We start from the raw sequence: 71,532 nt of genomic DNA on the forward strand, positions 1-71,532 counted from the left end.
GTACACAAGGACCTGCTGTAAGATAAAGGGCTTCACCTCATTAAATGAGGCTGAGGTGCAGGGGAGAATCCAACATTATGCTTTTTGTTGGCTTCCTGGCTGTCCCTAGATTCCAAGGCGGCAGATCATACAGTCTTAATTTTATCCCACACTATGCATTTACAAAAACCCCACATATGCTCACATTTATGTATTAGTGCAAGGCTATGTGTTTAGGGGGTATGTATGTTGAGAGTCGTGAATAACTTTGTGGTTTCATGGTCAACCAAATTCAAGATTGAACTTGGAGAAACATTTTTTTAAAAATAAGATAAAAAAAGGAAAAGAAGTAATTCTTTGATTCTCTATGCCAAAGAGCTAGTTTTGCTTTGCATATGGCTAAACAAACTAATGCATGAGGGACTTTTGGAACCATCACTAGAAAATAAAATTCTACCTCGATATTTCATATCTACCACTCAGGAGAGATGATATCAAGAACAAGAAGATCATGTTGATTTTGGTTGTGAATTTTGTGTTTTCTCTTTGTTAGAGAAGATAGGAAACTTTTTAGGGAAGAGATATGTTTATTTCTTGTGAGTGTGTTTTGGTATCTCTGAGAAGCAATGTGGGGCTGAAGAGAGAGCATAGACTAAAGTGTGTAGGATAACATTGGTTTGTCCTTTCTGCCTTGCCACAGGGAGCTTAGGTTTATTGGCTTACTCCCATCACAGTGCTCCCATTCCTCTGTGTTTATCTGTAACATCTTTCTTTATGCTCTGCTTCCTCAATTGGTCAATTACCTGTATCTCTAATCAGACTGTTAACTTGGAAATATTGCTTTTCTCTTCTCCTTAAGTTCTTGCATAGTTAATTCAAAGCAATGTCCTTTCTGTATAGATACAGAAAGACAGTTAATGCTATGCTTTTGTAATTTGGGAGTTAATTGACTCTGAATGATATTCACTCCTGGGCATCTGTTTTCTCGTCTTGAGCCTCAGTTGCCCTAACTTCCTATCACCCCAAAAGCAGGGTCCCTCAGCATGGGGGGAAATGGGCACTGGTGGAGGGATGGGTATTATTTGATCATTGTATAATTGAAACCCAAGCACAAAAATTTCTAAGTCTACAACTGCACCTTATAGTGTCTCACTAACAAAAATTAAAAAATTTAAAAAAAAGCAGGGCCCCAACGAGGGACTGGATGGACCCAGAGCAAGCTGTGAGCTACCGTGGCATCAAAATGGGCCAAGCCAAAGTGTCATAATACTTAACTATATGTTAAGAGCATGGCCATGGACAAAGATGCTTGCTTTGCACATAGCTGACCTGCGTTTGATCCCTGGTATTGTGTATGGTCCTGTAAACACTGCCAGGAGTCATCCTTGAACACAGAGCCAGAGCCAGGAGTAAACTCTGAATGCTGCTGGCGGTGGCCCCGCAAATAAATAAAAAGCAATAAGATAAGCACTATTGAGGCTGGAGTGATAGTAGAGCGACTAGGGAGCTTACCTTGCTTGCAACTGACCTGAGTTCAACTCCAGACACCACATATGGTTCCCCATGCCATAGCAGCAATGGTCCTTGAGTGCAGAGATAAGAGTGGCCCCCAAAGGCCAAGAAGGCTTATCCTGAGCACTGCCAGGTATGTCCCCCAAAGTCTCCCCACCCCAGAAAGAGATAAGCAATATTTTATAACTGTGAATCCTTAAGCTATCTGGGGCAGGATGGACCAGCTTGTCAACATTGTATAGTAATAATCATCTCTCAATGGTGCTGATGAGAACCATCATTGTATCTGTGTTTTAGTAGAGTCTGGGGTTTCAGCAGGCCAGGCTAGTCACATAGGCTGTGCCTGTCAGACCACACAGCTCACAACAAGAGTAGCAGATTCTGGACACGGTATCAGGAAGCACCCCCACATGTAATGATGCTGGGTCAAGCCCTGGAGGTCTGGTCCACCTTGTGTCTGTGTCCCAGTCCTGGAAGGCCAAGGAGGCCTGTCCATGAGACTGCAATGGCCTCCCAACATACTTTAGTTTTCACCAATGATGATGCTATTCTGTGACTCTGAAAGAATTGAGCCTGGTGGTTCCTTTCAGCAACTGAATACTTCATTATGTATTATAAGTTAATACAATAGCTTTTACGATCCTAAATTAATACAATAGCACAGCAGTAAGTGATCCTAAAGCCTTATCTGTGGGTAGAATTACTCTGGGAAATTGTATGGATTGAGGAGGTAAGAGTGGTGAGTTTGGAAACGAGCACTGCAACATTAAGGGATGGGTGGGCAAGAAAGCAGCTGATGAACTGTGCATCTTGTTGTAAGATAAGGCAGTTTTAATAGCCCTGCTTGCAGAAGGGGGCATTCAAGTTGGAAAACATTTTTATCTTTCCAAGCCACACAACAAGATTTTTAGTCGTTTAAACTGGTTCCACTACACCACAGTACTTCTTGGTTAAGATTTGTGTTTAGAAACATTCCCTTGAAGACTTTGAAAAGGAGAACGTCTTACACAGAGGTTTTGTGGCTTTCCTGACCAATAAAAGTGTTAGAAAATATCTTGGCCATCCTGGAATTAGGATTTTCAGAGACATCTTCATCTAGTGAGGAAAGTCTGGCACTTTCTACAAGATGGGTGAATCTTCATGTTTAGGATTAATTCTTTTATTTTGGTTTTTGGGCCATACCTGGCAGTGCTCAGGGCTTACTCTTGGCTTTATTTACACTCAGGGATCACTCCTGTCGGTGCTTGGGGGACAATATTGGATGCTGGAGATCCAACATGGGTTGGCTGTGTGCAAGGAAAATCCCCCTCCGCTGTACTATAGCTCTTGCAACAGGGTTAATTATTTGATGATTAACTACAGCCTCCCTTCTGACCAGTTTTCTTGAAACAAGGCCTTATCTCTCTGTATTCTCCACTCCATCACAGCCTGGGAAACACGACCCTTCACACACCTTGAAACCATGAATTCCACATGGTTAGTGCCAGTGTAACTTGCTTTTTATAGCACCTATATTCCTGAGATAAATGTCACTTAAAAATGGATTCCTATTTTGGGAGCCCCAAACTGTGGGGTATGTTGAAACTGAGCTCAGGGCAGCTCCTGACTTGGGAACACTCCGCAGCTCTTTCTGGACTGAGAGACTTTCCTTTGCCAGTTCTCACAGCACTGTGGGCTTCCTCTACTTCTGTAAGGACCTTGGTCATGGCAGCCACCCCAGTGCGTGCTATATCACCCTCTGAGCAGAGTTCAGGGTCACCATTAGCACATTTACAATATCAGTGAAGCCAACTAGATCCTATCTACTTGGTTTATTAGAAACAGGCTGACCATATTACTATTATTAGGATATGACTATATTATAGGATATAACAGGCTGATCATAAAACTATAGGATATGACTATTTTTATAGGATATAATAGGCTGATCATATAGCTATTTATCTCTTGACAGATGACCTTAATCTTTGAAAAGATATATCCTTGAGTGTACCAGTTTTCAAATCTGGGCTTCACTGAATCATGTTTATATTTTGTACTGTTGAACTTAGTACATCATAAACAATATGTGCATTTGTCATTGTGTTCAATCACGATCACGATCACGATCATCCTGTTTTTTGTCGATTGCCTCGAGCAGGCACCAGTAATATTTCCTTCGTCCTAGCCCTGAGATTTTAAAAAGTGCCATATTCAAGGCTCTTTCAGGGTTAGGAGAATGAGACCCATCATTGTTACTGGTATTTGGCATATTGGGTATGCCACGGGGAGTTTGCTAGACTCTGCCATGTGGGCAGGTTACATTCGGTAGCCTGCCAGGTTGTCCAAAGTAAGAATGAGATAATAAGATGTCACGTGGCCACAAATGTGGCCACGCGCTTCCGGGAGCTGGGTTTTATAATCTCTGGGTCTTGGCCATTGATGGGATTATTGTGTTCAATATTGGGCAAATTCTTTCAACCTAGGATCTCGCCTTGCAGCTGCTTCTAATAGAGTTGAAATAGGGGTAAGGGGAGGGAATTTACTCTTGAAGGCAGTAGGTGAAAAATTAAAGGCAGAATTGGACCAAGAGAATAAAAAGAGAGATGGAGAATCAGAGTCATGTGACACTTGGTAAATTCAGAATGCATGTTGGTCGAGGCATCCAACACCCCTGCATGTGAAGGATTCATATCTCTCAGTTTGAGTCATAAGCCATGAGCATACTTGTCTAGTAAAGGATGGGAATCAGACCCCAACCATTTGCCTCCTAGGACACTTTTCCTAGCAACATCCTCCTCACCCATCACTAGAAACTTTATTCTTAACTCTGGCCTGGTGATTTCTACAAGTACCTTTATTTCTCAGCATCCTGCTGATATCCTCTAGAACCACCCCCGCTCCCCACTGCCCCTGACCACTGTCAACCCCCCACCCCCCGCCCCAGACACTGAGCACTGGAGTCAGGTCTAAATTCTAGCACTCTCTGACGTGCTCTTTCTCTTTTTCTCTCTGATCTGTGAGTGAAATCTCCTGCTTCTCGTCTCCATTCCTCCCTTGTGATTGTTAATCCTGAGAATCCCACAATTTCTCCATAACTGAAAATCCCTGGAACTGGAGAGAGCCCAGGCTTTCATAACTGAGCCATGTTTGATTCCTTTGATCCAAGAAAATGTGCGTGGTGCAGGATAATAACTACCGAACTAATAGAATTTTCATAAAAAATAATTGAATTAATGTGTGTAAATCACTTAGCATAGCTCCTGGCACATCGTGAGGTTTCAGAAAAATAGAAAATATTAATACTAGGCTGAATTTTCCTGGATGCATTGAATCATATTTTAAGCATGCTAAATCTATCCTTTTTTTAGATTAGTCATTTTATATAAGTGACACAATGCATATAAAATTACTGGCAGCCTGCTTGGTTCATAAATGTTCAATATATGTTAGCTCTCCAGTGTAGACCTTCAGATTCGCTTCTAATGAACTCTCTCTCTCTCTCACATACACACACATACACATAAGTAGTTGTTGAAAATGCTTACTAAAATTGAAATTCATTTATTTGTTTTTTTTGAGTCACACCCAGCAGTGCTTAGAGCTTACTCCAGGCTCTGTTCTCAGGGATCACTCCTGGCTGAGCTTGGGGGACCAATTTCTGTTGTCCAAAGTGCAAGGCAAAGGCCCTCCCCTGCTGTGCTATTGCTCCAGCCCTAAATTTGAAATCCAAACCAACACCATATTTGCTTTCCCAGGAGCTAAGAGCCATTCCCAGGGAAGTGTTTTCAGCCACCACCTTTTCTCTGTAATGTGCTTCTGGGCGTCGTCGTTTGTGCTTGTTCTCCTCAGGGACTAAGGCATGGGCACAGTGCTAGGGGCCAAGGGGCCCCAACCAGAAATCTGAGGCTTAGTTCGTATGCAGGAGAGAGAGCTTGCTATTTTTCGCGTGTGTCAGCCTTGGAGTGACATAAATAGACAGTAATGAAGAAAAAGACAGGAAAAAAAAATAGAAATGTATACAATAAGGATGCACTATAAAGAGATCCCGGTTTTGGAAAGAGGGCAGATCTGTAACAAAAGGAATATGGTTAAGAATAGTCCTTCCTACACTGCTTCCTGCTCGGGCCTCATCTGCTCTTCAGGGAACAGGACTTGGGTGAAGCCCCAGCTGAGAAAGTCTGAAACGTGGTTCCCATGGCAACAGGCGCAGCCTTGCCAACTCCAGGGGGCCCTTTGTTGGCTCTTGCCGTCCAATCCGGAGCCCCCTAAGGCTCCTCGAGAAAAGTCCACTTCTAATGAAGCTTGGGTCTTTGATTTCTGGGACCCAAGGAGCCCCTTTCCTGTATGGCTCGTTTCAGGTTTCCAGACATGGTTCATTTTCCTTAATTTGTGCGTTGAGTGTGGCAGGAAAAAGAGCAGAGACGGGGTTTCCTGTAATTACCCGGACGGTGGCAAGTTCCCCAGGGCGGGTTTGCTGGAGGCCTCGTGGTCATGTTTTGAGCATCATGATGGTATATCCACCAGCTGGAGAAGTGGCAAGCAGTGGGGATGTGGATGTGCCCCCAACACTCTGATGCAGTGTCCTGTGCCTCAGGGCTCCTGGGAAGTATAGTGAGTGTGTGGGTTGGTGGCCTGCATCTGCCTGGGTGCCTGGTTCTGATTCTAACCTGCTGCCTGATGAATCCTGCGCCCCTGTCCGAACCACATGCACTGCTTCAGATCTGGGTGCTGCTTCAAAGTTCACTGTTTAGACACACTTCCCTTCCTCCTTTCTTCCCCTCCCCCTGCCACATACACATACACACACACACACACACACACACACACACACACACAAACACACACATTTGCATGTGCATTCATGCATGGTTGAAGATTTTTTGTCTCTGGGGGCTGGAGAGATAGTACAGCAGGTAGGGCACTTGCCTTGCATGCAAACTAACTCAGATTCAATTCCCAACATCCCATATACGGTCCCCTCAGCACCACCAGAAGTAATTCCTGAGCGCAGAGCCAGGTGAGGCCTCAAACCAAAACCAAACCGATAAAAGCTTGTATCTTCTTTTAAAAACAGTCTAGAAGAGGATGTGGGTGAACTCGACCCCATCCCCAAACTTTAGAAGACCGTCTTGTTGAATCAGGTCCTTGCTGAGGTCCTGCTGGACAGAGATGCAGGGGTAGGTAGAGCAAGCATTGGAACTCTGAGTGTTTGGGAAAAGGAACTTTTACAGAGTCTGTCATTTGGGCTTTGTGATAGTGGGGTTTTTTTTTGGCTTGTTTTTGTTTTTAAATAGGTCATCAGAATGGGTCAGAAGAAATAAGGACAGAGGTGGGGTGGGGGGAGAGGCGACGGGGTGGGGATGGTGGGAGGGATGCTGGGACCATTGGTGGTGGAAAGTGGGCACTGATGGAGGGATGGGTACTCGACCATTATAGGATTGAAACGCAAGCACAGAAGTTTGTAAGTCTGTAATTGTACCTCACGGTGATTCACTAATGAAAAGAAAAAAAGAAGTAAGGGCAGGGGGCGACTGTTCATGACCCTGGGCCTTTCTTCGGTTTTAGACATTATTTGTAAAAAACAAATAACTTTCACCAACTCTTTCTTCCTCCCCATTCTGCTGGTGTTCAGCTCATCTTGGGCACACCTAGCCCTCACCACGCTTTCTTGCAGTCCCTCCCTAAATGATCAGATTTTCTCTTTTCCACATTAGTCTCCTTCAGCCTTTATCTATCACCTACTTCCCCCTGGCTTCCTTTGCTGGTTTCTTCCACCTCATGGATGAATTTAACCCTTAGCTCAGCCCCATGAATGATGATCTTTGTTTGGATTTTTCAGATGAGGAGGTGGAGAGCCTGAGATTATAAACATTTTCTAAGCTCGCAAGCTGGGTGGTTTGCTGGATCCTGGAGTTGTTACAGTGAATAAACTTAGTCCCCAACCATCTGGGTTCATGGACAGAAATGAATGGTCACAAAGTCAGCTGTGGTGTCAGGGGCCCTTCTGTAGATGCGAGGCTAAGAAGGCTTGGAAATTCTACTCCTGGCATTTTGGAAGCTTGGTAGGACATACTCCAGTCCCCCCTGGTACTGATGAATCAGGCAATGCCTATCTAGTTTCCCAGCTCAGAAACCATTCTCTGCCCAGGTCTTCCGTGAGCCTCCAGTTCCCAAGTGATCAGACCCCTGGAAGCCTCCTCAATGATTCTCAAACCTTCCTTCCTTCCTTCCTTCCTTCCTTCCTTCCTTCCTTCCTTCCTTCCTTCCCTCCCTCCCTCCCTCCATCCCTTCCTTTTTTCTTTCTTCCTTCCTTTCTTTCTTTGCCTTTGGGGTCATACCCCATGATGCTCAGGTATTACTGGCTCTGCACTCAGGAGTTACTCCTGGCATTGCTTGGGGGGACCATTTGGGATGCTGGGGATTGAACCCAGGTCAGCTGCGTGCAAGACAAACATCTTACCCCCTAAACTATTGCTCTTCCCCTCAATCTTGGAGGCCATTGAGGCTGGAAATACTTGTCCCTGAGCTCAAGTGAGATGGTGAGAGACCAGGATGCAGAGGGATGACTGTCCCAAAAGAAGGGGAATCAGGAAAAGGGTAGAGTCAGCCAAACAGGAAACCTAGATGGGCAGGTCCCTTGGTGGGACAGATCATGCTGCGAAATTCATCATGCCGGGTCAGTACCTCAGAATATGGGGAGCAGGAAGGGATGGATTCTCAAGAAGAATTCCGAAAAATTAACAGCCTAGGGGAAAAAATGACTCCTTTTTGTCGATTTTGGTTTGGGGGTTCCACCCAGTGTTGTTCAGGAGCTACTCCCAGCTCAGGGCTGAGGGACCTTGCAGTCCTGAGGATTGAACTCAGGCCTCCCGCGTGAGACCTTGGGCTCAGCCCATCGAGCATAGAAAGCCATTCTTAAGTGATGGGGGTTGTTTTTATTGCCCGGCTCCTTTTCTAGTAGATGCCAGGCTGCTTTCTTGCTCTATTGGTGGGTTGTGCTCTTCTGCCATTAGTCTAGAGATGGGGGTGGAGTGGGGGTGACTGCTGAACTCACAGGGATTCTTTTCCCCCCTGACCTGGGTCTTACTAGGTTTTATTTCTCTCATTTAGTTTAGATGTGTTCTGTCTTTTCCAAGAGATCCTTGAAAAGAAGGATTCTGCTTTCTACCTTCCATAATCACCCAGCCCAGGGACATCCTAAACACACATGTTAGGACATCACGTTTGAATTAGGAGGAAGGATCTGGTTTTCAGTTCAGCGTTTGGAATATAACACCCGAGTTATTTTCTCAACTGGCGCTGATAAGACCTAGTTTTCCTAGGGTTGGGGAGAGAACTAAAATGAAGTTTTAGTTGAAAAATTCTATTTGATCTGAACATTTGAGGGTCAACATATAGTGCTCAGTCAGAAATTGTGTTATCCCTAAGGACAGTAGAAATAAGGGTCAGGAGGATTTACACACAGCTTAGAAGATGATCTCATGCACTGGGGATAAAGGTATCTGGGATGGAGAAAGAAGCACTAAGTAAATGATGTTGGAGGGATCACTCGGGATAGTAGATACGTGCTGAATGTAGACTATGGACCAAACATGACGGCCGCTTGATACCTGTATTGCAAACCATAACACCCAAAAGACAGAGAGAGTTAGAGGGAGTGTGCCTTCCACAGAGGCAGGGGGTAGGAAGGGGTGGGGGTAAGGGGAGGAATACTGGGAACATTGGTGGTAGAGAATGAACACTGGTGGAGGGATGGGTATTGTACACTGTTTGGCTGAAATGCAGTCATGAAAATTTGTAAGTATGTAACTGTGTCTCATGGTGATTCATTAAAATAAAAAGTAAAATAGAAAAGAAAATATTATCAAATATTATCAAAATAAAAAAAGAAATTGTGTTGTTGCTCAAGAAATGGTAATTTTTTTTAAGATAATGGTTTATATTTTACCATTGTTCATTTACAAATAAACAACATTTCTACAAGCTCATTGAAGTATTATCAAGGGTATAAGCACCGGCTCATTTTTTTTTCCTTTCTAGAAGTTAATTTCTAGGACTGTGGTCCCAAGAGAACCTCTGGTTTTCTGCTTCTAATCAGGTCCCTAGATCTCCAAACCCAGAATAAAATCTCCAAGTCTCTGTCCTCGGCTGGCACCCCTTCCAATCCCGAATGCTGTCTCCTCTTTGCAAGCTGGAAAAAATGGCTCTGGGCAGAGAGTCACTCGAACACCCAGTGCTTTAGCTCAGAGAGCTACTCCAGACTTCCCCAGGCTCTCCCCCCTGCCCCCACCAGCGCAGGGACTGGGGGTCTGCACAATCTTCCTCCTGTGTCTGGACAGTTAGAATAAGAGCTGGGCACAGCAGTAACTGATGAAGCTCCAGGCTGCAGGAGGGTGAGTGACCTCCAGGCTGCATGCAGGAGGGTGAGTGACGGAGGCCAGGCCCACCCAGGCAGGACATACAGTACTTATTTTTTGCTCTGCCCAGGCTGATTAAGAGGGATGCTCCAGGCGTGGAGCACCTCTGCGAGGACTCTGAAGAGAGGGGTCCCTGTGTTTGTCAGTGTGAGCGGGAAAGGGATTTGCAAGGACACAGTGGAGTCAGGAGTTGGCTTCCAGATTTTTCTTGGGTCCTTTCTTTCCCGTGAGTGAGCATCGTGGAGGCAGGTCCATCCTCTAGAGGGCACTCTGGAGGCAGTGCCCTGGAGAATGGACGTCCAGACTCTCAGTGAATCCAGTTCTTGACAACTGGGAGGTGGGTGGGAGTGTGGTGCTGCTGTTCTCAGGGACTTTCCTTGTTCCCACAGCACACCTGACATGAGAACGGTGGCTGAGAACACCTCGGCGAGGGAGTTTATCCTGGCGGGCCTCACCGACCAGCCGGGCCTCCAGATGCCCCTCTTTTTCCTTTTCCTGGCTTTCTACCTGATCACCGTGGTGGGGAACTTGGGCCTGATCACCCTGATCGGCCTGAACTCCCACCTGCACACCCCCATGTACTTTTTCCTCTTCAACTTGTCCTTCATCGATTTCTGTTATTCTACTGTCATCTCTCCCAAACTGCTGATGAGTTTTGTCCTGAAGAAGAACATCATCTCCTATGCTGGGTGCATGACCCAGCTCTTCTTCTTTCTCTTCTTTGTCGTCTCGGAGTCCTTCATTCTGTCGGCCATGGCCTATGACCGCTACGTGGCCATCTGTAACCCACTAGTGTACACGACCAGCATGTCCCTGTGGGTCTGCTTGCTACTGTTGGCGGGGGTCTACGTGATGGGCTTTGCGGGGGCCATGGCCCACACGGCATGCATGGTGCAGCTGACCTTCTGCGCCAATAATCTGGTCAACCACTACATGTGTGACATCCTCCCCCTCCTGGAGCGTGCCTGTAGCAGCACCTTTGTCAACGAGTTGGTGGTCTTTATTGTGGTGGGCATTGATATCGGGGTGCCCACGGTCACCATCTTTATCTCCTACGCCCTCATTCTGGGCAGCATCCTCCGCATCCGCTCCACTGCTGGCCGGTCCAAAGCCTTCAGCACCTGCAGTTCCCACATCCTGGCCGTCTCGCTCTTCTTTGGGTCCGGGGCCTTCATGTACCTTAAACCATCTTCTCTCTTACCCATGAACCAAGGCAAAGTGTCCTCCCTGTTCTACACCATTGTGGTGCCCATGCTCAACCCCTTAATCTACAGCCTGAGGAATAAGGATGTCAAAGTTGCCTTGAAAAAAACCTTGAGCAAAAAATCATTCTGAGGAGGGAACGAGACTTAGGAGAGGAAACTCCCCCCCCCCCATATCCCCTTATAGATGATTCAATTTTTTTTCTTAACACGGAGAAAAGTTTAACTTTATCTCGAATGAGTTGAACCTTTCCCATTTGAGTGTCCTTTTGGAGGAATCTTTCAGAAGAGATTCTTAAAAAGATGTCACACTCGAGTTAGTGGACTGAGAGGAACATTTAACCCATTCCTCTCCTACGTAGGAGAAAAGATACAGTCATATGTCTCATCCCCTACACACTCGGCATCCGTGCTGCTGGACTGGGACAAGGATCTGGGCTTTCCCCTTCTCAAAGCAAACTCTATTGATCTGCCATTGGTTGGCAAGACCCGGGAGTCGTGGGCACAGCAGCCTCACACCTCTGTAGGCTCTGAAGCCTCACCACCCTCCTTGAGGAGGAAGCTCTTGGCTTCCTCACGCGGGTTGCTTTCTGTCAGGGCTCTTTTCTCCCTCTCCCTGCCCTGGAAGAGTTCATCTCAAATGTGAGATGGTCTAGAATGTGAAAATCTGGTTCCGTCTATAGAGATTTCCTGCAATTTTTTGAGGGCTATTTTGAAATACCACATTTTTGCAAGGAGGTAGGAGGTAGAGGATTTTGTTGAAATGGGTCTTGGCTAACTTGACCAGACAGATTTCTTGAAGAATTTTTTCAGCGCCTTCGGGAGTCTGGTAGGCTGAGACCTGGAGAGCTGCAGGCTTGATACCTCCCCAGATGGTGGGGTGGTGCCCCTGGGGCTTGCCATGAGGGTGCATGAGGGGTCGGTGTTGCCGGATGGGAGATTTCACGGAAGTGCTGAAGTTAGAAGGGGCAGGATTCGGGAAGTAGCTCACAAACTCCTTGCCTTGTTTTCAACTTGTGCTGTGAAAGCTAGGGCAGAACTCGGGGTGATCCAAGGACTTGGGGTCTATTTTAGAGCCATCAAGACTGTATCTTCACTTGGCCATCAGGTGAGCAAGATGCAACAGTGGCCAGTGGAGAGGCAGTCACCGAGTACCTGGTGCTGCCCTCGGCAGAGATTTGGGATGTTCTCTGGGCACTGCCCTGACCCACTTTCTGCCCTTTGCATAGTACAACTTTGTAAGAGAGGACACCTTTGTGATTCTCTTCGCCATCCTTTTTCCTATAGTGTTTCACGGAATCACTTGCTTTCTGCTGGGACTTGAACTGTTATTTGGTCCAGTCAAAGGGTGGAGGGGGAGGAGCCAGGGAGTGTGTCTCAGGCCTGCAAGTTCATGGGGATGATTGTGGGTAAAGGGTCCTGGGGTTACTTTTTGGTCTAAAAGAAACTTGTAATTTATAAAATAGCTTAGATGTAGTGATAACTGATTCTGGGAAAACTATTTCTGACTTATGTGATTCTCTCGGAAGTTTTGTTTTCTGCTGGAAAAATGAAGTTTGATTTCTATGCCAATTGGATCATGCCTCTTCATGGACTTAAAATTATCTCCAGAAAGTAATGGGCATTAGAAAATTTTCTTTTGTGGCAGTTTTTTAGTGCTCCTATGTTCTCCCTGGAGTCTATTACTCTTGCTTGTTATTTGCAGTTTTTTCCTTTTTCTTTTTTTCCTACTTTTTGGGTCACACTTGGTGATGCTCAGGTGTTACTTCTGGTTCTGTTGCACTCTCAGGAATTACTCATGGCAATGGTGGGGGGTACCATATAGGATGCCGGGGATCAAACCTGGGTTGGCTGCATGCAAGGCAAATGCCCTCCCCACTGTACTATCACTTCAGCATATATTTTTAGATTTTCAGTCTTTGATTATGTGTGCCTGAACACACACACACATGTGTGCACGTGTGCATACACTCATATTCGCACATACACACAATCTTCTTGGTTCTGTGCAGCTGCTGCTTCGGATTGTGTCTGTTGATGAAAATGAACGAGAAGGGGGACAAGGAGAGGCAAATACAAAGGCAGAAAAGGTGTGTATGACTGTACGAAAGAGAGAAAGGAAAACAGCGAACCTCCGGCTCTGGCTCTGCCTGCAGAAGTGTGTGATCAGGATGCAGCTCTGCGGAGAGCATGTAGGCATGCAGTGTCAGTGTTGGTTCTCTGCCCTGGGGGCGATGCTCAAGGGTTTCTCCTGACTCTGCACTCAGAGATCACTCCTGATGGTGCTCGGGGGACCATCTGAGATGCCAGATGGAGCCCGGGTCATCTGTGTGCAAGTGCCCTACCCACTGCACTATCTCTTCGGCCCCTATATCACTTTTTAGCTGCCCCCGTAACAGTGCTGAATCTGTTGAGCAGCTACAGAAGAAATAGGCCCGCAATGGGAAGGAGAAAGAGTCTGAAGGCTGGTCTACAGTTGTGGTAGAAGTCACTTGTTCTGTCCTCTCTGTCGAGATGACCAGCGGCTTCCCTCCTTGACACCATCCATGTAGGGATGGTGATGTGAGGATGAGGGTGGACAGTTTCACAGTCCAGGGAGCCAGGCTCTTCACACCTAGCGGAGACCCATCATGCAAGCTCTCATTTCTCCCGGCTTTGTGTACAGGTGAATGAAAGCACAAAGAAGGCTGGGAACATACCCAAGGTGGTCTTACCTCTGACTCTAGTGTCCTCCCGGCTGCTTTCTAGAAGCTCCAGCTGTTGGGGTGTGAGAAACGGTACCTAAGCTGTAACAAGTCACCTGCTGCTGTGGACTCCCCTGTTCACTGACACTCGGAAGCGGTCTGTGAGAACAGAGGGCAGAGGTCTGTCGAACACGGAGGGCAGGAAAGGAAGCCCCAGCCTGTGCACGACTGCCAAGTGGGCCCCGAAGCGGGGCGCTGGGAAAACCTTTCCTTGAGGGTGTGCCCGGACTCAGCCTGCTGATGCAGAAGTGCCTGGCACATGCAGACACATGTAACATGGCACATGGCACATGTTACTAAGTAAATGTTGAAATGAATCCCTTATGAGACCCCAAACTATTAAGTCATGCAGTGTTTTTGTTCTTCATCTAACTTTTAAATCTTTTCCCCCTTAAATTTGCAAAAGCAATCCTTGAATGTTTTAGGAATATTTAGAAGTAGAGCTGGCAAAAGAGAAAAATCATTTGTAAGAGGGGAGGAGGGAGGGAGGAAGGAAGGGAGAAAGGGAGGGAGGGAGAGAGGGAGAGAGAAGCAGAAAGGGAGAGGGAGAGAGGGAGAGGGAGAGAGGGGGAAGAGATGTAAAGAGAGGGAGAGAGAGAAGGAGAGAGAGGGAAAGGGGGGAGAGAGGGACAGAAAGGGGAAGAGAGGGAGGGAGAGATGAAGGGAGAGAAGAGGGAGAGAAAGGAGGAGAGAAGGAGGGAGAGAAGAAGGGAGAGATTGGAGAGGGAGAGGGAGAAGGAGAGAGAGGGAGAAGGAGAGAGAGAGGGAAGGGGAGAGAGAGGGAGAGATGGGTGCAGGGGAGAGAATGACTTTGGGCTCGTTGATGCTGATTCTTCATAGCATGTTCCTGGGTGGAGTTTGGTGCTCAGGCTAGTTTGCAAACTGTGTATATGTTTTGAAAACTACATTTCTGCATACACATAACAGCTATCTATTTACATATACACAGATGCATGATTGTATGGAGGATCATTCTCTGTTTTGTTTTAAGATGTACGAAGCAATTTTCTGTGTGATTAAACAGAAACCAAAAAATCATGACTTTCGCTGATGATCCTGGTTGTGTTAGAAGGTGTAAAGTCAGTGGGGAGATGCTTGGCTTCCTTCTTTAAACAAACAAACAAACAAACAATTTATTTGGTGTTTGAGCCACACCAGTGTTGCTCGGGCTTCCTCCTGACTCTGGGATCCCTCCTGGCGGGACTTGGGGTACCTTATGGGTTTCTAGGGATGGAATCTGTGTCCATCACATGCAAGGCCAGCGTCCTCCCCGCTGTGCTCTCTCCAGCCCCTGGTTTCCCCTTCCCTGAGGAGCTCTTTGCTTGTCCTGTGTCTCTCTGACCTGCCTGGCGTCTCCTCTGGATCTCTGAGCTGTCTCTTGTCTCATTCATTGGGGTCCCATTCTGTGAGTCCCTTGCTGGCTCCTGGTTTTCTGCTCCATCCTCATTTCCAAATCAAACTCTGAGAGGGATCGCTATGGATGGGAGATGTGGGCTGAGAATGGGTAAAGGAACAAACAGGATGGCCTCTCAGTATCTGTATTGTAAACCATAATGCCCCAAAGTGTGTGTGTGTGTGTGTGTGTGTGTGAGAGAGAGAGAGAGAGAGAGAGAGAGAGGGGAGAGAGAGAGAAGGGGAGAGGAGGGGAGGGGAGAAATATTGTTGATGGGAAATATACACTGGTGGAGAGACTTGGGTGTTGGAACATTGTATGACTGAAACTCTTTCACGAAAGTTTTGTAACTGTATTTCACGGTGATTAAATTAAAAACAAACAAACAAACAAACAAAAATCCCAAATCAAACTCTGCAACTCTCAGGACTGCCCCCTTTGCTCAGCTTTAATGCCTATAAAACCCAAAGGCAGTGAGCTGGCGCCATGGCTGGGAGGCACCTGCACGTGCCCTGGGCTTATGAGGAAAAAAAAAAACCCAACCAAATCTTCCCTTTATCCTCATCCTCCCCACTCCACCAGAGGAAGGGAAGGTGGAGAGGATGGTGAGAATCAGCATGAATGTGTGCTGGGGCTCAGTGGGGCCTGGCTCCCCCATCGCTGGACACGCATGTTCCTGGGCCAGTTTGCAAGCTCTCTCCTGAAGAACCAGCTTTCGCTGACTCCAGACCTGGACGCATACAGACTGTGGGGCAAAAACACATCGGAGCTGAGTCTCTTGACAGAAAAGGCAGATATTCTCCGCCCCTGACTTAACTTCTGTGTCTCATTTCTCAAGATTCTGGAGTCAGGAAAGAATGATTTCTCACCACCTTTAATTCCGCCCATAATATCCCCACCCCCCACCATACATGCAATGATACAGGGCTCAGTGTGACTTGCTGTTCCTCAAATTTGCTGCATCTATTTCCCCCTTATGATCTTTTGTATTTCTTTTTGTGATTCTATTTGCTTAATCCTTTCTTGATTTTTTTCCTCTTCTGGCAAACTTCAACTTACCGTTCAAGACTAATAGCAGTGCATTTTTAAAACCATATCATAAAACAGATTGTGTATTTCCATAGTAACAGTGTAATAATTTGGGACTGTTTCCGAATCAAGATCCAGCATAAAATAACCTGATATAAAATCAGATGCACTTTTTATTATATCATGTAATGATTTTTTTTTAATTTATTTATTGAATCACTGTGGGAAAGGTTACAAAGCTTTCAGGTTTATGTCTCAGTCATGCAAATATCAAACACATTTCCCTTTACCAATACTTATTTTTTACCATGAAGAACCCCAATAAAACCCCACCCCCCACCCCTCCCCGTCCCTGTGAGGCAGATGAATTCTAGTTAACACTCTATCTGCTTTGATTAGATTCATTGTTTCAATAAAAGATTCACCACTATTATTTAGAGTTTACCCCCCCCCCCCCCAAATCAGACATGCTGAAAAAGCATTGTGAAGTGATTTGCTTTCTACAGCTGGGTTCAAGAATTAAATGTTGGTTTTGGATTTCTGCTATTTTACCTATTGACCCTGGAAGTATTTCTACTGAAAGTCAGATAGCTAAGAAATTGGTTTCTGTGTTCTGGAGTCGTGGCCGTGCTGGAGAGCCGCTTGCGGGGGGCAACCGGTGGCCTCGGTAGGGCGTGAAGGGCGGAGCGAAACGCCCCCCTTCCCATGAGGCTCTAGTCGCCCCCACACTCCCGGCTCATACCTGCTGTCCACAAGGCTCCCATGTGGCCGCCATCTTTCTTTCCAGAGAGGAGAGGGCGAATGGGGCAACACCCTTTCCCCTCCGGCAGACTTGATGGGCTGGATCAACGCATAGTCCGTTCACTTTTCTGCTCCAAGCTGCTGGGTTCTGCATTAAGTCCTTGTGCTTCTGGGGCCATGGCCGTGCTGGAGAGCCGCTCGCGGGGGGCGACCTGTGACCTCGGTAGGGCGCGAAGGACGGACCGGAACGCCCCCCCTCCCATGAGGCTTTAGTCGTCCCCACTCCCCCGGCTCATACCTGCTGTCCACAAGGCTCCCATGTGGCCGCCATCTTTCTTTCCAGAGAGGAGAGGGCGAATGGGGCAACACCCTTTCCCCTCCGGCAGACTTGATGGCCTGGATCAATGCATAGTCCGTTCACTTTTCTGCTCCGAGCTGCTGGGTTCTGCATTAAGTCCTTGTGCTTCTGGGGCCGTGGCTGTGCTGGAGAGCCGCTCGTGGGGGGCAACCGGTGACCTCGGTAGGGCGTGAAGGACGGACCGGAACGCCCCCCTTCCCATGAGGTTTTAGTCGCCCCCACACCCCCGGCTCATACCTGCTGTCCACAAGGCTCCCATGTGGCCGCCATCTTTCTTTCCAGAGGGAGGAGGGCGGAAGGGAGCAACACCCTTTCCCCTCCGGGAGACTTGATGGCCTGGATTAACGCATAGTCCTTTCACTTTTCTGCTCCAAGCTGCTGGGTTCTGCATTAAGTCCTTGTGCTTCTGGGGCCGTGGCTGTTCTGGAGAGCCGCTCACGGGGAACAACTGGTGACCTCGGTAGGGCGTGAAGGACGGACCGGAACGCCCCCCTTCCCATGAGGTTCTAGTCGCCCCCACACCCCCGGCTCATACCCGCTGTCCACAAGGCTCCCATGTGGCCGCCATCTTTCTTTCCAGAGGGAGGAGGGCGGAAGGGAGCAACACCCTTTCCCCTCTGGGCAGAAATGATTGCCTGGATTAACGCATAGTCCTTTCACTTTTCTGCTCCAAGTTGCTGGGTTCTGCATCAAGCCCCTGTGCTTCTGGGGCTGTGGCCGTGCTGGAGAGCCGCTCGTGGGGGGCAACTGGTGACCTCGGTAGGGCGTGAAGGACGGACCGGAACGCCCCCCTTCCCATGAGGTTTTAGTCGCCCCCACACCCCCGGCTCATACCTGCTGTCCACAAGGCTCCCATGTGGCCGCCATCTTTCTTTCCAGAGAGGAGAGGGCGAATGGGGCAACACCCTTTCCCCTCCGGCAGACTTGATGGCCTGGATCAATGCATAGTCCGTTCACTTTTCTGCTCCAAGCTGCTGGGTTCTGCATTAAGTCCTTGTGCTTCTGGGGCCGTGGCTGTGCTGGAGAGCCGCTCGTGGGGGGCAACTGGTGACCTCGGTAGGGCGTGAAGGACGGACCAGAACGCCCCCCTTCCCATGAGGTTTTAGTCGCCCCCACACCCCCGGCTCATACCTGCTGTCCACAAGGCTCCCATGCGGCCGCCATCCTTTCCAGAGAAGAGAGGGCGAATGGGGCAACACCCTTTCCCCTCCGGCAGACTTGATGGCCTGGATTAACGCATAGTCCTTTCACTTTTCTGCTCTAAGCTGCTGGGTTCTGCATTAAGTCCTTGTGTTTCTGGGGCTGTGGCCGTGCTCCAAACTTAACTCTGACTTTCAGGGAGAAAGATTGGGTGGTTTACTTCTCATTGATCACTATGTATACAGAGAGACGTCGCGCGGCCGCATAAGCGGCCGCGCGGTTTTGAGAAAAAGTCCTCGTTCCCGCATACTCGAGCTGTGTTTGTAGAGGCTTCTGGTCACCGGGGTTCCATCTGGGGGAGGCGGGATGCGGCACCTACTCCATCTGGAACTTGTGGGTGATCTCGGCTCTTTTTGGAACCTGTTTTTTCTTTTTTTTTTTTCCTCCGGGATCCCGCACCCTCCATGTGTTCTTTCTCTTATGCTGAACGCTTCAAAGATGGCGCTGGGGGGCGGGCTGTGGGCGTGACTTCCGGAATCAGAGGTTACCTGGGAGGTGTAGTCTGGCAGATTTGAGAAAAAGTCCTCGTTCCCGCATACTCGAGCTGTGTTTGTAGAGGCTTCTGGTCACCGGGGTTCCATCTGGGGGAGGCGGGATGCGGCACCTACTCCATCTGGAACTTGCGGGTGATCTCGGCTCTTTTTGGAACCTGTTTTTTCTTTTTTTTTTTCCTCCGGGATCCCGCACCCTCCATGTGTTCTTTCTCTTATGCTGAACGCTTCCTCATGTAATGATTTTTAAGAGTGAAATTATTGCCCAAGGTTTTCATCATGCACCAAAAAGCTATTCTCTGTATTGATTTTAAAAGGAATCTCAAAGACAATATGGTGAATATAGTTCTTTAAAAATAGAACCCTTTCGGTGTTTGGAGGATCCTCCCAGGAGGGGAGATGCATGTTGAAAGTCGACTATGGACTGAACATGTTTGCCACTCAAAGCCTCTTTTGCAGACCACAACACCCAAAAGGAGAGAGAGAACACAGGGGATTGCCCTGCCACAGAGGCAGGGGGGGATGGGGGGATGGGGGTGGGAGGGATATTATCCATGGTGGTGGAAAATGGGCACTGGTGGAGGGATGGGTGTTTGATCATTGTATAATCGAAACCCAAGCACAAAAAAATTGTAAATCTACAACTGTACCTCATGGTGTTTCACTAAAAATAATAAAAAAATAGAACCCTTTCATAAATCGACCAATTATAAATGCATAATAATTATTTAAATTATTGCACTGTAGCACTGTCCTCCTGTTGTTCATCGATTGCTCGAGCGGGCACCAGTAACATCTCCATTGTGAGACGTGTTACTGTTTTTGGCATATCGAATATGCCATGGGGAGCTTGCCAGGCCCTGCCGTGCGGGCGGGATACTCTCGGTAGCTTGCCGGGCTCTCCGAGAGGGACGAAGGAATGGAACCCAGGTCGGCTGCATGCAAGGCAAACACCTTACCTGCTGTGCTATCGCTCCAGCCCTTATTTAAATTATTACTCAAAATAATTACTGTGTCATTATTTTCCTTAGATATTAAATAGATAATAATATAGCTCTTTTATATTAATGCTATAGTTATTTTGGTGGGGTCCACATTGTGATAGCAACGCTGGTTTAGTACTTTTGGGAATGGGTACTTTTTTTCTATTTTGCCAGGAAAGAAACTTAGAATTGATTCCACCAAACAGTATAATGGAGCTTTTAATAAAAAGCGGGCTCATTGATGTATTGGAAGTTTTAGAAACTTAGTAAATTGAACTTGAAAAATAGTTCATGTGGAATGTTGGTTCATTATGTTTTCTCAGTATGCATCCCCACATTTCACGGAGGGGAAAAATTATTCAGAATAGAGCAAGAATTTGAGGAGGCTCTTACCACTTGCCTTTCAGAAGGTGATTCTGGTGGGTGTGCCTGCTGTCACCTGCAGGTTAAAATGTTGTCCCAAGGCCTGGAATGCTTCCCAGCATCCCTGTCCACTGCCCCACCCCCTTGCCCGTACCCCCTTGCCCCCCATATCCAGTTCTTTCCTACCAGTCCAGGATCTTGACTGCAAACCAGGCCCTGATGCTAGCCAACTTGGGTGAAAAGGGAATTGCTGGTTGAGAAAACAAGATGCTCTTTCCCTCAGGATGGACTGGGGAACCCCTCAGGAGCCAGGCAACGTCTCGGGGAATCCAGAGGGTACCCCTGGCTGCACACACACACACACACACACACACACACACACAGATGATGTTGTTTTCCTTTGTCTTTGCTAACATGAAATATGAAGTTTTCCTGTTGGTGTCACTGCATGGGAATGTGACCAGTGGCTCTGTCTTCTGTCTCTGGAGAGATATGCTTGGGGTGGGGTCCTGTGGCCTCCGGAGGGAAGTTTGAGGACAGATACCCCAAATCGGGGTGGAATTCTGGTGTCATGCACACACAAGCGCTGCTCTTATGCCAATTCACATTTTAATTTGAACAAGTTTTACCCCATTTACTTTTGAACTTAATTTTAAAACATTTAAAAACATTTTTTGGTTTGTCTTTTGGGCCATATGCAGTGGTACTCAGGGCTTACTCCTGGCTCTGTGCTCAGGGATCACTCCTTGTGGGCTCAGGAGACCATAGGGTGCCAGGGATGGAACCCAGTCTGTATGTGCAAGGCAAGTACCTTGACCTCTGTACTAGATCTGTCTGCTGTGATTATTGCTTTATTCTTAGGGCAAATCACATGGCCTAGATTGATAAAAGTTCGCTCCATACTCTGTTGGATCATATGTCTTTTTGTGTTTCTTAAATTATATTTAAAGGTCGTCATCTCCTTCCCCTCAGCTGCTCTGTGCTCTGAATCATCTCCCTTAGGTAAATGAGCCTTCCTTCCATTTACTTATGTTTTCTTCACCTGTATGTAATTGGCTGTAGAATATAGTCAAAGAGCTCCTAATTTCAGCTGTCGTATTTCCATTTCTGGAAGTTTTATTTGAATTTTTAAAAAATCTGCCTCATTTACATGGGAGGAATGGGGTGGGGGGGCCGGGGTCTCTAGCTTATCGCTAGTATAGAGGTGTGTGTGTGTGTGTGTGTGTGTGTGTGTGTGTGTGTGTGTGTGTGTGTGTGTGTGTACTGCAGAGCCTACAGCATGTTGCAGGGGAGTTAAATGTGTGTGGTAGGTGGGGTTGATGGCATCTGGGGACAGTAGTGGAGTGATGGGCACATTGGTGGTGGGACTGGTGTTGGAAACTTGGACATTTTATTATGAATATCTTTGAAATCACAGTGCCTTAAAATACTGTTAAAAAATATCTGCCTTGGCAGAGTTCCTTACGCTTTTATTTCTCCCGTTTATGCCCTTGAACATACTTGAACTGTGGAAGTGTTTATTTGTTCTTGGTCCCTCAGAAGCCTGATGGTGACATAGATCCTGACTGTTTGGTCCAACTCCCCTTACTGACCACACCAGATCTATAGTTACTTGAGTTGTCCTGGTGATTCTCCTATCTGGTCACTTGTATTGTGTTATCATTTACGGGTTTTTTTTAGTAAGAGCTCATGATCTCTGAAAATTTTCCTGGGGAAATGACTTGATGCCTGGGTTTAACCACATGTGGAGAATTTCAGAGAGGGAAGCTTTGGCTCTATATGGCATTTTCCTCCCAGGAGATATTTCATCTTGTTTTCTTACACAGTTAGGACCACACATATCTTGCTTTGTTCCTCATTGGGCTTTTTGATTTCTGTAATATGGCCCCTGAAATTGTCTCCTACTGGGAATTCAGTGTCTTGCATCAGTAATAGTTCCAGATTCAACCTGTTTGAGTTAGAAAGAGGTGGCCTGGGCCTTTCTGAACCCCAGTTGAACTCCCACTCTGGGCCTCAAGGATCCTACTAGACTCCTGAGAAAGCTCCAGGTTCAGTGCTGTGTATGCTGTTGCTTATTATTTTTTTTAATCTTTGCTCTTTTGCTCTCATAGGAATTCACTTGGTGTCTGCCAGCTCAGATACTAACAAATAGACCATTTAAAATTTTATTTATGTTTCATGTTTTTAGTCTAGATAAATTTATTATTTTTTTTGGAAGATTGCTATAAATTGTCGGCAATTTCTGGAAATGTGCTGGAAATAGTAAATGCTTATTGGATGATGAGGAGGAAGTTGGCTTGTATGTAATGAACAGATTTTTTTCCTCACTCTTCCATTGCTACACATCTGTTAGACTGTTAGAGAAGAAATCACAGTGGGTAAGAAATCTCTATACTAACAAGAAACACCTATTTTCTTCATAAAAATAGGCCTTAAGCACACCATCTGCAGATGAACCTGGGAGGAGATTGTGTGGTCAGTGAGGGGAATTGGACCAAATAGTCAGGATCTTTTTTGGAGAGTCTCCCAGTCATTTCCCTTAAGTGTATCATACTGTCCACCTGTTATGAATTGCATTCAGGCCCTAGAGGTTTCTTTTGATCCTTCTGTGTTGAACAGATGGACAGATGACCATTACATTGTTGCTTTGTGGTGACAAGGCTAGAGAGTTATCAGCTGGCCTGGACCAAGGATGACAAAGGTGAAATAAACATGAAGAGTTGGAAGGAAGAGGAGGAATGATGGGGTGAGGAAGAGAGAGAGAGAAAGAAATTGTGTTTTTTAAAACTGAACCTTAGAGGTCATGTATCTTCTGCCATTGTCAACTGAATGAGGGGCCCCAGGTTCTTGTCTGAGTGCAAGGACAGAGCTGTCAACTCTTTATTCAAGTATGGGAGAGACACAGTGTACGTGTGTGTGGATGTTAGAGTTGCCTTCTCTAGAAAGTTCTCTTTTTCTCTCAGTCACATATTTTGCAGTTGTTATAAAGCTAATACTACAAAAAACATCCTGTACAATTACTGGCACTCTGGAGTTGGACCATTTGCATTAATTCTCTTACCTCTTAATTTTCTCCCTTTAGAAAGGGTTTTATTTTTAGAGATACAGGTAGATTTTTTTTAGTGTTAATTTTTGCACATACACCCTTACAGAGTTGTTAAATCAACAAGCTCCCATTTCACAAATGAGGGAATAATGGCTCAAACACGTTTAGCAGTTTCAGTCTTAAAGTAGTTTAGTAAGATGAGTTATTAAAATTTTAATTTTTGTTACACATTTGTATGGCAGTAAAATTGAGTGTAAAGTAAGGTTTTAGTGCAATAAATTTTTGCAAAATGCACATATAGATCTATCAACATCATATGAATTTCTTCCAGTCACTAGCTGGGATTGCCCAATCACAGGTATTTGACTCCTAACACCAAGTGTTAGTGACTTTGCTTTTTTTTTATGTAATAGAAATGTAAAGGATGAACTTCTTTTTTCTTTTTTGGGTCACACCCAGAAGCACTCAGGGGTTACTCCTGGCTCTGCACTAAGAAATTACTCCTGGCAGTGTTCAGGGGACCATTTGGGATACTGGGGATCAAACTGGGGATGACTGCATGCAAGGCAAATGCTCTTCCTGTTGTCCTATCGCTTCAGCCCCAAGGATGCACTTTTTGAATGCTTGGCTCTTTCTGCTCTACACTCAGTCTGCGGCATCTACCATGCCATTAGTTGGCATGGCTATATGGAATTAAAAAAAAATCAGTAAATCCAATTTATTGTTTAGTTTATAGTTGACATGTGAATTCCTTTTCCTCCCCCAGTTTTTGTCTATTATATATGGTGTTGCTGGAAGCGTTCTCAGACTGTCTTTTGGTAAATTGGTACTCATTTTTATGGTGGTTATTCCACCTAGGAATAGAGTTGCTGGATCAAAACATGTTTTTATGTTCAAGTTGTCAAATATCGTCAATTTATTTTTCCCGTCTTCAGCAAGTGGCGTGGTAATACCAGTGGTGACCATGTAAAATTGTACCAGGTTTGTCTTTGTACCTGGGTAATTCCTATGTGAGGAGGTAGCTAGAATTTCCATTTCTTTGCATGAGAATTTTCTGCTTGGTATGAATTAAGAGCACCTTGCAGTTAATGAAGCCATTATTAAAGAGGCAGTGTAGGGAGATGGGTATTTCTACTTGGCTGAGTTGAGGAGATCTCTGGAGGCAAGGTTGGTGCAGGGACAAAGACTCCACTAATCAGAAGGGGCCTGGATGTCACCGGCCTTGGAGACTGGGCACTCTTTAGGCAGAAGAACTTTGCATTTGTCATCCACATCCAGACACTCTGGAAGTGAGACGGGGCACTGTGAACAATCTTACACATGGCGGATGCAAATTAGAACTGTTGTAGGAAATTGACTCAGCAGCTACTCTGAAGGCACTGTCTGATTTTTCTCTCTCTAAGAGCCATCTGGAGGGAGAGCTCAGGCCTCATGTGAGTCATGGAGGACTTGTCTCTCTTTCCTCTCTTCCATTCCCTGGCATCTTCATTCTCCTGGATGCATCCTTGTTTCTCAAGCCTGACTTCCTGGGGTTTCCTTCACATTTTAACGCGGCAGGCAAAGGGGTGCAGAGACCTTCACTGTTCAGTGGCTGAGCATCAGCTGCCCCTGGCTGGGGAGACTAGTTTGGGATTTCATTAAGCAGCCCAGAAGGGGCCAATGACTGTGGGTGGGCAGTTAGCTGCCTCAGACAAGGGGTAGACTGACTCCAGCTCAAGAGGGAGCACTGAAGAAGCGAGTACTTTGTAGGCCTGATTTGCTTCCCTCCCTGTGACAGTGAAGTCTGAAAGCAGACAGAAGGGTCTAGGGGTTTCAGTCAGACTTGCTTTCATTTTGGCACCGAATGATCTCTGAGCATCATGGGGTGTATTCCTGAAGACCCTGGTCACTGCAGGGCCTTAGCATTGCACTGCCAGCCTAGTTGTCTGAGTATCAACAGGAGTGCCCCTCCCGCACCCATTCCGCCTCCTGAGCACAGCTTGAGAACTGCCCAGTGCTCTGGCCCAAAGCGATTGAGTCTTGATGGAGTAACCCAGTGTCTCTGCAGCACTGACTTTTAGGTGTTAAATTAAGGCAAACTGTAGGCAAGGACAAGTGTGTTCTATGTGATTTATTTCCCTTTGCTTCAACTGTTCTTTTTGGGGACGAATTTAGGGACCATGTTCTAGCAAAGAGATTTGGGTTCCAACACATTTTCTTTTGAACTATTGCTGTTAGTGAAGATGAAGGGCTATTTTGATCCTTTTTTCACCTCCCTCCATTTTATTTCCATCCCGTGCACCCTTCCGAGATACCTCCAGAGAGGGGGTAAGAGAATGTCTAGTGATTTTTTTGCATCTTTGTCTTTACCTTTTCTTTCTGTTTTTATAGCTCAGGCATCAAACTTGCAATAGTGTTGAAGTTTGGGGTATTGATGTCCAGAGTTACTATCCACCACCACAGTGCCCCTGACCCTCCTCCCTGAGCATCATGGGATGATCACTCTCCCCACTGTTTGTTGATGGGCAGGTTCGCCTCTGGTGCCTACAGGGACTCACTTTACTACCGCCAGAGAGCCCCAGAATCTCCGGTGATGCCCTGGTGTGATTTCAGCTCTACCTCATCCTTCTTTCCCCAACCCCTTCCAAACTGATATTCTCAGATCTGTAATCCAGTCCCCAGAGTTGATTATCCATCAAAAGTGTCCATAGTTTTGATCTTCCTTTGGCTCCTTATACTTGTTCTCACAAGTTAGATCTCTCAGGAGAGGGAGTGATGCATCCTCTTAAAACCTTATGGTTTTCTGTGCATTTTTAGCATGAAAGATGCTAAGCTATGGTTTTCTTAGACTTTGGGATACTCCTCTGGTGCTGTGGGTGGGTTATTAGAAACTAGGGTTTCTTTTCACCAATTGAGGTGTTTGAGACTTTAAAATTAGAACAACAAAATACAGACAAGAGAAAAACAAACTGAAGTGTATTACTCATGCATTGTGTATACTCGCAGGAGTACTCAGGGAGGGATAACTCAGAGATGTTAGAACATGGCCTTACATAATGTTTTAACAAAGAATAATATGTCTGTGGAGAGGAGACAGACAAAAGAGAAGAGCTTTAAGCTTCTGTATGGTAAATTGTGGAAATTAAATAGAAAGAGGAGACTTAAGGAAGATATAAACAAGTTAGTAAGGTATGTTCTGTGGATTCTACTGTGTATTATTTGGGCTGAGAAATTTATGTCCTTTGTATAAATTTATTTGTATGAATCTCATTCTCCTAAAGAGCCTTGAATATAATCTCAGGGCTAGGATGAAGGAGATGTTACTGGGGCCTGCTCGAGGCAATCGACGATTAACAGGATGATTTGTGATTTTGTTGTGTTGTATAAATTTATGACCTGATATAAGGTAGAGAGGAGGGGAAATAACTTTTCTTATGCCTATTTTTCCTCAGCTGCCATCAACTCAAAATAATGGTTATCTTTGAGAGGGGGGCATCATGAGGTTTTGGGAAATAATAAAACAATGCCAATTTTTAAAGTTAGTGAGACTGCGCAAAATATATAAAATGCAACTCAAATAAGGCCATGAACAGGAAAACTAATGAGATTTGATGACAAAATGGATTAGAGGAAAGAGGAAACATTGTAGAAAATTCTTTGTCTACTTAAGCAATTAGGTGAGTCCGATCAATGCATAATTTGCATTTCATATATACATTTGACACATTTGTGTGCATGTTCTGTATCAAAGAAATTGGAAATATACACTACTTTTTAAAAAAATATTGAATCACTGTGAGGTACAACTACAGACTTACAAACTTTCGTGCTCATGTTTCAGTCATACGATGATCACGCACCCATCCCTCCACCTGTGCACATTTTCCATCACCAATGGTCCCAGCATCCCTCCCACCACACCCACCCTGTCCCCTCCACCCCACCTTGCCTCTGTGGCAGGGCATTCCTTTTTGCTCTCTTTCTCCTTTTGGGTGTTGTGGTTTGCAACAGAGATATTAAGTTGCCATCATGTTTGGTCTATAGTCTAATTTCAGCCCACAGCTTCCACTCCAAGAGGGTCCTCCTAGACCCTTTACTTGGTGTTCCTTTCTCTATCTGATCTGCCTTTCCCCCCAGCATGTGAGGCCAGCTTCTAAGCTGTAGAGTAATCCTCCTGGAACTTATCTCTACTATTCTTGAGTGTTAGTCTCCCGTTTTGTTACTTTATATTCCACAAATGAGTGCAATCTTTTTATGTCTGTCCATCTCTTTATGACTCATTTCACTTAACATGATACTTTCCATGTTGATCCATCTATATGCAAATATCATGACTTCATCTAGAAATATACACTACTTAAGCAATATTAGTTGACTCAAACTTCAAGAACTTTCAATAACTTGCTTATATTAGAAATATATGGGCAATATTCTTTGGTTACTGGGGAACAAAATTAAAACTTAAATGCCAACTCAGGAAACAAAAGTCCTTCATTATTGAAATATTGAATATTGAAAATTCTCCTTAAAGGGTTAGAGATATAGTACAGGGGTTAAAAAGCATGTTCGTCCCTCATTCGATCCCCAGAACCATATATGGTCCCTTAAGCACAACTAGGAGTAAGCCCTGAGCACCACCAGGAGTGATCCCTGAGCTCAGAGCAAGGAGAAAGCCCTGAGAACTGCTGGGTATGGCTGGTGAACAACAAACAAACAACTCTAATTAGATAAAAGAAAAAAATTACAAAATGGACATTTTACACTTATGAATATATGTATGGCGAAGCAGAACAAATCAATACTGTATCTGTAAACAGAACAAGGATAGCGGGTGGATTTTATTTAGTAAAAGGAAATGAAACACTTAATAAATTATCATCTAATTTTATGTATTGAAAGCAAAAATGTGAAAGATTTCATAAAGGAATCTAATGCTATAGAAGGACAATACCATGGTTTTTAGAGAGGAAAAAAAACCAAGGCAAGATATTGTCCAATGCTGACAAACTCTTAGCCTTGGATTACAGAACTGAGATGACCAAGCAAGGCAGTAGGGAGTAGGGGAATAGGAGAAACAGACCAGGAGTAACCTAAGGGTATTGGAGGGGGATCATGGGTAATTTGGTGGTGGTGAAGGCTATACAACATTCTGGTGAAATATTTAAAAGAATTTTTCTTCCTGGTGCCTTTTGTTCTAAAGTATATCAGATAAGACTGGTCCTTTGTGATGTATCTGAGAATTTTGTGAATTTATGAATTTAGATTTTTGTAAAATGATTTTAAGTTGCTTGCTAATACTTTTATAATGAAAAATTTATGTCAAATGTTATAGGGTAGGATTTGAACCTAGGAACCAAATAAACTATGTTATATTCATAGCACTTTCTAGAAATGCCGCTGCAGCAATATTAATATAAACACCCGTCACAGAAACATTAACACATCGACTCCTTCAGTTTCTCAGCTATGTTGGACACTGACCATGTTTCTGGTGTTGGGGAAAAAACAGAAGACAATAATGCAGCCAACATTCTGGTGATTTATTAGGTTGGAATCATTTGTCCACACGAGTTGGGAGTATCACACCTTATCCAATCTACACCACACATCATAAGTGATCCACAGTTCTTGCAATTGGATATATTCAACCTGTTTGGTTTAAATTCTGCTCTTAAATGCATCTCTTTTTGAAAGCTTATATTTCATTAATGTATTGAATATTTTTATATCAGTAGTTATGTAAAATCCATGGGTATAATCATTTAAGGAATCTGAAACAAAGGCAAAATATAAATTGCAAAGAAACTCATACCTTTAAAACCAGCATCGCTGAGTCACTAGCACAACCTGGTGGCTGATTAAGAGAACTTCTTGGTTGCTTATGATGAGAGTCTCTTGGGGCTTCCTGGCGACGCCCTTGCATTGGCCCAGCATTTGTTGCTAAATGCAGGAAGCCAACTCTTGTAGAATTTCCTCAGGAGTTGAGAATGGGCTCTCCAGCAGCCCCAGGTCATGCTCAGAAACCCATTGGAGCTCACTGATCCACTGAACCCTTCTCCCCCTGTTGCTGGCTAGTCTGCTCTGTGGAGGAGGGGGAACCTCTCCCCCAAACCCCCAACCCTTCACTGCCGGTCCACTGGGCTTCTCCCCTATGCTCAGAGCCCTGAGTCCAGCATAGGCCACAGGGCACAGACACTTCTCTGAAGACTGCTACCAGCTCCTGACACAGAATTTCCTTCTCTTGTCCCCCATTTCCCACCTCCCACACACATCTGCTGCTTTCTGGGTACTGGCCACTTTTCACTGCTTGTTTTCTTTTGCTTTTTTTACATATTCAGTAAAAAGATGTTTTGAACCCTCTATGTGGCACTGGGGATACAGCACTGAACTCTGCAGGGAGCATTTATGCCAACAAGTCAACAAATGCTGGTGCCAAGAGAGTATCTCACGGTGAAAGCCCAATGGCTTCATCAGACACTTGGAACCCTGTTCCTTCGGACCTCTTTGGACTCTTGTGTTAAGAGCATCAACTTCACTACTTTTGGCAAACAACTTGATCTTTGTTGAGTTTTAGATGGAATTGTGACTTGATGTAAACCATATCAGCATCAACAGAAGTCTCAGTGAGACACAGAAATATGTATATTCTCCATACCACATCAAAGGTAGACTATACATATATAGTATATATGTATATAATATAGCTCACATTTTAATGTACATGAATGGGGTTCTCAGACCTTTGTGAAGCCCAGATTTTTTCTAAGTCTTGGTCATCTTTCCTTTCTGCCCAGGATTGTCTGCCCTTACTTGCTGTCAGAATAGCATTAGTCTTAATCCAAAGTGTGCTCCTAGAAAGGAGTGTGGAAACTTTGGGGAATACAGAGAGTCGGAGAGGGGTTTCTGGAGGAGTAGTTTGTATAAAATAATTTAAATAAGTAGCTGGATACTCTCAGAGTAGAGGTCTGTAAGGAAGAAAGGTGGGCTGGATGGGGCAATCGCATAGCTATATTCCAGGAGACTTAAGAAAAGTACATAGGTAAGAGATAAAGAAGAGCATAACTTTCCCGAGTATAACTTTATTTGCACCGTTCTGAACTGACATGGTACTAAACAAACACTCAACGCATGCGCATTTAGTGGGATCACTTTGAGTCTTGGGAAGTCACTAATCTTGAGTGGCTCTCAGTGGGGAAAATTCAGCTAGCTGCAACTCACACATACAAATCCCCATAACAGTACATGTTAAGGCTATATTAAAGTGTAGGGCAGCTATCTCAGTAAAAACGTTGACTATGCTGGAACTGTCCACATTAAATTATATTAAAAATATAAAAAGCAAATGGGAGATAACTTAAAGAAGTCATTTCTAAGAATATAATTTAAAAAATCCCTTAAATACTTTAACTTTTAGGCTCCAGAGATAAAAGTTCTATACTCTCTACCTTAAAAAATTAACGTTCAATTGAAATTATTGATTCACACGCGGTTATAAATGCAGGGAGATGCCATGTACTCATGTACAATATTAGGAAATAAAATTTATGAATAGACAAAGCAAAACAAAAGGCCAGAGAATATTTGCAATCGAACCGAAGTTGCTAAGGGGAAGAAGGTGGCAGGGCAGGACAAAGGAAAAGGAGTTTAAGAGAGGGTGGTGAGTGTTCATTTTTATTTTTGTATTTGTAAAGAGAAGAAAAATCAAAGTATTTATCATGGATTTATGGGTAAAATAACTGTGCTGCATAAATGTATATATTGCCAGGCTTCACTTACTGAGGTTGTCTTTAACAATAGACCCCATGTCACTGGTGGTCTCAGTGAGTGTCAGGGTCACGTACCTTGGTGGGAGTGTAATTATTGCCTGTGACGTCCCCACAGCGATTAAATTGACGAATGCCTTACTGTATAAAAAGGTAAAAGGTAAAGGCCCTCCCGTTGTTCATCGATTTGCTCGATCAGGCCCAGTAACGTCTCCATTGGAGACTTTGTTGTTACTGTGTTTGGCATATCGAATACGTCACGGGGAGCTTGCCAGGCTCTGCCGTGTGGGCGAGATACTCTCGGTAGCTTGCCGGGCTCTCCGAGAGGGGTGGAGGAATCGAACTCGGGTTGGCCATGTTAGCTGCGTGCAAGGCAAACGCCCTACCGCTGTGCTATAAGAGGGCAGATCCTAAGAGCATGAATGTTTACATATTTTAGGGGCATCATGTCCTTAAATGTCACACCATGTCCACAACTAAAGTCCCTCTGTCCCTCTATCGTTCGCCATAATACCCTTCTCTTCCACTGCTGCATCCTGCTATATGACTTAGTTCTGTGCTCTGAGGCTAAGGGTTTGATTTGTTTGGACATTGTTTATTCCCTTGCTTGTTTCTTGCTGAGGGAGATCATATGGTATTTCTATTTCCCTTTTTGACTTGTTTTTTATACTCCCTTATTTCCTTTTCAGTTGCATCCTCAGAGACAGATAATGTGGGAAGACACGGGGTGTGGAATTAAGTGAGTTGGTTACAAATCTGGGCTCTGCTCTGAACTCACTGAGCAACTGGAGTCCCATCACTGAGCTGTTCACGCATCTCTAAAATGTGACATTAAACTTATATTAATTAGGCCAGTCTCTTAAAAGTGACAACTCCTGGCAAGCTCTCAGTAAATTCCAAAGTGAAAGTACCAGTTGAAGCATACAGCCCTCTTACTGATGTCCATATCTTGATTAGAAGCTGAACGTTTTCTCTGTTACAAAGGGAAGGTCTCTTTATACATCCATGCAGAGAAACCTTATGTAGAACTTGACCTGACACCTTATTTTGAAACCCAGGATACTCATTAACCTGTGATGTAAATACTGTTGGGCTTGATCCAAATCCACACACAAAAAAAAACCTAGAAAAAAAATAGCAAAAAAAAAAAACCCCAAACATCCCCTCCCCCCAAAAAAAACCCAACCAGACTAAACCAAACAAAAAACTCGGAAATTCTGGATTTTTAAAAGTTTTTTCTTATAAATTGGTAGGAATTCTCAAAATGTTGCAATTTTGGGGCCAAATATAATAATTTCTAGAGATGACATTCCAGGATGGTGTTTGGTGATGGATAAAAAATTTATGGAGGGACCTGAAGTGGGGGGTTGGTCTAAAATGATCAGGAATCAGGCTTCATCCCTGGAGCTCGCAGCTGTGGAGAATCATGAGGTTCTATAATGTGTTTGCATGTGTAAGCAGAACATGCCAACGACTCTCCAGAAAAGAACATTTTGATTGTTTTGGAGAAAATGATGGGGATGGGGTGGGGTGTGGGGAGCACCATAGCTCAAGAGCCTGACAACAGGATTCTTGCCTTAGCTTGCAATTTTCGCCAGGGTTTTCTTCAAAGCAAGCTTGACGTCCTTGTTTCTTAGACTGTAGATGAGAGGATTCAGCATGGGCACCACGTTAGTATAAAACACCGAGAAGAACCTGCCCTGGCTCATGGAACCGTTTGAGGAAGTCTTGAGATGTGTGAACATCCCGGACCCGTAGAAGAGCGCAACGGTGGCTATGTGGGAGCCGCAGGTACTGAAGGCCTTGGACAGGCCCTGGGAGGAGGACATGTGAAGGATATTGGAGAGGATCAGAGCATAAGAGATGAAAATGATGACGCTGGACACGATTACAACGGTGCTCACGAGGACGGAGTCCACCAGCTCGTTGACGTGGGTGCTGCTGCAGGAGAGCTGGAGGAGGGGGAATATGTCACACATGTAATGGTTGATGACGTTCAAATCACAGAAGGACAGTCGGAGCATACCCCCTGTGTGGACCATGGCTCCGGCGAACCCCAGCATATAGGAGCCAAGCATGAGCAGAGAGCAGACCTGTGGGGACATGGTGGTGGTGTACGTGAGGGGCCTACAGATGGCCATGTAGCGGTCATAGGCCATGGCCGTCAACACGTAGCACTCGGTGTGGACGAAGAAGCAGAAAAAAAATAGCTGAGCCATGCACCCGGCGAAGGAGATGATGTTCTTGGCCACAAAGCTCATCAGCATTTTCGGGGTGATGATCAGAGAGTGGCAGAGGTCTATGAAGGATAGGTTGAAGATGAAAAAGTACATGGGGGTGTGGAGGTGCGGATTCAGGCCTATCAGGTTAATGAGGCTGAAATTTCCAACTGCGGTGACCAGGTAGTTCAGTAAGAAGAGGAAGAAGAAGGGCAGCTGGAGCTGGGGCTGATCTGTCAGGCCCGCCAGAATGAACTCGGTTACTGCCGAGCCGTTTGCCATTGCTGTTCTCTGGAGGGGAGCGATCTGGGAGGGCAGAAAGAATGTCATCATCAAGAGCCCCGGCCCTCGGTGGAGAGAGGCCTTGTTCCAGTGGGTGCTCAAGTGTGGCCCTCAGAGCGGCCCTCTGAGCGGAGAGCCAGGACCAGCACTCCCACCTTGTGACTTTCTGCTCTCATCTGCCCATTTCTCTCCTGTTTTCAATCTCAAATGGTAACTCCTTATTTGCCCTGGGCTGACACAGCAAGATTTAGTCTGATCCTGCCTACCCAAAGCCATGTTCTCATTTGAGAGGTAAGGGAGGTACACGCTTGCTTGCTTTGGGTTTGAGCCACACTCAGCGATACTCAGGGCTTACTCCTGGCTCTGCAACTCAGGAATCACTCCTGGTGATGGTCAAGGGACCACATGGGATGCTGGAGATTGAACATAGGTCGGCCAAGTGCCAGGCAAATATCCTATCCAGAGTAATGTACTAATACTATGGCCCAGGAAATAACACATCCAAGAGATTGTTAGGCTTCCTAAAGTCATTCAGTCAAAGAGCAAAGGAGGCAGGTGTTGTGCTCGAGACAGTTCTCAGGGCAGTGCCTGAAGACAGGGACAGTGGTTCCCATGAAGCCTGTGACACTGCTCATTCTTTCCCTGGTTGGTGAAAGTGCTGAGCGTGCCTGCTGTTGTTCTGTATTCACTCCGCTAGCTTCCTCCATCAGATTTTACCTCAAAGCACAACGCGTTAGGGACTAGAGCAATAGTGCAGCAGGTAGAGCACTTGCTTTGTATGTGACCAAACCCAGGTTTGGTCCCCAACATCCCATTTGGTCTTCCCAGCCTGCCTAAGCTCAGAGCAGGAGTAGCTCTGAACACCACTGAATGTGATCCCCAAACCAAGCCCAAATAAAACCCCCAAAGAACGAAACCATTATTAATTTCTTCCCCACCTTTCCACTGGAAACATCAGAACAGTGAAGGAGACTCAGCCTCCCACTTCCTTCTTCCTTGGAGACCTCACTATATTGCCATACCTTAAATAATCCTTTTCCTTCTCGGTCCTGAAGGAGACCAGGGTTCTGATAATACGGGGGCAACACCGCTTCTGTTCATGGATTTGTGTGTCATCGGGGCAAGGCAAGTGCAACAACTTTTATGTCTCCAAACATTCAGCTCGTTAATGCTGTAATTTTTTTCTTACTCTCTGTGGATCTCTGCAACATATTCAGAAGCTTGGAAAAATGGACCTCATTTAAGAGGAAAGTGTGGTTCTACGCCCAAGGGAAGAAATTATTGAGCCTGCATTTATATTCTTTGTCAGTGAGTTACTGGGGATTCTTCTGGGACCCCAGGTTCTCCATGGATCAGATCCTAGGACGAATTCCCAATTCTCCGTGCAGGCCCGGAGTGTCTGCCTTTGTATTCCTCCTTACCCTCTAAAGCTCATCCTCAGTTCTCAAAGGACTGTCTGGAGATAGAGTCATTTTTACGTGATTGATAAGGTGGAAGTGTAGCTTTAATACTGCATCTTTAATTGTATGCCACATCCATTGTGCAGTACCCTAGGGAAGTGTTGAGAGAATGGGCTCTGGAGGCAGACTGATGATGCATGAATTCCAATTCCTCCTCTTCTTACATGTGGGATCTTGGACAAGTTACTTAATCTTTCGGAGTCTTTTTGCTTTATCTAACTTAGGAGTTTAATAATAGCTCCTACTTCCTAAGATCACTTTGAGGATTACATACTTTTTAACCTCCAGAGCCTTTAGAGAGCTTCTTGCCATCTGGTGTGTGTTAAGTATTAGATTTTCTTCCTCTTTATTCTTATTTTTATCTACAGCAAGGATCTCTTTCATAAGTTCAAAATCTGTATCCGACTCTTAATTAGAGATTCCCACTCAAATTAAATTCACCCCCCAGCCCTTGTGGTCCCCAAACCCTTCCTTTTCTTATCATCATTTCCAAAGTTATTTTTTGGCCTTTGAGCTACACCTTGGGGTTTACTCCGGGATCTGCACTCAAGATCACTCCTGGAGGGTGTTGGGGGCCATATGCTCTTCTGGGAATCAAAGATGGGTTGTTGTCCTGCAAGGCAAGTGCCCATAGTGCTGTGTGACACTGTCCTCTATCTAGATTGCTGTGTATAAACATATCACTGGGTGTTTTATTAGCCACTATTCATTAGCATCCTGTCTCTAAAATTTGTGTGTTGATTTTGTTTGTTTTGGGGTCACACCTGGCATTGCTCAGGGCTTCCTCCTGGCTCCGTGCTCAGGAATCACTCCTGGAGGGCTTGGGTGACCATAGAGGGTGCTGGGGTTTGAACCTGGGTTGACTGTGTGCAAAGCAAGTGCCCCTTCTGCTGTACTATCACTCTAGCCCCAAGTTTGCATGCTTTTATCTTCTTTTTTTTTTCTTTTTTATAAATTTATTTATTGAATCACCATGAGAGCAGTTATAAAGCTTTCGGTTTTAAGTCTCCATCATACAATGATGAAACACCCGTCCCTTCACAAGTGCCCATTTCCACCACCAAAAACCCCAGTATACACCACATCCTACACCCTTCCCTACCTGTGGGGCTGATGATTTCCACATTACTCTCTCTCTACATTTATTACATTCAATATTTCGACACCAGACCCACCATTATTATTTGGGATTTTACCCCAACACTCAGATCTGCCAAAAAGGCACTGTAGTACTGTAGCACTGTCCTCCTATTGTTGATCTATTTACTCGAGCAGGCCCAGCAACGCCTCCACTGTGAGACCCGCCGTCACTGTGTCTGGCACATCGCTTTTATCTTCTTAAAATACTAGTTTCTGGCTCATTCTTTTTAATGTTCTGATAAAAAAACATTCTATTATGTAACTTTTTGGCCTTAAGTTTAGAATATTCTAAATTTCCCCAACATTTGGTATTACCATTACCTATCTCAAAGGTGTGGATAGCAAAAACAGTAACAACAAGCCTCACAATTTGTTGTGAGACTTTACTGGCACCCACTCGAGCAAATCGATGAACAACGGGAGGATAGAGCTACAGTGCTACAGTGCTACTAAGTTGTATTGAAACACCATGATTATAAGTAAAAAGTAAAAGTAAAGGCCCTCCCGCTGATCATCGATTTGCTCGAGCGGGCCCAGTAACGTCTCCATTGGAGACTTTGTTGTTACTGTGTTTGGCATATCGAATACGTCATGGGTAGCTTGCCAGGCTCTGCCGTCCAGGCGAGATACTCTCGGTAGCCTGCCGGGCTCTCTGAGAGGGGCGGAGGAATCGAACTCGGGTCGGCCATGTTGGCTGCGTGCAAGGCAAACGCCCTACCCGTTGTGCTAGCGGTAGGGCATTCGCCTCATAAGCGGCCAACATGGCCGACCCGAGTTCGATTCCTCCGCCCCTCTCGGAGAGCCCAGCAAGCTACCGAGAGTATTTGATATGCCAAACACAGTAACAACCAAGTCTCCAATGTAGACGTTACTGGGCCTGCTTGAGCAAATCGACGATCAACGGGAGGGCCCACCATGATTATGGCTCAGAAAAACTGATTTAAATCCAAGCGAGTTGGACTAGAGGTTCCATTTCTTTAAGTACTTTGTTCCAACACACCATGCCCTCTGACTCAGGCTCAGTCTCCCTCTATGATGTCCTAACGCAATAGACACCCACCTAACCACAGCTATGCTATGTAATGTGCATGTCTCCCATTTCCTGGGACTGAGTCAGCAAAACAGAAAAGAACCTTATAAAAAGATAATGTGAGCATTCAACATCTTTTACTTTTCATCCCCGAAACATGTCCCATGAATAAAACATACTTAATTTTATAGCGTGAGCCTACTACATTTTGAATTATTATAGAAGGCAAGCTACCCATGACGTATTTGATACGCCAAACACAGTAACAACAATGTCTCACAATGGAGACGTTACTGGACCCACTTGAGCAAATTGATGAAAAATGGGAGGACAGTGCTACAGTGCTATAGAAGGTTGAGGAAATTTGGGTTGTGAAAATGGAGCACTATTTAGTGGTGATAGGAATATGGATTGTCAATCTTGGCAGTAACTCATTATTTTTCATGGTGGGGCGGTTCCCTACACAGTGCTTTGTGTAGGGGGCTGAGGTGCTTCTTTGGCTCTATAGTGTCAAGGATCACCTGGGCCATGCCAACAGTACTCGGGAGTGCCAGCAATGCACCTGGTTATGCTAGGGGGGCCATGTGGTGATGGAGGATGGAACTGGGGTCAACCATTTGCTGGACAAACACTCTAACCACTGCACTCTCTCTTTGGCCCCTTTGCAGCCACTCTTACAGGATTAATTAAGGGCATCATGTCTCGTGAAAAGAATGGCAGAGTTTATGTATTGCAGGTTTTGTTGTCTCCCAAATGACTCCACTGTAGAAATGGAGAGCAAGTTAGGGATAGCCAGGAGCCAGAGATGTCGTGGAACAGGATGAGTTTGAGTACAGAGAGGGAGTATTTTTTTTTTTGGTTACACCCAGCTTACTCCTGGCTCTGTTGCCAGGGATCATACCCAGTAAGGTGTCCAAGGATTGTGCATGGTGCTGTAGACTGAACCTGGGTTGCCTGTGTGAACGGCAAGTGTCTTACCCATTTCTTGTACAGCGGTGGGAGAGTTCTGTATCCTAATTCTAGTGATGGTTACATGAATCATTCCAAGGGGCAAAGTTGTGAAGATCTTTACCCAAACACAAGTCCATACACACACACACACACACACACACACACACGTCACATACTGCTTGTAAAACTGATGGTAACTGAAGAGCTCTAGTTCAGTTTCTGCCGGTCACAGTGTTATATCCTTGTCGGCTTCCTGCCTTTGCTGTTGTATGATAGTCATTGGGGATATCAATATGGTAGGAAATAGATGGATTTCGAGGGACAATATGCATGATTTTTGTAATTCCTTGTGATTACAGAATTGCATCATAAAATTTTTAGATGCCTTCTTACCAGCGGGTTGGAGTGATAGCACAGCAGGTAGGGCATTTGCCTTGCACGTGGCCGACCCGGGTTCGATTCCTCTGTCCCCCTTGAAGAACCTAGCAAGCTACCAAGAGTATCCTATCTGCACAGCAGAGCCTGGCAAGCTCCCCATGGCGTATTCGATATGCCAAAAACAGTAATAACAAGTCTCACAATGGAGACATTGCTGGTGCCGCTCAAGCAAATCGATGAACAACGGGACGACAGTGCTACTACAGTGCTTCTCACCAGCATAATCATAAACATTAGTACATACCTGGAAATTCTATATTCATATTTTCTTGAAATAGGACTCTATTAACTATTATTTCTTATGTATTTATTTTAATCTATGAAAATAAAAGACGCAGTGAATCAGAAAAACCCAAATTGGGCTTAGAAAGATAGTATAGTAAGGGCTAAGAGTGTTTTCTTGCTCAGTTTACCCCAATTTAATGTCCAGCACCGCATAAGGTCCCCTTAATTACCACCAGGTGTCACTACTGAGACCCCTCAGTATAAACAACCCCCAACCCCTAAGGAAGAAAAGAAAAAAAAAAGAAAAACTTAAGGTAATTAAATGTACATGAAATAATGGATCACATATTATAAATTTATTTTAAATAGTACTGATTTTATTTATAAATATATTTAAGAAATTCGATAGCACAGCGGGTAAGGCTTTTGCCTTGCAAGCAGCCAATATGGCTGGCCCGAGTTCGATTCCTCTGCCCCTCAGAGAGCCCGGCAAGCTACCGAGAGTATCTCGCCCGCACGGCAGAGCCTGGCAAGCTCCCCATGATGTAATCAATATGCCAAACACAGTAACAACAAATCTCACGATGGAGATGTTACTGGGCCCGCTCGAACAAATCGATGAATAACGGGACTGTGACTGTGACAAATCTTGCATGATAAATCTTATAAATCATACAAATTTTTATTAACAATCTATAATGTCAGTACAAAAGGATCCTTTTGTTTATTTCTTTAGAATTTCAAAAGCAGTAATTATTTCAGGGGAATTAAAGAAAAATTAATAAACACAATATTCCTAAGTCTGTGAATTTAAGTCCTTAAAATGAATGTACTATGTGGAACTTTAATTAGCATAATTTCATAACAGTAAATTGTTTGCATCTCTGTAAGGGACAACAGATGATTTTTTTTCTCCTATGCCTCAGGGAATGTGTACTCTCTGGTGGGAAATTAACACTTACTGTTGCCATCAGGGTGTTCCACAAACACGAACTTCCTTCCTGCATTACTTTTTGTGATAGGAATGTCCTCCAAGGACATTGATGTTTGGATTTATAACCAGGGTCGAGCATATTTTAAGCCTTAAGCAAGTCATGCCATATGCGTTTGGTAAGTTGACTTGCGTCTGCTACTTACATTTTCACTTCTTACTCTATTAGAAAATTTATAACTAGAACTTTGACCCCCATCTGGAATGAGTCGTGGGATGCCCAGACCGAGTTCTGAGCTCTGACTCTTTCGCCAAGAGAAGCAGCAGATTCTGTGGTCACAGCTAGTCAGCGTTGGTATCTCCGCCGTCAACTCTTCTTCCAGAGCCGTGTGGGGAAAACCAGCATAAAGGGTCAGCACAAATTCCTCTTATGACGAGAGTAAGTCGGTCACATTTCTAGGGTTCTTGCCCTTTTCCTGTTGTTGGGCCCTGCTCTATCTTTGTTAGCTGAAGGCCCACTCTGGCAGCTCCAGGAGCCACGCCCAGCAGACAGCGACACTGAGGAAGATGAGAAACCTTTCCTAAAGACATTTAATATGGCTATAGTCTTGTATTTCTCCACTTGCCCATCTTCCCCCAAGCTTTACAGCCAGCTTAGACAGCCCCAGAACTAACTTTTCTCTTGCCTGCTCTCCTACAACCCCAGAGAAGCACCTTCACTGTCTTTCCTGAGTTCTCAGGAACAGAGGGAAGAATGAATCACAGCTCTGGGGCAGGTAGTGAGTGGAGTCTTGGACATTCTGCCACCCCAGAGACATTCTGTCTGTCTGGTTGACTGTGACAGGACCTGAGGTATCTGGTAGGGAAATGGAAACACGAATAGGGACTAGGAAGTGAAGAAACAGAGAAACAGGTGGTGGTGGTGGGGGTGGGGGGGGGGGCGGCATGAGGAAGAAGACCTTGCTCCCATTGCTCACCAGCAAGTGAGCTTATCCCTTCCTTGGAGCAAAGACAGGAATAGTTGTTTGTCACAGGCAAAAAATAGTTGTTTAACTGCTGAGGGAAGGCTGTGGTAGCACAGCCTGCCTGACTCGACACTTGCTTGACTTCCGCCTGTCCGAATTTCCCTTTCTTGACAGTGAGTCCTTGTGGGGGAGACTTTGTTAATGGTATTGTCCTCTCTTCTCACAGACTTCCCCAAGATGACAGTGATGCGTCAGAATGATTCCTTAGTGACGGAATTCCTGCTTGCTGGATTAACAGACCGCCCAGAGCTCCAGCAACCCCTCTTTGTTCTGTTTCTAGTGATGTACATTGTCACCATGGTGGGCAACATTGGCTTGATCATCCTTATCAGTCTCAACTCCCACCTCCACACCCCCATGTACTACTTCCTTTTTAACCTTTCCTTCATCGACCTCTGTTACTCTTCAGTTTTCACCCCTAAGATGCTGGTGAACTTTGTGTCAAGGAGGAACGTCATCTCCTATGCTGGGTGCATGGCTCAACTGTTTTTCTTTCTTTTTTTTGTCATCTCTGAGTGCTACATGTTGACCTCCATGGCCTATGACCGCTACGTGGCCATTTGCAACCCGCTGCTGTATAAAGTCACCATGTCGCCTCAGGTTTGCTCTTTGATAAGCTTTGCTGCATATTCCATGGGGTTTGCAGGGGCCGCCGCCCACACAGGGTGCATGCTCAGGCTGACCTTCTGCAATGCTAACGTCATCAACCATTACTTCTGTGACATCCTCCCACTCCTTCAGCTCTCTTGCACCAGCACTTATGTCAATGATGTAGTCGTTCTCATCGTGGTGGGTATTAATATCACAGTGCCCAGTGTTACCATCCTAATTTCTTACGTCTTCATCCTAAGCAACATTCTTCAGATCAAATCTACTCAAGGGAGGTCCAAAGCATTCAGTACCTGTAGCTCCCACATCGTTGCCATTTCTCTTTTCTTTGGATCAGCAGCTTTTATGTACCTTAAATATTCTTCTCCTGGGTCTATGGAACAAGGAAAAGTTTCTTCTGTTTTCTATACTAATGTGGGGCCCATGCTCAATCCCCTGATCTACAGTTTGAGGAACAAGGATGTCAAAGTTGCACTGGGGAAAGTCTTGAATCAAATCCAGAGGAAAAACAGGTTCTAATTAGAATGCATTAGAAAGGAGACATTTTTTTTCCTCTTACATTTTTATGAAGGTGGACTTTGCCCATAATTCTGTTAATTCTAACAATTGTGATAATAGACTTGCCTTTTTATTTCACTTCTAGCTGGTCATGTCTCATTTTTGCCTCTTTATCTCCTTCCCTTGCACAAGTGTTTTGTTTAATATTTTTGCATCTCATTTTGTTATTGTTTTGTTTTATTGACCACACTCTGCAATGCTGAGGGGTTACTTCTGGCTCTGCACTCAGGAGTCATTTCAGGCATTGCTTGGGGGAGCCTATGGAAAGCCGGGGATCAAACCCATGCAGGCAAGTGGCCTACTCACTGTGCTATATTTCTGGCCCATTGTTTTATTTTTTAAACAAAACTAATAGTGGGGGTCAGAGAGATCGTACAGTGGGTAAGGCATTTGCTTTGCATGTGGCTAGCCCAGGTTTGACCCCTGTCTTCCTGTATGGTCCCTAGAGCACTTCCAGGAATGATTCCTGAGTGCAGCACCAAGAGTAACCCCTGTATCACCAGGTGTGACCCCCAAACCCAAACCAAAACTAAACAAACAAAAAAGCAAAAACCTAATGGCTTGTTTATAAAAGGAACATACTCACACTGACTTTTTCCAAAATATTTTCATACTCCTTGTCCCTGGGGTATTTCAAATTTGGACAAAATCTAGTGAGTTTTATAAGTTACCTAAAATTGAGATTCTCTCTTGCTAATCTGGATTCAAATGTGCCAAATACTATGGAAGAATTCTCTTCTTAACCATATTGTTATATATGTTATATTGTTATATCAGAGAACTCTTATCATTGCAAATTATGGATGCAGTTTAGACAGACTATGATTCCCTTGGTCTTGTCCTCTTGTTCTTCATTTAAAAAAAATAACTCTCCATTTTACCATTCTGATTCTTCTTATTCTTTTTGAGATTAGCAAAATTTGTATACTATGCTACCAGCTTTGGGAACCTTTGTTAGTCCATTACATTTCATCTGAAGAGACTACACATATATAACTACACTGTTTATTGCCAACATAGCATTAAGAGAATATATTATGTATGTAGTAATTCATAATGTGTCTCAGGATGACACGTAATGCAGTTTATGATTTATTCTAAAATTTATTTTATAAAATGGCACAGAATATTTTGAAAAAGAAATAATCTTACTGCAAATCTCATTGATCCTATTAAGGAGAATATTTCACATAATTAGGAAAGCAATTTTGGGGGAGGTGTTTTGGTTTCAAGAGCTACTCCTGTCTCCATGCTTGAGGGCTGCTCCTAGCAGTGCCTGTGGGACCATCTGGTGCTGGGTTTTGAACCTGAGCTGCATGCAGAAAAAATATTCTAAGCATTGTTGTACTTACCCAATGAGATTTATCATTGAAAGATATATGTGAATGATAGTAAGTTATATTCCAAGCAACATATTATGAACTTACTGAAGCCTTGTTTCATTAATAAGGTGATCAGTACACTATCCTATATGCTATTTTAAAAATATTTCTGTACTTCACAATTGCTTTCTCCTTCAGTATATTTATAATATCAAATATAGCAGATCGATAAATATCTGTTGAATTAGATTATCTATTATACTATAATAAAATACAGTAATTCACAACAACAATAAATCAAAGATAACCTTCAAGTGTACTTTCTTTGTGTGCATGGGGGTGACATTAAGGAGAGACCTCACAATTCCTTTGGAAGATTCTATTGTGGGGAGCATGATAAAGACTTAAGAGCTGCCAGTTAACTTTTTAAAAGTCTATTAGATACTGTGTTATCAGTTTATTTTTGGAACCAGAAACAAACGCATCACTTGCCATAAAAATGATGGGAATATATATTTACAATGTCTTTGTTTTGTGAGGTTCTCAGAGTAAAATCTTTATTCATCTCTACTCATTTGGTTTAGCCAAAGATGCTTTCTAAAGGCTGCCTCTGAGTTTGGAGCAAAGGCTCAAATATCTGTGCAGGTTTTATATTTTGAAAAAGCTTAAGAAAAGCTTGGGATAGATTTTTCTTTTTTCTTTTTGGATCCCACCTGGCAATGCACAGGGGTTACTCCTGGCTCTGCACTAAGGAATTACCCTGGCAGTGCTCAGGGGACCATATGGGATGCTGGGAATCAAACCCAGGTCTTTTGCAAGGCAAACACCCTACCCACTGTGCTATTGCTCCAGCTCCGGGATAGATTTGTAATGACCGAGAACTCTATTTCTGGCTAAAGTTAATTTTTCTGCATTTATTATGTAGCGCTTAACTGTACCCAGTCACTTTCTCCCTCAATAAAGACTTCAGTAAGTTCACAACATGTTGCTTGGAATATAACTCACTATCAGTGCAAAAAGAAAAGGGGGGAAGGAATGTGAGACCCAAAAGCAGGCTCCTCAGCAGCCATAAGGAGCTGCAGCTAACTTTAAGTCTCAAATAAGCCTCAGTTTCTGTTTCCCAGGAACAGGACTTGCAGTTTCTTGTGGACTCCACTCCCAGTTGAGTAGTTTGCCAAGGCAGTTGGGTCTGGCCGGTCATGAAGGGTCACTGTACCCTCCTTAGAAACTGTTACTAACTATTGCCTAATTGCTGACCACCATTGTAATGGGGCTGATGCTAAAAATAGACAAGTCTATAAATTGCTTCATAATTCTGCTTCATAATTCTGAACCCTATATAAATCGCTTGTGATTTGGAGTCGGGGTCCTTGTCAAGATTCCACTGCATTGGATGAGACTTGGACCCTAGCTCAAGGTAGCAATAAAGTTCCTTTGCTTTTTCATTATCATGTGTAGAACTGAGTCTCTTCACGATTGGGGATCTGAAACTTAGGTGCAACAATAAGAATCCAAGACCCAGCATTGATGTTGGTTTTTCTCTTCCACATCCATTAAAAGTGCCAGGCTCAATTGCTTAAAACTGTCTGCTGTGAATTTTTTTTACCGAAACACATCTTTAAGAAACTTCTCATGTCTCATAAAAAGGTATAAACTAGCATGGCAGTGCAGCCTTGGTATTTAACGAGAGCTAAGTAGGAGCTGAAGGTAACCTTGTGGGGTGGATATAAGTATCACATTCCATCATTGCCCGGGCAGATGAGTAGCCAGATGCCCAGAGCAGGGCCAGGCAGCAACAAACAAAGAGCAACTGACTCCTTTGTTTGATCAACCTGGCAGGAATGATTAATGAAAAAAAATTTTTTTACACACAAGGGATGTCTAAACAAAAATTATTGAAAATTCAAGCATTGTGTTTTGAAAATGAAAGAACTTAAAATAGAAGTTTTTTTTTTTTCCAAGATGTGCATTTTGGTGATATCTTTTGGAAACCGGAAGCCTATCTGTAAAAGAATTTTAGTGACGTTGATACCTTTGTGAACTTCTATATATTCTGTATAAAAACAATTTTAATTGAGCACAGTTTGTTTTGTTCATATGGAAATCCCAGGTGAATTGTGCTTAAGGCTCAGAGCCTGGAGAATGGTTTAGAGACCAGCTCTCAAGAGGGCCCATGGGGACTGGGCCTGCCTGCAGGAAAAATGCCTTTGGGTCCCTGTCCCAGGGTCCCCGTCCCAGCCATTGCTCACCGCAGGCCTAGCCAACCGAGTGAGGCCTTTAAGTCTGCGTTTCAACAGCCCAACAAAAAAGCGCCTCAGCACTTGGCCACCAGTCACCATGGCTGTGTGCAAAGAGGAACAGTGGCAAGAGGCCCAGAGGGGTTGCTCAAGGAGTATCTGTTGCTCATGGGCAAGGAGTGAGGAGCTGAGCACCATGGCCTGTGGTGGTAGTAGCTTGGCAGGAGTTTCTAAATCTGCTCCAGACAGATGCTCCAAGTCTCCATGTGCCCATTTTAGATTCTCCTGCCCAGACATTTCCAGCCACTGTGTCCTGTGAGTGGGATAGAAAACAGCTGCAGGGGGACTGCCCTATGCAGAATGTTCTGGAAATTATCTGTTTTCTGGGTGGGGGAGGGTTTAGATTCCAATAACCTAGTTCAGTAGGGTCCAGATGGAAGTTGGTGAATAGCATAGTTAGCTTTGTTAGAAAATTAGTTCAGAGGAATTCTAGAGCACTTACTCTTGGGTGAGTCTTTATTGATTGCGCCTTTGAATATTTCTGTTTTTTTTTTCACTGCTTCCCTCATTCTAGGACTCCAGTTGCATAATCAGTTATTAGAGTCTTGTTTTATTTTATTTTATTTTTTGGGGGGTGGCATACCTATCAGTGCTTGGAGTCTATTCCTGACTCTGATTTAGTGAGGGGGACTTGTGCCTGATGGTGCTTGGGGAAGTCTGTGACACGGGGGTCGATCTCGGGTCTCCAGCCTGCTTGTGTCACTTTCAGCTCACCGAACTGTCTCTTGGCTCTCCGGTGAATGGCTCAGGGTCGATGCTGTCTCCCTCCGCCCCCTCTGTAGCCCTTGATTCTTCATAATTCATCGTGGATAGATCTCTTGCTTTTTTTAAGTTCACATGTTCTGTCTTCTGCATGATGTGATATAATGCTAATCTCAATCACTTTATCTTTTATATAAGCTTTTTATTTATTTACTTATTTGTTTGTTTGTTTGTTTTTTGGGAAGCACAAGGCTGTGCTTAGGGTTTACTCCTGGCTCTATGCTCAGGGATCACTCCTGGCTCTGCCCTTAGGGATCACTCCTGGCTCTGCCTTCAGGGATCACTCCTGGCTCTGCTCAGGGATCACTCATGATTTTGCTCTTAGAGATCACTCCTGGCTCTATGCTCAGGAATCACTCCTGGCTCTGTTCTCAGGGAACATTCCCGGTGGGGTTCAGGGGGCCGTATGTGGTGCTTGGAATAGAACTGGGGTCAGCTGAATGCATGGCAAACATGTTTCCTTCATGCTAGTTGTCTAGTCTGAGCTATTTATTTTAAAATTAGCAGAGACAAACCAATCTTGGAACCCAGCGGCTTCTAGCAGAAATGCTTCTGGACTGTGAATTAAGTTATGGTTCCGTGCCACCCAGGGTGGGAAAGGGCATTGTCCCTTCTGCCTTTTCCCCTCATTGGCGGCATGGTGACTGCCGTCTTTCAGAGTCTATTGGACAGAGAGGTACGAGCCTGCAGTGATGGGACCTGTGAGGCCTCATGACATTGGGGGTGGAACTGGCCCTTCTCCCCACCCTGACGAGACCCCAAGTTGCGCCCACGAACAGCTTCTTTGGCTCCTGAATGGCCATGATCCCAGAGGCACACAAAACAATCTCTGAACCCAGCGACTTCTGGCAGAAATCCCTCCAGGATTAATTACTAAAATATCAGAAATCCAAAATCACATGGCTGCTGTTGCAACATCATATGCTCTTCATTATCAGCAATAGAAAACAAGTATTTAATGATGCCTTTTCGGCAGGTCTGATTGCTGGGGGAAAATTCCAAATAATAATGGTGGGTCTTCTGTCAAAAAATTGAATGTAATCAAAGTAGAGAGAGAGTAAAGTGGAAATCATCTGCCACACAGGCGGGGGAAGAGTGGGATGAGAGGTATACTGGGGTTCTTAGGTGGTGGAAAATGTGCACTGGTGAAGGGATAGGTGTTTGATCATTGTATGACTGAGCTTTAAATCTGAAAGCTTTGTAACTGTTCTCAAGGTGATTTAATTAAAAAAAAAATAAAATTAGCAGAAAGATTATGAAGCTGCTATCGTCCCATATATTCTATAAACTATTCCTATTATTATTAACATGATATATTTGTCACGGCTAATGAACCAATACAGCTACATTATTAAAATTCATGTTTTATATTTTCATAGTTTTAACCTAATGTCTTTTTTTTAATACCTCAGTATATTGGGCTGGAGTGATAGCACAGCGGGTAGGGTGTTTGCCTTGCAAGTGGCCAACAAGGCTGACCCAATTTTGATTCCTCTGCACCTCTCTGAGAGCCTGGCAAGCTACCGAGAGTATTTCGCCCGCACGGCAAAGCCTGGCAAGCTCCTCGTGACGTATTCGATATGCCAAACACAGTAACAAGTGTCACAATGGAGACGTTACTGGGTCTGCTCAAGCAAATCGATGAACAACGGGAGGACAGTGACAGTGACAGTGACACTATATTATTCAGGCTACCATATTACATTGATACAGTAGCAAAGCATGATTCATGAAATGTTAGACTTCATTTGAATTAAAACTTAGGATCTGTAGAAAGAGTTTAAGAAAATGAAAAGTAAGCCAAAGAATGGAAAACACTCATTTGTAAAGGACTCATGTCTTTAGACAAAGCACATACAAAGAATTTAAAAAATAATAAAAGAAAACTCTAAAATGAGCCAAAAATATGAACATATATCTCAAAAATACATGCAGATGGAAAATTAGCATTTTCAAATATGCTTAATGTCATTGTGTTAAAGAAAATTTCTAAGAAGAAAAACATACTGTACCAACCCTATTATAACTGAAATTGGAGAAAAATATCAATACTGATGAGGATGTTGGTAGAAACGTGATAGGATGCAGCCACTTTGGAAGAGAGTTTGACATTTCTTATAAAGATAAAAATACTCATCTTTCCCGCACCCCATGCGCCTCTTCTTCCCGCCACCCCGGACTCTCTCCGGACCCCCTCCGCTGGGCAACCAGAGGACACTTTGGGGAACACCTGCCTGAGCGCCACCGGACTCCCCATCCACCTCTTTGGGTGCTCCATTCTAGGTTCCTGGGAGGGAGTGTCCCTGGAACCAGCTGGGGACCCGGCCACTACGTAGGGGTTGTGGCCTCCCCCAAAGTGGGCGTGGCTTTCTCCGGGTTGGGTGGCCGCAGTTATATTTCCCATTCCCAGCACTCTGAACTTTCATCCCACCCTTTGTCACCTAATACTGATGAAAAATTTCTGACCACCTCTACTACAATACAACAATATTCCACTTACCTACTCCAATTCTAACAAAAGACCCCTACGAAAGAAGCTGTACAAGCCCAATAAGAGCTTAAAGAGCACCTCCTCCAAAGCTTCACTCAATGCCCATTATAAGCCAAAGAATAATGCCTGACTGAGAGGCAGGTCAGACTCTAGAAAGGGAGAAGGGTGACTACCATTGACCGACCTCATCCAGAATTCTTTTTTTTTTTTTTTTTTTTTTTATATAATTTATTTATTTATTGAATCACTGTGGGAAAAGTTACAGAGCTTTCGGGTTTAGGTCTCAGTCATGTAGATACCGAACACATTTCCCTTTACCAATACTCATTTTTAACCCCGAACCCCAATAGACCCCCACCTCCCACCCCTCCCAATTCTTGTGAGGCAGATGAGTTCTAGTTAATACTCTATCTACTTTGACTATATAGATTATTTCGATAGAAGATGCACAACTATTGTTTAGAGCTTACGACCCACACCCCCCCCCCAATCAGACATGCTGAAACAGCGTTGTGAAATGATTTGCTTTCTACAACTTGGTTTAAGAATAAAATGAGGTCGCGCGGCCGCTATCGCGGCCGCGCGGTTTTGAATTTCTGCTATTTTACTTATTGACCCTGGAAGAATTTCTATTAAAAGTTAGCTAGTTAAGAGATTGGTTTCTGTGCCCTGGAGTCGTGGCCGTGCCGGAGAGCCGCGCGTGGGGGGCAGCTGGCGACCTTGGTGGGGCGTGGGGGACGGCCCACAAAGCCCCCCTTCCCATGAGGTCCCCGCCGCTCCCCCGAGCCCGGCTCAAACCCGCTTTCCACAAGGCTCCCGTGCGGCCGCCATCTTTCTTTCCAGAGAGGAGCAGGCGGGCTGGTCAACGCCCTTCCCCCTCCGGGCAGGCTTGGTGGCGCGGATCAACACAAGTCCATTTGCTTTTCTGCTCCAAGCGGCTGGTTCTCTGTGCTAAGTCCTTGTGCCTCCGGGGCCGTGGCCGTGCCGGAGAGCCGCTCGTGGGGGGCAGCTGGCGACCTTGGTGGGGCGTGGGGGACGGCCCACAAAGCCCCCCTTCCCATGAGGTCCCCGCCGCTCCCCCGAGCCCGGCTCAAACCCGCTTTCCACAAGGCTCCCGTGCGGCCGCCATCTTTCTTTCCAGAGAGGAGCAGGCGGGCTGGTCAACGCCCTTCCCCCTCCGGGCAGGCTTGGTGGCGCGGATCAACACAAGTCCATTTGCTTTTCTGCTCCAAGCGGCTGGTTCTCTGTGCTAAGTCCTTGTGCCTCCGGGGCCGTGGCCGTGCCGGAGAGCCGCTCGTGGGGGGCAGCTGGCGACCTTGGTGGGGCGTGGGGGACGGCCCACAAAGCCCCCCTTCCCATGAGGTCCCCGCCGCTCCCCCGAGCCCGGCTCAAACCCGCTTTCCACAAGGCTCCCGTGCGGCCGCCATCTTTCTTTCCAGAGAGGAGCAGGCGGGCTGGTCAACGCCCTTCCCCCTCCGGGCAGGCTTGGTGGCGCGGATCAACACAAGTCCATTTGCTTTTCTGCTCCAAGCGGCTGGTTCTCTGTGCTAAGTCCTTGTGCCTCCGGGGCCGTGGCCGTGCCGGAGAGCCGCTCGTGGGGGGCAGCTGGCGACCTTGGTGGGGCGTGGGGGACGGCCCACAAAGCCCCCCTTCCCATGAGGTCCCCGCCGCTCCCCCGAGCCCGGCTCAAACCCGCTTTCCACAAGGCTCCCGTGCGGCCGCCATCTTTCTTTCCAGAGAGGAGCAGGCGGGCTGGTCAACGCCCTTCCCCCTCCGGGCAGGCTTGGTGGCGCGGATCAACACAAGTCCATTTGCTTTTCTGCTCCAAGCGGCTGGTTCTCTGTGCTAAGTCCTTGTGCCTCCGGGGCCGTGGCCGTGCCGGAGAGCCGCTCGTGGGGGGCAGCTGGCGACCTTGGTGGGGCGTGGGGGACGGCCCACAAAGCCCCCCCTTCCCATGAGGTCCCCGCCGCTCCCCCGAGCCCGGCTCAAACCCGCTTTCCACAAGGCTCCCGTGCGGCCGCCATCTTTCTTTCCAGAGAGGAGCAGGCGGGCTGGTCAACGCCCTTCCCCCTCCGGGCAGGCTTGGTGGCGCGGATCAACACAAGTCCATTTGCTTTTCTGCTCCAAGCGGCTGGTTCTCTGTGCTAAGTCCTTGTGCCTCCGGGGCCGTGGCCGTGCCGGAGAGCCGCTCGTGGGGGGCAGCTGGCGACCTTGGTGGGGCGTGGGGGACGGCCCACAAAGCCCCCCTTCCCATGAGGTCCCCGCCGCTCCCCCGAGCCCGGCTCAAACCCGCTTTCCACAAGGCTCCCGTGCGGCCGCCATCTTTCTTTCCAGAGAGGAGCAGGCGGGCTGGTCAACGCCCTTCCCCCTCCGGGCAGGCTTGGTGGCGCGGATCAACACAAGTCCATTTGCTTTTCTGCTCCAAGCGGCTGGTTCTCTGTGCTAAGTCCTTGTGCCTCCGGGGCCGTGGCCGTGCCGGAGAGCCGCTCGTGGGGGGCAGCTGGCGACCTTGGTGGGGCGTGGGGGACGGCCCACAAAGCCCCCCCTTCCCATGAGGTCCCCGCCGCTCCCCCGAGCCCGGCTCAAACCCGCTTTCCACAAGGCTCCCGTGCGGCCGCCATCTTTCTTTCCAGAGAGGAGCAGGCGGGCTGGTCAACGCCCTTCCCCCTCCGGGCAGGCTTGGTGGCGCGGATCAACACAAGTCCATTTGCTTTTCTGCTCCAAGCGGCTGGTTCTCTGTGCTAAGTCCTTGTGCCTCCGGGGCCGTGGCCGTGCCGGAGAGCCGCTCGTGGGGGGCAGCTGGCGACCTTGGTGGGGCGTGGGGGACGGCCCACAAAGCCCCCCTTCCCATGAGGTCCCCGCCGCTCCCCCGAGCCCGGCTCAAACCCGCTTTCCACAAGGCTCCCGTGCGGCCGCCATCTTTCTTTCCAGAGAGGAGCAGGCGGGCTGGTCAACGCCCTTCCCCCTCCGGGCAGGCTTGGTGGCGCGGATCAACACAAGTCCATTTGCTTTTCTGCTCCAAGCGGCTGGTTCTCTGTGCTAAGTCCTTGTGCCTCCGGGGCCGTGGCCGTGCCGGAGAGCCGCTCGTGGGGGGCAGCTGGCGACCTTGGTGGGGCGTGGGGGACGGCCCACAAAGCCCCCCTTCCCATGAGGTCCCCGCCGCTCCCCCGAGCCCGGCTCAAACCCGCTTTCCACAAGGCTCCCGTGCGGCCGCCATCTTTCTTTCCAGAGAGGAGCAGGCGGGCTGGTCAACGCCCTTCCCCCTCCGGGCAGGCTTGGTGGCGCGGATCAACACAAGTCCATTTGCTTTTCTGCTCCAAGCGGCTGGTTCTCTGTGCTAAGTCCTTGTGCCTCCGGGGCCGTGGCCGTGCCGGAGAGCCGCTCGTGGGGGGCAGCTGGCGACCTTGGTGGGGCGTGGGGGACGGCCCACAAAGCCCCCCTTCCCATGAGGTCCCCGCCGCTCCCCCGAGCCCGGCTCAAACCCGCTTTCCACAAGGCTCCCGTGCGGCCGCCATCTTTCTTTCCAGAGAGGAGCAGGCGGGCTGGTCAACGCCCTTCCCCCTCCGGGCAGGCTTGGTGGCGCGGATCAACACAAGTCCATTTGCTTTTCTGCTCCAAGCGGCTGGTTCTCTGTGCTAAGTCCTTGTGCCTCCGGGGCCGTGGCCGTGCCGGAGAGCCGCTCGTGGGGGGCAGCTGGCGACCTTGGTGGGGCGTGGGGGACGGCCCACAAAGCCCCCCTTCCCATGAGGTCCCCGCCGCTCCCCCGAGCCCGGCTCAAACCCGCTTTCCACAAGGCTCCCGTGCGGCCGCCATCTTTCTTTCCAGAGAGGAGCAGGCGGGCTGGTCAACGCCCTTCCCCCTCCGGGCAGGCTTGGTGGCGCGGATCAACACAAGTCCATTTGCTTTTCTGCTCCAAGCGGCTGGTTCTCTGTGCTAAGTCCTTGTGCCTCCGGGGCCGTGGCCGTGCCGGAGAGCCGCTCGTGGGGGGCAGCTGGCGACCTTGGTGGGGCGTGGGGGACGGCCCACAAAGCCCCCCCTTCCCATGAGGTCCCCACCGCTCCCCCGAGCCCGGCTCAAACCCGCTTTCCACAAGGCTCCCGTGCGGCCGCCATCTTTCTTTCCAGAGAGGAGCAGGCGGGCTGGTCAACGCCCTTCCCCCTCCGGGCAGGCTTGGTGGCGCGGATCAACACAAGTCCATTTGCTTTTCTGCTCCAAGCGGCTGGTTCTCTGTGCTAAGTCCTTGTGCCTCCGGGGCCGTGGCCGTGCCGGAGAGCCGCTCGTGGGGGGCAGCTGGCGACCTTGGTGGGGCGTGGGGGACGGCCCACAAAGCCCCCCTTCCCATGAGGTCCCCGCCGCTCCCCCGAGCCCGGCTCAAACCCGCTTTCCACAAGGCTCCCGTGCGGCCGCCATCTTTCTTTCCAGAGAGGAGCAGGCGGGCTGGTCAACGCCCTTCCCCCTCCGGGCAGGCTTGGTGGCGCGGATCAACACAAGTCCATTTGCTTTTCTGCTCCAAGCGGCTGGTTCTCTGTGCTAAGTCCTTGTGCCTCCGGGGCCGTGGCCGTGCCGGAGAGCCGCTCGTGGGGGGCAGCTGGCGACCTTGGTGGGGCGTGGGGGACGGCCCACAAAGCCCCCCCTTCCCATGAGGTCCCCGCCGCTCCCCCGAGCCCGGCTCAAACCCGCTTTCCACAAGGCTCCCGTGCGGCCGCCATCTTTCTTTCCAGAGAGGAGCAGGCGGGCTGGTCAACGCCCTTCCCCCTCCGGGCAGGCTTGGTGGCGCGGATCAACACAAGTCCATTTGCTTTTCTGCTCCAAGCGGCTGGTTCTCTGTGCTAAGTCCTTGTGCCTCCGGGGCCGTGGCCGTGCCGGAGAGCCGCTCGTGGGGGGCAGCTGGCGACCTTGGTGGGGCGTGGGGGACGGCCCACAAAGCCCCCCTTCCCATGAGGTCCCCGCCGCTCCCCCGAGCCCGGCTCAAACCCGCTTTCCACAAGGCTCCCGTGCGGCCGCCATCTTTCTTTCCAGAGAGGAGCAGGCGGGCTGGTCAACGCCCTTCCCCCTCCGGGCAGGCTTGGTGGCGCGGATCAACACAAGTCCATTTGCTTTTCTGCTCCAAGCGGCTGGTTCTCTGTGCTAAGTCCTTGTGCCTCCGGGGCCGTGGCCGTGCCGGAGAGCCGCTCGTGGGGGGCAGCTGGCGACCTTGGTGGGGCGTGGGGGACGGCCCACAAAGCCCCCCTTCCCATGAGGTCCCCGCCGCTCCCCCGAGCCCGGCTCAAACCCGCTTTCCACAAGGCTCCCGTGCGGCCGCCATCTTTCTTTCCAGAGAGGAGCAGGCGGGCTGGTCAACGCCCTTCCCCCTCCGGGCAGGCTTGGTGGCGCGGATCAACACAAGTCCATTTGCTTTTCTGCTCCAAGCGGCTGGTTCTCTGTGCTAAGTCCTTGTGCCTCCGGGGCCGTGGCCGTGCCGGAGAGCCGCTCGTGGGGGGCAGCTGGCGACCTTGGTGGGGCGTGGGGGACGGCCCACAAAGCCCCCCTTCCCATGAGGTCCCCGCCGCTCCCCCGAGCCCGGCTCAAACCCGCTTTCCACAAGGCTCCCGTGCGGCCGCCATCTTTCTTTCCAGAGAGGAGCAGGCGGGCTGGTCAACGCCCTTCCCCCTCCGGGCAGGCTTGGTGGCGCGGATCAACACAAGTCCATTTGCTTTTCTGCTCCAAGCGGCTGGTTCTCTGTGCTAAGTCCTTGTGCCTCCGGGGCCGTGGCCGTGCCGGAGAGCCGCTCGTGGGGGGCAGCTGGCGACCTTGGTGGGGCGTGGGGGACGGCCCACAAAGCCCCCCTTCCCATGAGGTCCCCGCCGCTCCCCCGAGCCCGGCTCAAACCCGCTTTCCACAAGGCTCCCGTGCGGCCGCTATCTTTCTTTCCAGAGAGGAGCAGGCGGGCTGGTCAACGCCCTTCCCCCTCCGGGCAGGCTTGGTGGCGCGGATCAACACAAGTCCATTTGCTTTTCTGCTCCAAGCGGCTGGTTCTCTGTGCTAAGTCCTTGTGCCTCCGGGGCCGTGGCCGTGCCGGAGAGCCGCTCGTGGGGGGCAGCTGGCGACCTTGGTGGGGCTTGGGGGACGGTCCACAAAGCCCCCCTTCCCATGAGGTCCCCGCCGCTCCCCCGAGCCCGGCTCAAACCCGCTTTCCACAAGGCTCCCGTGCGGCCGCCATCTTTCTTTCCAGAGAGGAGCAGGCGGGCTGGTCAACGCCCTTCCCCCTCCGGGCAGGCTTGGTGGCGCGGATCAACACAAGTCCATTTGCTTTTCTGCTCCAAGCGGCTGGTTCTCTGTGCTAAGTCCTTGTGCCTCCGGGGCCGTGGCCGTGCCGGAGAGCCACTCGTGGGGGGCAGCTGGCGACCTTGGTGGGGCGTGGGGGACGGCCCACAAAGCCCCCCTTCCCATGAGGTCCCCGCCGCTCCCCCGAGCCCGGCTCAAACCCGCTTTCCACAAGGCTCCCGTGCGGCCGCCATCTTTCTTTCCAGAGAGGAGCTCATCCAGAATTCTTTCCCACAATATGAGGGAGCAGTGATAGTGAATTCCAGGGTTCTATCTCTAGACAACCAAAACAACATGAAGAAACAGCGAAAATCTCCACTACAAGGAGAATAGGAAGAAAAGAATCCCGAATCCTCAGCCGGGGTTATCCATAATAAATATTATCTCTCCAATAAAAAATTCCGAGATGAAATTCAGAGGATGTTCAAGGATCTACTCAAAGAATCATTGGAGGAGATATCCAGAAAACTAAAAGAAGAAATGAAAGAAACAATAGAACAGATAGTCGAGAAAATACAGGAAGAAATGAGAGCAGAAATAAAAAAGCTACAAAAAGAAGTGTCACAAATAAAGGATTTGGTAGACGAAATTAAAAACTCAGTAAGTGCCCTTTGCAGTAGGATGAATACAGCTGAAGACAGGATCAGTGAGCTTGAAGATGAGCAATAGAAATCCCATAGGGAACAACAAGCCATTGGAAAAGTCCTCAAAATGGCTCTAAGGAGAATCAGAGACCTAGGGGATGATGTCAACAGGAACAACATTAGAATCATTGGACAGGGAGACAACCCCAATGAAAAATCCACAGTCAAGGAAATCATTGCTGAAAAGTTCCCAGCGTTAAAGTATGCAGACATCCAGATCCAAGGAGCCAGAAGGGATCCAGCTAAAAGAGACCCTAATAAAAACACTCCAAGGCATATCATAGTCAGAATGATGGATGCTGTGGACAGAGACACAATACTACAAGCAGCAAGGTCAAAGAAGGAAATCACATACTAAGGAGAACACCTTAGATTCACAGCAGACCTATCAGAGGAAACCCTCCAAGCCCGAAGGCAATGGCGGGATATAGTGAAAAAACTCAATGAAATGAACGCCTCACCAATAATACTTTATCCAGCTAAACTCTCACTCAAACTTGATGGAACAATACACCATTTTGTAGATAAACAACAGCTCGGGAGCTTCATAGACTCAAAACCAAATCTAAAAGAAGAATTAAAGGGGCTCCTGTAAGATAAGAAGGAAAACACTTAGAAACACAGCCAACACCTACAGAAAGATAGCACAAAACCCCATGACAATAATCTCTCTCAATGTCAATGGTCTAAATGCACCAATCAAGAGACTCAGAGTGACGAAATGGATCCAGAAATCAAAACCAACATTCTGTTATCTACAAGAAACTCATCTGAACAATCAGAGAAAACACAGACTCAAAGTTAAAGGATGGAAAACAATCCTGCAAGCAAACAGCTCCCTCAAAAAAGCTGGGGTGCCCATACTAGTATCTGACAACATAAATTTCAGGTTGAAAAAGATTAGAAGGGACAGCCAAGCCATTTTCTGTTTATCACGGGATACATACAACAGGAAGAAATCACACTGTTAAATGAATACGCACCTAATGAGGGACCAGCTAAGTACTTAAAACAACTGTTAACAGATTTTAAGGAGGACATTGGAAGCAACACAATAGTAGTTGGAGACTTCAACATCGCCTTATCGCCTCTGGATAGATCAACAAGAACGAAACTCAACAAGGAAACATTGGCTTTGAAGGAAGAACTAGAAGAGAGAGGGCTAATAGACCTATAAGGGCTTTACTCCCCAAAAAGAAAGAATACACATTCTTCTCCAGTGCACACACAACATTCTCCAAAATAGACCACATGCTGGGCCACAAAACATACCTCAATAGAATCAAGAAGATAGAAGTTGTATCAACAATCTTTTCAGACCATGATGCACTCAAGATAGAAGCGAATCACACAAAGACATTGAAAAACAAATCAAACACCTGGAAATTAAACAACTCAATGTTGAACAACAAGTGGGTCAGGAAGGAAATCAAAGACAAAATTAAAAGATACCTGGAAACAAACGAGAATGACAGGAGCTACCAGAACCTATGGGACGCAGCTAAAGCCGTACTAAGAGGAAAATTTATAGCGTTGCAAGCATTCCTAAGGAAAGAAGAAGGGGCCTACATAGATAACCTAACCACACAGCTCAAGATTTTGGAAAAAGACCAACAAAAGGAACCCAAAATTGGCTGAAGGAAAGAAATAATAAAACTTAGAGCAGAAAGTAACGACATGGAAACCAAAGAAACAGTTCGAAAGGTCAATGAAACCAAGAGCTGGTTCTTTGAGAAAATAAATAAGATTGATAAACCACTAGCAAGACTCACAAAGAAAGAAAGAAAGAAAGAAAGAAAGAAAGAAAGAAAGAGAACCCTAATAAACCGAATTAGAAATGAAAACGGGGACATTACAACAGAAACCAATGAAATCCAAAAGATCATCAGAGACTACTATGAGAATCTATATGCCACGAAACAAGAGAACCTAGAAGAAATAGATAAATTCCTGGATTCCTATAATCTACCAAGACTGAACCAGGAAGACTTGGGATACCTGAATAGACCCATTCATATCAAGGAAATTGAAGCAGTAACCAAAAGTCTTCCCAAAAACAAAAGCCCAGGCCCAGACAGGTTCACTAGTGAATTCTTACAAACATTTAAAGAAGACCTTCTTCCAGTTCTCCTCAAGCTTTTCCAAGAAATTGAAAAAACAGGAACCCTCCCAAACAGCTTCTATGAGTCACATATCTCCTTTTTACTTAAAGAAAACAAAGACACCACCAACAAAGAAAACTATAGGCCAATATTCCTGATGAACACAGATGCGAAGATCCTCAACAAAATATTAGCAGGTAGAATCCAACAACTATCAAAAAGATCATACACCATGACCAAGTGGGATCCATTCCAGGGATGCAAGGATGGTTTAACATTCAGAAATCAATCAACATAATCTATCATATCAACAAAAGTAAAGATAAAAACCATAAGATCATATCAATAGATGCAGAGAAAGCTTTTGACAAGATACAGCACCCGATTATAATGAAAACTCTGACCAAAATGGGTTTTGAAGGAACTTTCCTCAAGATAGTCAAAGCCATCTACGACAAACCCATGGCAAGCATTATCCTCAATGGGGAAAAACTAGGGACCTTTCCTCTAAGATCAGGGACAAGACAAGGATGCCAAATATCACCACTTCTGTTTAACATAGTACTGGAAGTACTTGCAATAGCGATTAGGCAGGAAAAAGTCATTAAAGGTATCCAGATAGGAAAGGAAGAAATCAAGCTCTCACTATTCACAGACAATATGATACTGTCACTGTCACTGTCCTCCCATTGTTCATCGATTTGCTCGAGCGGGCCCAGTAATGTCTCCATTGGAGACTTCGTTGTTACTGTGTTTGTATCGAATACATCACGGGTAGCTTGCCAGGCTCTGCCGTGTGGGCGAGATACTCTCGGTAGCTTACCGGGCTCTCCGAGAGGGGTGGAGGAATTGAACTAGGGTCAGCCATGTTGGCTGCATGCAAGGCAAACGCCCTACCCGCTGTGCTATCGCTCCAGCCCGATATGATACTATATCTTGAGAATCCTAAAGCCTCTACCAAGAAACTCCTAGAAACAATAACTTTGTATAGTAAAGTTGCAGGCTATAAAATCAACGCCCAAAAATCCATGGCCTTCCTATATGCAAATAATGAGAGAGAGGAAAGTGACATGAAAAAAATAATCCCATTCACAATTGTGCCCCAGAAAATCAAATACCTCTGAATCAGCCTAACTAAAGAGGTAAAGGATCTCTACAATGAAAACTACAAAATGCTACTCCATGAACTAAAAGAGGACATGCGGAAATGGAAACACATCCCCTGCTCATGGATAGGAAGAATCAACATCGTCAAAATGGCAATACTCCTGAAAGCATTATATTGATTCAACACGATCCCTATAAGGATACCCATGAAATTCTTACAAAAAAATAGATCAAGCACTCCTGAAATTTATATGGAACAACAAATGCCCATGAATAGCTAATGTAATTCTTGGGAAAAAGACACGGGGAGGCATTACCCTCCCCAACCTCAAATTCTACTACAAAGTGGTAATAATTAAAACAGCATGGTACTGGAACAAAGCCAGGGCCGCAGACCAATGGAACAGGTTGGAATATCCGTACACACAACACCAAACGTATGAACATCTAATCTTTGATAAGGGAGCAAGAAATGTGAAGTGGAACAAGGAAAGTCTCTTCAACAAGTGATGCTGGCATAACTGGACAACCACATGCAAAAAAAAATGGGCTTAGACCTCGACCTAACACTATGCACAAAAGTCAGATCAAAATGGATTACAAATCTCAACATCAGGCCAAAATTCATAAGATACATTGAAGACAAGGTTGGCAAAACTCTCCAGGATATTGAGGCTAATGGTATCTTCAAAGACGACACTCCACTGAACAACCAAGTGGAAACAGATATAAACAAATGGGACTATCTTAAATTAAGAAGCTTCTGCACCTCAAAAGATACAATAACCAGAATACAAAGACAATCTACAGAATGGGAAAGGATATTTACCCAATACCCATCTGATAAAGGGTTGATATCAAGGACATTCAAAGCATACTGGTTGAACTCTACAAGAAGAAAACATCTAACCCCATCAAAAAATGGGGTGACGAAATGAACAGAAACTTTCCCAAAGAAGAAATCCGAATGTCTAAAAGGCATATGAGAAAATGCTCTACATCACTAATCATCAGGGAGATGCAAATCAAAACAACAATGAGATATCATCTCACACCACAGAGACTGGCCCAAATCCAAAAGAACAAAAGCAACCGGTGTAGGTGTGGATGAGGTGAGAAAGGGACTCTCCTTCACTGCTGGTGGGAATGCTGACTGTTTTCCCTTTTGGAAAACAGTATGGACAATTCTCAAAAAATTAGAAATTGAGCTCCCATTTGACCCAGCAATACCACTACTGGGAATATATCCTGGCGAGGCAAAAAGTACAGTCGAAATGACATTTGCACTTCTATGTTCATTGCTGCACTATTCACAATAGCCAAAATTTGGAAAAAAAACGAGTGCCCGACATCAGATGACTGGTTAAAGAAACTTTGGTACATTTACACAATGGAGTACTATGTAGCTGTTAGAAAAGATGAAGTCATAAAATTTATATACAAGTGGTACTACATGGAAAATATCATGCTAAGCGAAATGAGTCAGAAAGAGAGGGACAGACATAAAAAGATTGCATTTATCTGGGGAATATAAAATAACAAATTGGGAGACTAACACCCAAGAATAGCCGAGATAAGTACCAGGAGTTTCACTCCATGGCTTGGAGGCCAGTTGCACATGCTGAGGGAGAAGGCAGCTCAGATAGAGAGGTGAGCACCAAGTAAAGGGTGTTGGGAGGACCCTCCCAGGATGAGAGATGCATGCTGAAAATAGACTATAGACCGAACATGATTGCCACTCAATGCCTCTTTTGCAAACCACAGCATCCAAAGGGAGCGAGAACAAAAGGGAATGCCTTGCCACAGGGGTGGGGTGGGATGGGGGGTGGGGGGGTAGGAGGGGTTCTGGGAGCATTGGAGGTGGGGAATGGGCACCAGTGGAGGGATGGGTATTCAATCATTGTATAACTGAAATCCAAGCACAAACATTTGTAAGGTCAACAACTGTACCACATGGAGTTTCACTAATAAAAAATTAAAAAAAAATTAAAAAAAGATAAAAATACCATCTTCTTGTACAGTGATCATGATCCTTAAGTTAAAAATTTGTATCCACACAACAACCTGCATGTGAATATTTACAACTATTTTACAGTCATGATTGCCAAAATCTTGAAGTAAACATGTCTTAAAAAATGAATAAACTGGGGGTATGGTGCCTCCAGCAGGTCAATCTGTACCTGTGAGATGAGTGCAGCAGCATCTTGATGGCACCGTCAGACTTTCAGATACCCCAAAATTGCTGCTGTGCCTTTGTCCAGACCCCAAAAACTTGGAACAAAGTTTACCAAGAAAGTAAATGGCCAAAAGTTAGGTATGGGGGAGACACACCCACAAACCACCTCCGGCTCAGCTATATAATTGGAGGCATGGCCTCTCTGGTTCCTGATCGAACTGCTTAATGGCCATGATCCCAGAGACTCAGAAACGAATCTCGGAACCCAAAGGCTTTTGACAGAAACACATCCTGTTCCTGCAGTAATTTACTGGCGCTGGGCCACTCCAAGTGGAAATAGGTTTTGTGCCTTCGCCTATTCCCCCTGGCGGCCCAGTGATCGCCATCCTCCAGAGGCCACTGGAAAGTCAGGTTTGGGTCTGCAGTGACGAAACACGTGGGGCCTCACCAGATGTGGGTGGAACTGGACCTTTTCTCCCCATCCCAACGAGACCCCAAGTCGCCGCCTACAAATAGCCTCTCTAGCTCCTGATCAAGCTGATTAATAGCCATGATCCCAGAGACTCAGAAACAAATCTCAAAACCCAGTGGCTTTTGGTAGAAATGCATCTGGACCACATACAAGGTGGCCGCCACCTCAGAGCTTATTGGAAAGCCAGGTATGAGCCAGCGGTGATGGGGCAACTGCAGTCTCATTGGAAGGGGGATGGTACCGGCTCATCCTTCACGCCCTACCAACATCACGAGTTGCCTCCCACGAGCAGCTCTCTGGCATGGACATGGCTCAAGAGGCAAAAGGACTTAGTCCAGAGCCCAGCATCTTGTAGCAGAAAAGTGAATGGTCTGTGAGTTAAACTCTGGTGCTGTGCCTCCCCAGGAGGGAAAGGGTGTTACTCCCTTCCGCCTTTTTCCCCCCAGTGGCAAGGTGGCCGCCACCTCAGAGCTTATAGGAAAGCCAGGTGACAGGGCAACTGCAGTCTCATGGGAAGGAGGGCGGTACCAGCTCGTCCTTCATGCCCTACCGAGGTCACGAGTTGCCTCCCACGAGTGGCTTTCTGGCACAGCCATAACAGCAAATGCACAGAAACCAATCTCGTAATTATCTGGCTCTTTGCAGAAATCCAAAATTGCGTGGCCGCTTTTGCGGCCATGAGACATTGTATGATTCTCATACCAGCTATAGAAAACAAAGTATTTCACAATGACTTTTCAGCAATTCTGATTGTTGTGGGGGGGAATTCTAAACAATAATGGTGCACCTTTTGTCGAAGTGATGAATGCAATCAATGTAGAGAAGAGTTAAGTAGAAATCATCTGCCTCACAGGCATTGGGAGGGGTTGGGAGGGGGGTATATTGGGGTTCTTGGTGGTGAAAAATGAGTACTGGTGAAGGGAAAGGTGTTTGATCATTGTATGACTGATACTTAAACCTGAAAGCTTTGTAACTTTTCCCACAGTAATTCAATAAATAAATATAAGAAGAAAAAAAAGAAACTAAAAAAAATGAGTAAACTATAGTACACGAATAGAAATAAAAGGTAAAGGCCCTCCCGTTGATCGTCGATTTGCTCGAGCGGGCCCAGTAACGTCTCCATTGGAGACTTTGTTGTTACTGTGTTTGGCATATCGAATACTCTCAGTAGCTTGCCGGGCTCTCCGAGAGGGGCAGAGGAATCGAACTCGGGTCGGTCATGTTGGCCGCTTGTAAGGCGAACACCCTACCGCTGTGCTATCGCTCCATTGTTAAACTGTTTAACGAATAGAAATATTCAGCAATAAAAAAAACAAAGGCATACAGAAACATTAAATACAGATCACTCATGAAAAAAATCTTTCCAATTTTGTGACATTCTGGGAAAGGCAAAACTATAGAGACACTTAAAATATTGTCAATTTTTTGGGGGAGGTTGCATAGGAAAGCAAGAAGAAACATTAGGACTTTTTAGTGAAACTATTCTGTATGACAGTGTAATGGTAGTCAAGTGACATTTTACATTTCTCAAAAATCTGTAGAAGCTTGATCTATTCAATTTGATAAAAAGCACTTAAGATGTTTGGACAGTTCCAGGAAGGATTTCAGTTATGAAATGGGAATCTAGGTACATTACAAATTTTTGTAACAGCCTTTATGGTGGGGTTAAGGAAAACGATGCTGGAAAAGTAGCAAAGATTATAAGACTTAAAGCAAAAGGAGTTGCTATACACAAGCAGGAATATATATATATATATATATATATACATATATATATATTTGTATATTTGTAGTTATTGCCAAGGTGTCGAAAATCAGATGGGCTGTTCACGTAATGAGATTTAAAGACGACCGTTGGACTAGAACTGTTACTGATTGGATTCCATGGGATGTCAAAAGACCGCGTGGCCGCCCACCTACCAGATGGTCAGACTTCTTCGTCAAGATCATGAACGATCGGTTTGAGGCCCTTCATGTTCCCGGAGCGAATAGATGCCATTGGGCTACACTAGCACGCAACAGGGACAAATGGAGATGTTACTGGCGCCCGCTCGAGCAAATCGACTACTAACAGGAAGTTAAGTGATTAAAAAGTGATATTTGTAGCACTGTCCTCCCGTTGTTCATCGATTTGCTCGAGTGGGCCCAGTAACATCTCCATTGTGAGATTTGTTGTTACTGTGTGCGGGCAAGGTACTCTCAGTAGCTTGCCCGGCTCTCCGAGAGGGGCGGAGTATCGAAGCAGGGTTTCCTGGGTCAGCGGCATGCAAGACAAACAGCCTACCCGCTATGCTATCGCTCCAGCCTATATATATACATATATATATATATATATATATTTACTAAATAGAATATGAACTGGTCCACGGTGCCTCTCTCTCACTCTCTGCTGCCTGCGTTCGGTAGTCTCATGCCGCTTCCCCCACCCCAGGGAGGTCACTTGCTATGGGCAGGCAAAGGAAGGAATGAGGGCCAGGCTGGTTGGTGTCAGTTGCAGTTTATTCCATTCCCATCTCCATTCTCTTCTGATTCTTCTCCTGCTTCTTCCTCCCCCATGCTACTTCATTCTCCTTCTTAATCCTACTTAATTTCCTCCTGGCTCCACTCCCCCAGCCCACTCTTACAGCCTAGTTAAATCCCAAAAGCATGTGGTTGGGGCTTACACATAGGTATGGTCACAATAAACTGGGGTTAAGTCCTTTGCTTAGGGGAAGCTTCTTCTAGGACAGATACTCATTTAGTAAGACGACTCTCCCAAGACTGAAATTCTAACCATGGTGTGTTTCTTCTCTCCTTAGTCCAACAAACATACATTCAAAATATTAATCATTTTGTATGTACACAGTAAGAGATACATTAAGCTTATAGGATTGCCCTCCTAAGGGCCACCTCGATCTCAGACTACAGTGGTCAGGCCAGAGTAGTCTTTCCTATCCCTAGCAGGATCCTAATCTTGTTGTTACTTTTGGATCATGACAGAATTTATCCATGACCATACTCTTAACTTATTGTGGTACCTTGGCCTGGCCCATTTCGATGCCATGGTAGCTCAGAGCTTTCCCTGGGTCCATTCAGTCCCTCGTTGGAACCATGCTTATGGGGTGCTAGGAACTAAGGGCAATTGAGGCTTTTGTCGAGGAAGCACATGCCCTGGAGAATTGTTTGGAATCAACTAGCTCCTTAGTTACAAAAGCATAATATTAACTGTATTCCTGTGTCTATACAAAAAGGACATTGCTTTAAAGTAAACTATTCAAAAGATATAAGGAGAGGAGAAATGCAATATTTCATTAATAAATATAAAATAGATTTCTGAGGAATCTGACCTTACAAGTTAACAGAGTCTGATTAGGGGAAAAAGATGATAGACCGGTTGGGGAAGAGAGCATAGAGAAGAGTTTACAGATAAACACAGTGGAATGAAAGTGCCTCAGGAGCACTGTGATAAGCTCTCTGCGGCAAGGGACACAGGTCATACCAATGTTATCCTAAAACGTTTAGAGCTATATTAAAATAAACACAGAGGAATGGAGGTGCTTCAGGAGCACTGTGATGGGCTTCACCCGATGAACCTAAACTTTGTGGCAGAGGAGAAAGCACAAGCCAGTTATCCTTCATATATATATTTGTGTATATATACACACACATACATATATATACACACATATATAAACATATATATATGGTAGTTGATGCAGTTGGTTTAATAAGGGCAGGAGTTAACAATTCTGATGATGTATTAAAATTGGTTAATAGGAGGTAGAAGGTGGGGACCAGCTTTATCTCTGATGGATGGAAATTTGCAGACCAGCAATCCTTTGGAGCAATGTTTTGAATGTGACAACACATCTCCCAACCCCATAACCCTAGCACAATCATGCCCAAACCATCAAATTCCAACATGATGGACATTCTCTGTGAACATGGATATTTAGGTTGACTAAATGGATTCCATCTTCTGCTGAGACTCCGACTTATCGATGTTTTAACTTAAAAATGACTCTATGTGGACAGCCAGTAGCCCATTTATTGCTAGACACGAACTTCTTAGAGAATTGTTCAAATGCTTTTTCTTCTTTGCACCAAAATGAGCTTGCCTAAGAGTCAATGTCTCAGGAATGTAGTCTCTAGAAAACCCTAACCCTCAGCAAGCAGCTTTTTGGAGTTTGATCTTCCTGGCCCATTCTTCTTGATAAAAGATTTAAGAAACCTCTCAGAGACCCTGATAGAAAAAAGTTTGGATTAATATCTAAGCCAGACCATCTAATTTTGAAAACTAAGACTTCACATACACACATTTATTTTATTTTAGCTTCATTATTGGAAGTGGTGTCAGAAGTGAGAACAGAAGTGACACTATGCTTCAACACTGGATTCCAGTGCAGACACCTGCAGCAAAGCTGTTGTCCTCTGTCCCCTCCCTAATGCTTGAAGCTTCCTGTGGTAAGACCCTTGGGTTCCAAGTTTCCTATTCATTGGCTAAGTTTTCTGTCTTTAACTTTTACTGATAACTGTTCTCTCTCCATGAGGAGGGGAAGATTCTGTCTCTTGGGTTCAAAGTATTTTGAATACTCTGTCCTGCCTCCCTGAATAACAGGAGAATTCCACTTCTGCGATAAAGATGGAAGGTTTTTCAGATTCGATTTGTTGGGGTGGAATTCAAAGTTTATTTAGTAAGAACTGGATGTTTTCTGATGTCAATTTCTATTTATTTGAGTAGAGTTAAAATCCTTTCTAATGGGTGATACTGTATCAACTGTCCCCATCTGGAACTGATTTTTCATGTGTGTTTAATATTTTAGGCCCAGGGGCTGGAGCGATAGTACAGCAGGTAGGGCATTTGCCTTGCATGCGGCCAACACAGGTTCAATTTCCAGCATCCCATATGGTTCCCCTAGCAATGCCAGGAGTGATTCCTGAGTGCATGAGCCAGGAGTAACCCCTGTGCATTGCCAAAAAGCAAAGGTGTGACCCAAAAAGCAAAATAAAAAAAATACACTTTATTAAAAAATGTTTGGGCCCTTTCTTTTGTAAAAATTTCAGGCTTTTATTATTATTATTATTATTTTAATTGCGGGGAGACTGATTGGGGCCCACACCTGATGATGCTCAGGGTTTAAACCTGGCTCTGCGTTCAGGGATCATTCCTAGTGGGCTTGCGGGATAATATGAGGTGTTGGAGATTGAACAGCAGCACCCTACCTGCTGTAATGTCACTCTGGTCCATGAATCCGACTTTTAAAGGAGTTTAAAAAAATCCAGGGGCCGGAGCGATAGCACAGCGGGTAGGGTGTTTGTCTTGCATGCGGCCGACCCGGGTTCGATCCCTGGCATCCCATATGGTCCCCCAAGCATTGACAGGAGTAATTCCTGAGTGCAGAGCCAGGAGTGACCCCTGAGCATCGCTGGGTGTGACCCAAAAAGCAATAAATAAATAAATCCAATAGAAATTTAAAAAATTCCTTGAAATCGCTAAATTAGCTTTTTTTAAAATGCTAAATTGGAAAAGGGTCAGAGAACTAAGCAAACTGAGTGGGAAACTAATTTATATTATCTTTATCTCTTGTTTAGAAAAAGTTTTAAAAAGTTGATTGAGTGATTTATAGTGCTGTTAACGATGGTTTCCCATGCACACAATTCCAACACCACAACCATCACCACCTCCCTCCCACAAGGACCCTCAATGCCCCCCCTTCCACCCCTTAACCCTACCAACATGGGTGTTGGTCAGTTCTATACTGTGTTCCTGGCTTGTAGTTTTTTTTTTCCTTGTGGGAAAGTTTTTAACTGAAAGGATCAACTTTTTGTTACATATTTTAGAGTGAACTTACCAAATAAACACAGCAGAAAAGACATCTGTTCTTATAGAATTTGTCACTTATATGGGGTGGAGGTGGGGACAAAGAATTAGTGTTCCTGGGGAACAACCAGGACTGAACCCTGGGTGGCTGTGTGCAAGACAAACGCCTCCCCACTGGACTGTCATTCTGGTTCTGATGGCTACTTTTATGATTTTAAAAGAGCTCCACAAAAGAGTAACTTCTACCATTCCTGTTTTAAAAAGCTGAAACACAGAAGAAAGATGTTAACTATATACCAGGGCACATAGCTTGGAAACATAACACCCTCTAACCCCATTAAACCTTCTGTTTCTATGACAAAAAGAAATAGATGGCTCTAGTCATGGAAAAATTACAGACAAGGCCCCAGTGGGGCAGTTAGCTAGAATTTTCTGGTAGTCATTTAAATGTTAAAACATTCGAAGGAATACACAACATTAGAAATGATGTCAGATATATCCCAGGAGAGAGACAACACAATGGGAGTCACTGCATCTAAAAACTATTCAGATAAAGAAATAAAGAATCCCTTGGGAGTAGAAAAATTTCCATTTAGGACATGAGAGGTAAGTGGGGAAGAGACAAGAAAAAAGGGGGAGGGGGAGTTGCATGTTTATTTCCCTCTCTGTTTGGGGAGCTGCACTATCCCTGAAGTAAGGTGAGGGAAATATTGAGTAAAATATTGAGTCTCTCCGAGCCACCCAGGACATGGTTTGGGGCTGAAATGATCCTATTGTTCCACACAGGGCCTCTGCTCTGGGGAAGGACTGAGCAGGCTCTGCCCTATCTGTCAGCAGGTACATTGTGGGGTGGGGGGTGGGGTCACCTCACAGCCAGGCACCTTAAGTCACCAAGCGGTGACTGAGAGCAAGAGCAGCTCTTGTTGGGTTGCTCAGAGGATTCGAGTCACAGCCAGAGCTGTCCTGAGCTGTGGCTTGGAAAGATCTCTGGCCAGATACAGAATGAGTCTGCAGCGTCGTCCTGAAGGCAGAGGCTGGCTGTGATGAGGGAGCATAGAGAGAGTCTGGCCTGAAAGGGTGAGTCCCTGATGAGTGTTTGTCTGTGGAAGGTTCTTCTGGAAACTGTGAAGTGGAGGACAAGACAGATTCCAGTTCTCCATTGGGAGATTTGCAGGTGAATCTCTTTTTGGGACAGCGAAGACTCTTCTGAGGTATCCCGTGTTCAGAGCTCCACTTGTGTGTGTGTGTGTGTGTGTGTGTGTGTGTGTGTGTGTGTGTGTATGTGTGTGTGTGTGGTGTGGGGGACAGGGATAAAAGCTCACTTTACAGTTGGGATTTCATGGGGTTGTGCTCAGGGCTTATTTTCTCACTCTATGCTCAGGGCTTACTCCTGGCTCTGTGCTCAGGGTTTACTCCTGGCTCTGTGCCCAGGAATCACTCATGGAGTTTCTCAGGGAACCATATGCAGTACCAGGGATTGAACCAGGTGAAGTCAAGCACATCCCTGTACTATACCCGTGGTCCCCACCATGCAGTTCTCATCTGACTCTCACATGGACAGGAACCACATTTCTCACATTTGGTCCCATGCTTGGATCTAGACTGAGAACAGTCTCATTCCACACCCCAGCCACCCACCACACTTCCCTGGCTGACGGGCACAAGAGTTAGGTCCAGGAGGTGGGGATGCCAACTCCAGTTTTGCTTGAGTGGGGAGATGGGAAGTGATGGAAACTAATGAGATGAGAGACTCTCCTTTCTGGGCTCAGTCCACAGGACCCCTGGGCTTAGCTCATGAAGACTATAAAAGAGAAAGTTAGTGTCACTCAGTATTATGTTGACGGTAAAGGCAGGATATAGGTGTCTTGAATGAGTTGGTTTCAGATATTTCTAACATAGATTCTCTCTTGTAGACAAGATACTGGGAAGACTGGATATTTTTTTAATTGTAAACTTCTGCTTCTGTGCTCACAGATTTCTCGGGAAAGCATGGCTCTTGGAAATGTTTCTTTTGTGACAGAATTCATTCTGATGGGATTAACGGACCAATCAGATCTTCAACTTCCCTTGTTCTTCATCTTTCTAGTAATGTATATAATCATTGTGTTAGGAAACTTGGGGTTGATGACTCTTATTGGGCTGAATTCCAATCTCCAGACCCCCATGTATTTTTTCCTCTTTAATCTGTCTTTTGTGGACCTCTGTTATTCTACCGTGTTTACACCCAAGATGCTGGTTAACTTCGTGTCAGAGAAGAATATAATCTCCTTCAGAGGGTGCATGGCCCAGCTTTACTTCTTTTGTTTTTTTGCCATTTCTGAGTGCTACGTGCTGGCGTCCATGGCCTATGACCGCTATGTGGCCATCTGCAACCCACTGATGTATAGCATTGCCATGTCCCCTAAGGTGTGTGCCAGCCTGATGCTTGTCTCCTACCTGATATCATTTTCCAAAGCCATGATCCACACTGGATTTATGCTGAGACTGACCTTCTGTAATGCCAACACTATCAACCACTATTTTTGTGACATCCTCCCGGTGCTGCAGCTCTCTTGCACGGACACCCACATCAATGAGCTGGTTGTGGTCATTGTGGTGGGCATCACCCTTGTTGTGCCCAGTTTCACCATCTTTGTCTCTTATGGGTTCATTATTGCCAGCGTCCTCCGCATGAGCTCCACGGAGGGCAGGTCCAAGGCCTTCAGCACCTGCAGCTCCCATATCGTTGCTGTGTCTCTCTTCTTTGGATCAGCCGCGTTCATGTATCTCAAACCCTCTTCTTCCATGTCTATGGATCAGGGGAAAATCTCCTCTGTGTTTTACACAAGTGTGGTTCCCATGATGAACCCTTTAATCTACAGCTTGAGGAACAAAGATGTTAAACTGGCTCTCAGAAAAACTCTTGGTAGGACAAAATTTTGATCAAAAATTGTCTCATGCACACAGTTATAGATAGGACTGGCTGCTGTTTTTACTCAGGTCTTTAGGTGGAAGCCTTCAGACCCTAGTGTGTTGTTTACCTTGGTGAGATAACAGTTTTCTTTTCATTTGTTTTTAAATCAGATCTTCCCTCCTCACTGTTTCACAAGTTCTCTGCTTAGTGTCTTTTCTATTTAAGAATAACATTTAGGTGAAAACTGTTTAATGTTTATTTTTTCTTTTTGGGTCACACCCAGCAATGCTCAGGGGTTATTCCTGGCTCATGCACTCAGGAATCACTCCTGGCGGTGCTTGGGGGACCAAATGAGATGCTGGGAATCAAACCCGGGTTGGCCATGTGCAAGGCAAAGCTGCCCTACCAGCTGTGCTATCACTCCATCCCTGTTTTCTGTTTTTTTATTGTCATTTTTGGAACATGATATTTACTCCGGAAAAACAGATGAATGATTTTTCTAGTTATCAAATAATTACGATGCAGTTGTGTCCTGTGCCTGCTCTCACAGTTGGCTGTTGGACAAGGACCAGGTAATTTGCATCCACTCCTGTTTCTAGATACCCCACACTAAAGGCCAGGGAGGAACCTCCTTAAATAGCAGCTTTTCTATGATATTTAAGGTCTGTAAGCACTAGGAAATCAAATCCACCATCCAACTGTAAATACTGTGCATAAAACTGTTTCAAGAGGCTTCGTGCATATGTTTATAAATAATGAAATAATTTTAGGCATTATACTGCAGGTCAGGATAAATAAACACAATTTATTTTTTGGTATCGGGGCAGTCACAGTGGTTTCAGGGGGTCATGGGGTACTGGGAATCAAACCCAGGGCCTTGCACAGGCCAGGTATGTGCCCACCACTTGAGTCATGCCCTTGGTTTCTATATTGTGCAATTTCTTAATAAAAATGACCAGATAAGTTATTAACTTCCTGAATGCAGGCCTACGACCCTTGCAAAAATACTTTTGGTCTATTCATTTTATTTTTTAATTTCATAAATATTAAATAGAAAGATTTTAAAAGTTTTTTGGTCTGTCCCTAATTTAGGCATAATTATGTCTCATGACA

At 45.9% G+C, this 71,532-nt stretch overlaps 4 protein-coding genes across 4 annotated transcripts; 3 read left to right on the plus strand and 1 right to left on the minus strand.

Annotated features, from left to right (window-relative positions):
- Positions 1-10,289: 10,289 nt before the first annotated feature.
- On the plus strand, positions 10,290-11,225 carry LOC130024347 (olfactory receptor 145). Its single transcript, XM_056115071.1, has one exon. The coding sequence runs from the start codon at positions 10,290-10,292 to the stop codon at positions 11,223-11,225; it is 936 nt and encodes a 311-aa protein (XP_055971046.1).
- Positions 11,226-32,759: 21,534 nt separating this feature from the next.
- On the minus strand, positions 32,760-33,692 carry LOC130024357 (olfactory receptor 143-like). The gene has a single exon (XM_056115080.1). It carries the CDS (start codon positions 33,681-33,683, stop codon positions 32,760-32,762), a length of 924 nt encoding a protein of 307 aa, XP_055971055.1. The 5' UTR covers positions 33,684-33,692.
- Positions 33,693-41,060: 7,368 nt separating this feature from the next.
- LOC130024318 (olfactory receptor 8B3) lies at positions 41,061-42,011 on the plus strand. The gene has a single exon (XM_056115036.1). It carries the CDS (start codon positions 41,061-41,063, stop codon positions 42,009-42,011), a length of 951 nt encoding a protein of 316 aa, XP_055971011.1.
- Positions 42,012-69,506: 27,495 nt separating this feature from the next.
- Positions 69,507-70,448, plus strand: LOC130024296 (olfactory receptor 147-like). The gene has a single exon (XM_056115001.1). It carries the CDS (start codon positions 69,516-69,518, stop codon positions 70,446-70,448), a length of 933 nt encoding a protein of 310 aa, XP_055970976.1. The 5' UTR covers positions 69,507-69,515.
- Positions 70,449-71,532: the final 1,084 nt, after the last annotated feature.

The sequence above is a fragment of the Sorex fumeus genome, unplaced genomic scaffold (genome assembly GCF_029834395.1).
Source record: "Sorex fumeus unplaced genomic scaffold, SorFum_2.1 ptg000028l, whole genome shotgun sequence".
Classification (NCBI taxonomy): Eukaryota; Metazoa; Chordata; class Mammalia; order Eulipotyphla; family Soricidae; genus Sorex; species Sorex fumeus.

What these genes read in the sequence shown, in the direction of transcription:
- LOC130024347 (XM_056115071.1), top strand. Translation starts at nt 10,290, where the DNA reads ATGAGAACGGTGGCTGAGAACACCTCGGCGAGGGAGTTTATCCTGGCG.
- LOC130024357 (XM_056115080.1), bottom strand. Translation starts at nt 33,683, where the DNA reads ATGGCAAACGGCTCGGCAGTAACCGAGTTCATTCTGGCGGGCCTGACA.
- LOC130024318 (XM_056115036.1), top strand. Translation starts at nt 41,061, where the DNA reads ATGACAGTGATGCGTCAGAATGATTCCTTAGTGACGGAATTCCTGCTT.
- LOC130024296 (XM_056115001.1), top strand. Translation starts at nt 69,516, where the DNA reads ATGGCTCTTGGAAATGTTTCTTTTGTGACAGAATTCATTCTGATGGGA.